Source organism: Diabrotica virgifera, chromosome 4, assembly GCF_917563875.1.
Source record: "Diabrotica virgifera virgifera chromosome 4, PGI_DIABVI_V3a".
NCBI classification, from domain to species: Eukaryota; Metazoa; Arthropoda; class Insecta; order Coleoptera; family Chrysomelidae; genus Diabrotica; species Diabrotica virgifera.
Window position 1 is genome coordinate 207,447,998 of NC_065446.1, and position 72,089 is coordinate 207,520,086.

Below are 72,089 nucleotides of genomic sequence, written 5' to 3' on the forward strand. Positions count from 1 at the left end.
GTCCAACGTGGAAAGCATTGTAAAGTATTTCTAGTGGCAAATTTGAAGGATAGAAAGAGTAAAGCCGGTATTTGAAAATTTATATGCCTGTGGTAAAAAGTGAGATACTTACATTTGATAACATAAAATTTTAGATCTCTTTAGGCACAAATTTTACATAACTGATTTAATATTTTATTTTTACGATATTTACATTTGATATATTTATTGACAATTTATAATATTTGGGTGAGAAAAAGTCGTCTTGGTAACATACTAGTAAAATTTCATATTTGGCGGGGACAGTACTTCTTGAAAACAAATGTCTGTGACAAGAAGCCAAAGCAAAGACAACAAAAAACAAAAAGAACATTCAAATAAAGAGAATAATTCAGACCAAGAAGATATTTTAGACAAGACAATCATGGCATCAGAACAGCAAGAATTATCAGGAATAGATAAATTATTACAAATGATGCAACTCCAGTCACAAAGAATGGAACAGAAAATGGATGAAACACAACAAAAACTGGATGACAATCAAAGAGAAACAAAACAAACAATGGATAAAAATCAGGAAGAAACATCAAAGAAAATGGATAAAGTGGAGAAAAAAATGGATGACAATCAACAGGAAACAAAACAAGCCATAGAAGAAAACAACAGAAATATAGAGAGTATTAAGAAGGAAATGGTTAAAAAAATAGAGGAGATTGCAGAAAAGAGCGAGAAACAGGAGTTAGAGATTAAAGAAATCAAAATCAAAATAAAGGAGATAACGAATTGCCAGCAAAAGGAAATAGAAAATTTGGAAAACAAGTTGGAAAACGCTATTAAAGCAGACATAGAAGAAGTGGAAAGAAAGATTGCGGAAATCAATATTCAACAAAATGTCGGAGAAAGATGAGAAATGGTCATACATAGCACAGATGACGTGAAGATAAGGTTTGGCGGGGATGTAAGAAGATTACACCCAGTGCCGTTCATAAATAGCCTGAAAAAGAAAATACAGCACATCGGAAATTTCGAAACAGCAAAAGAAACTATCAGAAACCATCTCAAATATGAAGCAAGCCTATGGTTCGATAGCAAAGAAGAAGAATTCGGCAATTGGCAACAATTTGAACAAAAATTTTTGAATTATTTCTGGGGAAAGGTCCAACAATTGGAAATTAACAAGGAATTGCAAAATGGGAAATACAATGATAGGATGGGTGTATCAGAAAGGACATATGCTTTGCAAATTTACAATAATGCAAAACATTTACAATATAATTACTCATCGGAACAATTAGTCGAACTGATTGCAAGACATTTCGAGGAATCGCTGGAAGACCATATCACATTGCAAAATTACAAAGACATAGATAGTTTATGCCAATTCCTACAAATAAGAGAATCACGTCTAAGAGAAAGAAAATCAAGAAGGTCGCGAGAAGATTACAGGCCCCGAGAAACACAAGATTACAGAGATAGAAATCAAAATAGGAGGGACTATACAAGACGAGATTTTAATCCCAGAAGGGAAAACGAAAATAGAGACAACAGAAGAGGAAATTATGAACAAAGAAATAGGCAATGGAATGAGGACAGAAATCGAGAATACCAGAATAGAAACACCACACGCTCAAATCAAGAAAACAGAAATAATGGTAGACAAAATGAACAGGGATATCGAGAAAACCGAAACAGATCCGACAGACCAAGAGAAAATAGAAGAGAAGTAAATAATACCCAGACAGATGAATATGACGGAGAGATACATTATGACGAAAATATAAACAACGATGAGCAACCGGCGTCTTTTCACGACGGCGCTCACTAAAAACCAAAAATCAAACAGGAATCTTTTGTCACCCCAAGGAGTTTATTAAATTGGCAGGAAACAACGAAAAGAGAAATGGAGTTAATTTAAAATTTGTGGATGGATTTATCAACGAGAAACCAATTAAAATTATGATAGACACTGGATCTGAAATAACATTGGTCAACAGAAAACTAATAGAAGAAGTTAACTTAACAAATTTAATTTACAAAATACCTAGGGTAAATTTAGTGGGCGCAAACAAACGGACATTGGCAACTATAAATGAAGGCATACGAGTCATGGTACGACTGGGTAAGAAGATGTATGCACTACAATGTGTAATAATGCCAAACATGTCACATGACATGATAGTAGGAGTTGACGAATTGGCAGAAAAACATGTAGTGATAGATTTGAAAAATAATACGATGAATCTAACAGAAGAAAAAGAAGAAGAACAGGACAAGGAACAGGAGAAACAAAATACGGACAAATCAGGTAAAGAACAAACAGTGGAAATGAATTTGGCAACGAAACAAGGACAAAGAAGAAAAGGGAGAAAAAGTCAGAAAAAGACAAAAGAAAATGAAACCTGTGGCTCCTCAAAAGAAGAGTTGAGCCCAGAAGAAGAAAAATTGAGAGTATCAAAAGCAAAAGAAAACTGGGATTCCTCAAAAGAAGAGATGAGCTCAGGAGAAGAAGAAATAAAGCTAACAAATGAAAGCGAAAAAGATATAATCGAAACAGTGGCATTTGAAGAGGAGGCATATGAAAACGAGGATGCAGAATGCACGGTAAAAGTATGTGAAAAATCTGAGGAAAAAGACAGAAGATTGATATGGGAAAAAGGGAAAGACAACATAATAGCCGACACTCTAACACAGGATGAGGACACTGAAAATAAGGAAACAATTACTCTACAGGTGGGACTAATTAGAGTAATACAAGAAGAAGGGGTATAAGACGTAGATTAAAGTAAGGAAATATACAGGGAGTTGGTTTTGCCTCGAGAAAATTTATTTAAAAATGCAGATAAATTTTATCGAATACAAGGCGGGGATTTGTTATATTTCTATTTGATATGAAAATTAAATTTTGATAATTATAAAAAGGATTCAATTTAATATAAAATATTTTCAATTTTCTCAACCACGGGCATATAAATTTAGAACAACCTGTATACAACAAATTGTTATATTTAATTATAAGAAGTGATTAGAAGAAGCTTACGAAACTCGGGACAATGCGCTTAGAATAAACAAAGTGAATGGCGCGTACCATTATCGTTTTTCGCGGAAGGTTCGATCATTAGCCTATGCTAAATAAGACTCAGTAGAAATCGATAATAAGTAATTATCGTTGTTCGCGGAAGGTTCGATCATTAGCCTATGCTAAATAAGACTCAGTTGAAGTAGATAATAGGTCATTAAATTTTGTAAATAGTAGAAAGTAATTTTAGAATGGGAATTAACTATTTTTTTTTGAAATCCATTAAGCATATTTAGAAAGATTAAAAATTGGTTTTGAGGAATACTGCAAATGAGAGTTGGTGGTGGAAGGTTGATTTGTGAATCTGGAAGGGATATTTAGAAAGTAGGGGAATGAATGACAAATAGAGATCAGAATGTTTTGAGCTGTCGAGAAGTGAAGTCCAGTAGTAGACGGTAGTGTACGGAGAGAGAGAAAGCCGGTGTAGTTCCGTGAGTGTGGAGTATCTATCGTGGAACGAGAGGTAGGCCAGGTTGAGAGTAAAGAACCTCCTTGAGCCAAGAGTTCCCGGTAGCTGATTGCAGTTTCGAAAAAGGTAGAACACAGCATCACGACAGAAGCAGGAAAGAGAGCTATACGAGCTAGTTTCAAAGGAGAACATTACTGGAAGCCAGGACGAGGTTTTGATCGCAGCCAAGGGTAGCAGGAAACGGGTCTTGTGTGAAGACATTCTCAGTTCACCAGAAAAAGGTCAGTCTCATTTGTTTGGACATAAATGTATGGGTTTTTTCGTATTAAATACCACATTTAAAATTGAAGAACATAATCAATAATATCAGAAAAGCTTCATCAAACTTAAATAGAATTGTTGCTAATAAATCATAATAGTTAAATGTTAATAAAATCTTTCAATTGGAAACCAAAAGGAAATAAGATTCCCATGTGTAAATGTTATGTTTAAGAATAATAAGATATAGCAAATATTAAGCAGTGATTGCCATTTAAATAAAATAAACAATATTTTGATTACAATTGTAACCCATATGTGTGTATTATTTTACTCTTTTCTTTCCTATCCCGATTAGGAACCATTGAGAAATACTTAGAAGCCACGTAAGTAAGTAATTAATTTTATAAAAAGCCCTGAGATTGAAAACATATTGATATGTGATCTGGTAAATTAATTAGATTATTATTAATGCATTGATTAAATTAAATGACATATAAGAATATTATCTCATATCAATAATCAAGATCACATCAATATATATATATATATATATATATATATATATATATATATATATATATATATATATATAAACAAACAAAATCATTGGCTAATACTCGTAAAGTGAATGTGAATTTAGTTGGAAATATATAAAATGATGAAGGGTCATCATTTAACTTGCTACACTATACTGACGAAGCCCAAATAGGCCGAAACACCGGTGTATATAGTTGCACAGAAATGTATGGAATGATGACCCTTCATCATTTTATATATTTCCAACTAAATTCACATTCACTTTACGAGTATTAGCCAATGATTTTGTTTGTTTATTTTTGTATTTGTACTCGATTATCCAACATCATTTTATATATATATATATATATATATATATATATATATATATATATATATATATATATATATATATAAAAACATGAGATGTAGATCCTTGAAACACACTCAGTGATCAAAAGATCCAAGGTTAATGGTTTGACGACCACTCGTACGAAATCAAACAGATGAAATAGAGAATGTGGAAAAATCCCCTTACGAACAATTCACACATCCACCATTTCGGGTTGGGAAAAATTTTTTGAATAGAATCAAAGATCCAAACACCAGTTCTTAGAAATGTGTTTCGCCCTCTTCAACCTCTCTGGGCTTATCAATAAAGATGAGAGGCTGAATATCTTTAGACACATTCCAATCAATTTATATTAATTCAGCCTCTCATCTTTATTGATAAGCCCAGAGAGGTTGAAGAGGGCGAAACACATTTCTAAGAACTGGTGTTTGGATCTTTGATTCTATTCAAAAAATTTTTCCCAACCCGAAATGGTGGATGTGTGAATTGTTCGTAAGGGGATTTTTCCACATTCTCTATTTCATCTGTTTGATTTCGTACGAGTGGTCGTCAAACCATTAACCTTGGATCTTTTGATCACTGAGTGTGTTTCAAGGATCTACATCTCATGTTTTTAAACATATATTTTACTTACTTTAAGTAATTAGGGAATTAAAACTTGAGACTGTCATTGTCGGACTTGCCGTAGATTTACGCACCTTCTATGTCTAGGTCTCGAATGTTGTTTTTTGATTGGAATGTGTCTAAAGATATTCAGCCTCTCATCTTTATTGATAAGCCCAGAGAGGTTGAAGAGGGCGAAACACATTTCTAAGAACTGGTGTTTGGATCTTTGATTCTATTCAAAAAATTTTTCCCAACCCGAAATGGTGGATGTGTGAATTGTTCGTAAGGGGATTTTTCCACATTCTCTATTTCATCTGTTTGATATATATATATATATATATATATATATATATATATATATATATATATATATATATATATGTACGTTATTCAGCTACTGTAAGAGCCACGTCGCGACCCACCTGAAATCTGCCCGCGACCCACCGGTTGGGAAACGCTGCGCTATAACATACTAAAAAAATCACTCAAATCGGACAACCGGTTTAGGAAATTCGAGATTTCTAACGTGTAGCATTCTGCAAGTGAGTCAATTATTTTGCTCTTAAGTGTAGTATTTGGTAGGTGTACCAAAATAAAAAGTCTGCGGTTGCTAGGCCACTTAGAACCAACGAGATGGAATGGAGCCATCAAAACACATTTACAATCAAATACCGGTTGGAGTGGGGAAAAGAAGCAGACCCAGAACTCGTTTTAAGGACTAGGTGGAAGACGCCATATGGGTGTTAAGAGTATGAAGTTGGAAAACCAACGCGAAGGATAGAAACAAATGGAAGCTGATCCTAGAATAGGCCAAGATTCACTATGTGTTGTAGAGCCAATGATGATGATACTTTATTACAACCCAGTATATATACGACCCATAACCCATAATTTCAAACGACTAACTGTAGAAAGCATGTACTGTTAAAATTACTATTACTTCATCGTTTTGCATGGTTTTCGGAGGTACGTGAGGTTAAGGTAATAAAAAAGAAGATAAGACGCCAAAAGGAAAAACAAAAAATAATTATTGTTTACATCTAGATCATATTTTACGAGCTATTTCTAAACAATTCTAAATAACTAACTCAATTTTAAATAAATTAACCGACTTACTTATATTATATTGATCAGTATCAACAGGAAAGAAATAGAAAATGTGAAACTAAAATATATCAAATAAATTCTGGTTTATGCCAAAACCAATGTAATACACGAAAGTTGTAACAAGTGGTTTTCATTTGGAGTTCGAATTGCTGGCAAAGATATATAAAATTTTATTACCAACAATACGAAACCACACCTAGAATGCCAAGTAAGGAACCAAAGCAATAATAAGTCCGTCTAGACTAATAAGGGGGCATAAACTAATCAAAACCGGAAGATATATTGTATATTGGTATACGAGGGACGTGATATAAGTTTAGTTTGAGTGAAATATCATATCATGATTACATTAAAATATGAGAATGAAAATTGCTTAACACTTATTTGATGACTTTTTTAACAAGGAGGTTGCGTAAAATTATAAATATCTTAGCTAAGGGGTTTGTGGAATAGTACCTATAAAATGAAAAAACTTCTTCTTTTTCCTCTTCGTGTGACTAGGATTACTCCTGTGTGTCTGCCTCTTATTCTGTTTCAGTTGTAGTTGACTGTACATTGTCTTTCCACCTTTTCGTCGGCCTTCCAACGGGTCTTCTGCTATACGGCTTGTTGTTTTTACAGATGTTCGCTAATCTATCTGGCTCCGGTTTACATGTTCGTTCCAGTTTTTCTTTCTTGTTTTTATCCACCTGTTAATATTTTGAATTTTGCATCGTTCTCGTATACTTCTGTTGCTTTGTCTGTCTCTTAATGATATGCCCGCTATTGATCTTAATACTTTCATTTCGATATTGTTGATTTGTTGTTTCGTCTTTCTTGCATGGGTCTTTGTCTTCGCTGCATATGTTAGGATAAATCTTACTGTTGTCTTGTATACTTTTATTTTGCTTTCCGTGGTCAGATATGTGTTTCTCCATATGGTTTCTCGGAGGCAACCACTTACTCTTGCCGCTATTGTTGCTTGTGTTGTGGTCTCTGTTCTTATATTCCTGTCACTAGTGATCTCTACTCCTAGGTAATTGAATTTCATTACTTGTTCTACAATTTTGACGTCTATTTCTAACTTGCGTCTACGCGGTTCTTTACTTATCACTATACATTTAGATTTTTCTACTGATATTTTCATATTAAGTTTATTTGCTGTGATATTGAAAGTGTGGAGCTGCCTTTGTAGGTCATCCTCGGTATCAGCAGTTAGTATAGCATCATCGGCATAGCATAGTATCGTAATTTTATGCGCTTCTATGTGGTATCCATGTCGTTTTCTTAAAATGAAAAAACAAAAATAATAAGATAAAAAAGATCAAGGCAGGTTTTGTTTATATTTGATTCAGAGTTGGACCAACATCTCCATATAGCTATTTCAGCATCCTTATGCCTCATCGGTGAAGCTCAGAAGAGCTTAATAAATGCCAAAAATAATAATAAGTTGGTCAGAAGTGAACATGAAGAGGTAGTAATTTTGTGTCAAGTTGACTGAACACTGGTCCTCATAAGCTCACAGGGCTAAAGCGAATATAGCCTTCACCTCCCTCTAGTTAAGACCGTAATGCGTGGTGAAGAGCCATACTCTCAAATAGGTATCCTCAAGAGGTGTTTTAGTTATAGGTGTTATAGAAGTCAGTTTTACTAGCTTCTATATTGCGATATACACTTATGGCTTCGGAAAGCAGCTAGATAGATTCAATAAGGTAACTTTTGGCCTATTCCTCTTCGGCCTTTTCAGATCTATTGTGGTGCTTTAACCGTATATTGCATTCTCTAGCTTGACACTTTTGTGAAGGTCTAATACTTTTGCAAATGAACCTTCCATTTAGCTCTTTGTCAGTGGCGATTCTTCGCATAAAATAAAAAAAAACATCACAATCGCCAGGCTGTCACACTGACATAAAATGTGCTCCGCTGTTTCTTTTTCAAGGTGACACAATTTGCATAGGTCACCATCGGTCAATCTCATTAGCTTCAGCTACCTATTCAGCTTGCAGTGCCTTTTTAGAGATCTACTAAGCGGCTTTGACTGTTTCTATGACTTTGCTTATTAGGTCTGCCGTAAATTTTGGCGAATGTTCTGTAATGAACTATTTCGCCTCTATTCGTGCTGGTTAATTCCTCCACCATATCAGAGTTTCATAAGCTATTCACTTTTTTGTAACCATTCTTGTTACTACCTCTGCAAAGCTGCAGAAAAGTTACGGTCCAACGAATGGCATGTATGATTGTTTGGACATTTAATCTGCTATTTCATTCCTTGCTGCGGCTAGTAAATAAACTAGGATATTTAGGGTATCCACAGAATTCCATATTAGCTTCGAATTAAATTATACAGAATTCGATGCCATTAGCCCGGATTACACGAGGCTAGTTTTTCAAGCTAGGATAGCAAGCTAGATATCCCGGTATCCTAGCCTGGGTTACTGTCCTGGCTTGACGCATGCTAAAACGGTTTATATGTGGCTATGAAATTTTCAGTCAGTAGCTAGTATTATATGTTTGACTGAAACAGTTACTTCGGAAACTGTGCCAAATTGCATTGGATGAATTAACAGAAGCTTTATTGGAAAAATGCGTTTGGCCAAGATTATGGATTTTAAAAAGGAATGAACGTGGATCATCCGCACTGATTTTAGAAGAACTTCACAATAAAGTGCTACACATTTCTATCCTGAGTTCTAAGAATTTGCTAATTATTTTTAGTGCTGAATCACGAATAGACTTATCTTTATATGACGAAATAGTGGCGTTCCACAGACAATCTTCCTCATGATACATTTGTACAAATTTAAATTAATTTCGACAATAAATAGAGATTAGCTCCCTTGTACTGCATTTTGGTATTTTATTTTTTTTTTCAGTTGATCCGCCATTGCTCCTCCACATTTCAACAATCCGTTTGGTATTCCATGCAGCTTTCCTGTTCTTTAGTTTTTCGAGTAACTTTTTTACCTTAACTCCTCCAGCCTGGGAGAGAGGTGCTTTTGTATATAATTTTATAAAATAAGCACACAAACAATGTTATTCCATAAGAGGTTGGCACACTGTATAATTTCAAAATTTCATCCTGTAATATTCATGATTCCTGCATGGTATAGATTATAGATCGTTGAGATCAGGTTTTTAAAAAGCTTTTAAAAACATAAACATATACAGAGTGCTCTGTTAAAAATAAAGATGATGCTTGATTTGCGTGAAAAACACCGTCCATTTAAATTTATGTTTAAAAGGGCACATTTAAATTTAAAAGTTGACCTATACCACTGTTTTTTTATAATTTTATAAAATAAGGATACAAAAATTTTTATTCCATAAAGGGTTTTTACAGTTTATAATTTCAACATTTCAACCTGTAATATTCGTGATAGACGCTGCATGATATAGTTCGTTGAGATCAAGTTTTTGCACATTTATATAAAAATCGAGGATAGAAATAACTTTATTTAATAAAAAATCCACAAGGAAAAGAAAAGGTTTTCCTGTAGTTGGCTGTATACCATCAATCACAAAATTGGAAAGAAATCCTTTGTAAAAGGTATAAATTTTTTTTATTAAAAATCCCTTAAAAGGGCTACATCACAACAAAACGTTTTCGATTTTTATAAAAAATCATCATCAGTGTTCGATCTAAAAATAAGTATAACCGATTTAATGAATATAAAGTTATTATTTAAATTTTGACAAAGGTTAGAGCAAGTTGGTTATACTTACAAACTGGATGCTAGCTGAGCCACAAAAGAAAAATATCTGGGTAAAAACCCTTTACATATAATATAGATGCCTTAAAAGTGCATACTTCGATAAAAAGGCCTGTGATGGTCACATGTCAAACAGGATAATGCCCTAAGGTAAGGTATACAGGTTTCCCAACACGTGGGATCCAAACTGAGTTGATCACATTTCAATGACTTAATGGCAACTGATTGCAAAATGATTGATGTTTCTGAAAGGTGTCAAAAGACAGATAGACAACGTGACGTGGAATTTACCCTGTATTACGACAGCCAACTAATTGTTAGTAAAATATTTAATGAAAATTTACATAGTAATAACAAACATCAACAAAGTTATGGCTATAATTACATTTAAGTAAGTACCTTGAATATTTAAGATGAACGTGAAGTAAGAAATGATTTTTATAAAGAGAAATAGCCAGAATCTATGCAGCCATCTATACATGTTCCTATTCTAATTGAAGTAAGTTCAACTGTGCTGTGGAAAATTTGATTTCTATGAATTAAAAGGAGTGTTTGGTTAAATTGTACCAATGGCAGAGTAAATTAGAGAGTCTGTAGTAAATGGAAGTCTGATATTAAAGTAGTGTTGAAATTAAGATAAGTTGTATGAGTCACAGGAGGAAACTGATATGATATAATGATATGTGAATTAATTGGTTAAGGTACCTGAGTGTTGATATTGGAAGTGAAGAAGAATATCAATTGAACTAATAACCTGGCAAAAGTATGAGGTCCTTTTATGTAATATAAGCATCTAGGACTAAACATGTTTATGAAATAGGGATTTTTTTCCTATTTTTTATTTTTTATATACCAAGTTATCGAGTTGAATTGAAAAGGTTTAAAACTGGATGGATGTATGAAGGTGTATTGGAAAACAAGCAATATGTGTAAAATTAGAAGGTAGTGAATAATTTGTGATTTGATATCAGAATTGTTTACTGTAATGTTGTTTCATCACACCTCATTACAGTAAACAATTCTGATATCAAATCACAAATTATTCACTACCTTCTAATTTTACACATATTGCTTGTTTTCCAATACACCTTCATACATCCATCCAGTTTTAAACCTTTTCAATTCAACTCGATAACTTGGTATATAAAAAATAAAAAATAGGAAAAAAATCCCTATTTCATAAACATGTTTAGTCCTAGATGCTTATGTTACATAAAAGGACCTCATACTTTTGCCAGGTTATTAGTTCAATTGATATTCTTCTTCACTTCCAATATCAACACTCAGGTACCTTAACCAATTAATTCACATATCATTATATCATATCAGTTTCCTCCTGTGACTTATACAGCTTATCTTAATTTCAACACTACTTTAATATCAGACTTCCATTTACTACAGACTCTCTAATTTACTCTGCCATTGGTACAATTTAACCAAACACTCCTTTTAATTCATAGAAATCAAATTTTCCACAGCACAGTTGAACTTACTTCAATTAGAATAGGAACATGTATAGATGGCTGCACAGATTCTGGCTATTTCTCTTTATAAAAATAATTTCTTACTTCACGTTCATCTTACATATTCAAGGTACTTACTTAAATGTAATTATAGCCATAACTTTGTTGATGTTTGTTATTACTATGTAAATTTTCATTAAATATTTTACTAACAATTAGTTGGCTGTCGTAATACAGGGTAAATTCCACGTCACGTTGTCTATCTGTCTTTTGACACCTTTCAGAAACATCAATCATTTTGCAATCAGTTGCCATTAAGTCATTGAAATGTGATCAACTCAATTTGGATCCCACGTGTTGGGAAACCTGTATACCTTACCTTAGGGCATTATCCTGTTTGCCATGTGACCATCACAGGCCTTTTTATCGAAGTATGCACTTTTAAGGCATCTATATTATATGTAAAGGGTTTTTACCCAGATATTTTTCTTTTGTGGCTCAGCTAGCATCCAGTTTGTAAGTATAACCAACTTGCTCTAACCTTTGTCAAAATTTAAATAATAACTTTATATTCATTAAATCGGTTATACTTATTTTTAGATCGAACACTGATGATGATTTTTTATAAAAAATCGAAAACGTTTTGTTGTGATGTAGCCCTTTTAAGGGATTTTTAATAAAAAATTTTTATACCTTTTAAAAAGGATTTCTTTCCAATTTTATTTAATAAGTTGTTTCCACCCTTATAAGAAGTGGACCAAAAGCTTCGGTAAATGTATCATGCATTTTTGACAACAATTTTTTTTTATTCAAAACAAAGCCGCATCCCGCCGAAGGATATTAGCGACACAACGGTTATAATTTACAATGTATACAAATATTAGTAATATAACAATGGTAATACCTAGTACTTACATGATTAAATTTTGTACAACATATTGATACGAGATTATAACCTATTAGTTTCCTGTAATCAAAGTTCTTTCCCGGTAAGGTTTGCAAGCTGTTAGAGATGCCATATATAGACGCCTTTCAATAGTATATTTAGGACAATCAATTAAGAAATGATCTGTACTGTCTGCTACATTACAAACGGAACATTTTGGAGCTTCGCTGTTTGTAAATAGGTGTGCGTATGTATACCTACTACGGCACAGTCTCAGAAATGTTGAGATTATTTGGGATTTTCTGTTTACTGCTGTCGGTTGCCACGGAGAAATATCACTTTTAATCAGTAAGTATACCTACTACGGCACAGTCTCAGAAATGTTGAGATTATTTGGGATTTTCTGTTTACTGCTGTCGGTTGCCACGGAGAAATATCACTTTTAATCAGTTTAAGTTTCGAAACAGAATTTTGCCATTCCCAGTTCCACGCACTTAACACTTTATTTTTGAAAAAGGCTTTTAAATCACTTGCCACACTCCGATGTTCGACCTCCGACTCGTCATTACCAATAGCATCGCGAGCACTTACATGTGAATGTTATTTTTGACTTAATTGAGAAGTGTCACTGTCAGAGTCAGAAATTTCTTTACCAAGCTGAGCATACATTTTCTTCTTAATAGACGTTAATTTGCGCTTTATACTTCTATCTTTTAAGTGGGGATATACTTTTGTGAACATATCAGTTAGACTGACGTAATCTTTTGTGTATTCTTGAATGATACTCAAGGGATCAGCAGAACCGGTAATGTTAGTTAGAAGCATATCCAGTTGGTTGTAATCAAGAACGAAAGATGGAAAATGATTTTCAATAAACATTTTTGCGGGTTCTAGTAGCAGTGATACAGAGTTACTACTACTTTCCGTTGAAACAGTTTTAGTTTGCTTGATTTTTTACCGAATTTTGGGCTCAAGGAATAACTTGCATTCTGTTGAAGAAGACTCGATTTCAGGTGAAGTTATATGATCAACGGTGCGCTTATGAGAGTTAGATTCTTGAGCAATGTTTGTTATCGTGGTTGTTTGTGTTTGAATCGTGGGATCCTAACATTGGTTCTTCTAAAAGTTGATGTATATGTTGGGAATCTGCATTGCTGGGAACGTTGGAGATTAAGACTGCTTCTGATAGTGTATGTGTTTCTTGCGAAACTGCACTATTTAGGCTGGGTAAAGATTTTTCATTATTTAAACGTTGATCTTCTAGAATTGTTGATTCGGAACACTGAGATGCCTTGTGGCCAGGCTTCTTGCAATTGTAGCAGACCAAATCATCTTGTGATATGAAAATCCTATAAGAAGTATTACCAAACTCAAGTAGAAATGATTCCGGAAGTGTTAAATTGTGGGGACTGATGTATATTTGTCTCCTAAAGCTGAGAATATGGTTATATTCAGGTAATGTGGCACTAATTTTAAGGAATGTCATACGTGAACCCGGTACTAAACCAATATTTTGTAATTGGTTGATAAGTATTTCATGAGGTATGAAGGGGTTTACGTTGGAGAGGACAATCCTATCTGCTGCTGTTATTAATTTCCTAGCTCGAACCATTTCGCCTTGAATTTCAATGTATCCTCTGTTGGTAATGAAGTCTTCTACCATTTGTTTGCTAGATAGGTACATACAAATGCGATTGTTAGACATTCGAGAGCAGTATATAATATATTTGGGTTGGATTATATTTCCCAAGGGGATAAGGGATTCTTGGAGTTTGGTATTGTCTAGTGCATTAAAAATAATCGCGTTCTCTTTAGAAGGAAACTGAACTTTTGATGTTGTTAAAAAATATGTTTGTGAGACATTTTGTTGATATTGGATATTGGATTGCATTGTGGTAACATTATTTTCCATTGTTAATTAATTTCATTAAACACTCTTTGTCAATAAAAAGGATCCGACCCTGACCACCTGCAAAAACAGGTTTATGGGTCTGTATCAAGACAGGTGTAATTTACGTGAAACCACTGATAATGAAAAATTGTTTATAGTAGAATTAACAAACTGTCCCAATATATTGAATTTATGACGTTTTTACAAAGAATTTTTAAATCTTGTACACTTCCAGTTATCGACTATAATTAGGCACAAATTCACAATTTATAACTTTGTTTTGTCGCTTAAAAATAACAGTTTTACGGAGTCCGTGTTAGGAACAACATTACTTGTCTCCATGCAGGGCCGAACTCCTTGACAGCAATTTGTTCTGGACTAATATTTTTCTATTTTGTTTTGTAGTATGTATTTCAACGTCTTTCCTTCTAATCCAACTGTGGGATTTACTTTATCAAAATTCATAATACATTTTCTAAGTGTATGTAACTGCCGATCAGGAAAACTTTTATTGTGTCCCACGTATGTGTTCTTTCAGTACGAATTCTATTAAAATTCTTGACATCGCACGTGATAATCCGATGAACTTAATAAATTGTGACTTTATATTCTGGAGAGGAATCAGTTGAGAGTATATTTCATTAATAAAATTTTCTGATCGTGTTCCTCGCGATTTCGTTGAGGCCGAGGCTGAGGCTCAGACTAGGCCCCTTCAGGACCTCAGCTCTTGTCTCAAACACGTCCTATCAACAGTTAATTGGATTTAAGATTGTATAGTACAGTAAAATTTGTGATTTTTTTAATCAAGTATCACACTATGGCCATGACATAGTTTCTTTATAATTATGATTTACGATATGGGCTAAGCAATGAACATAATAATATAACAAGCAATTGGACCTCGTAAGTTCTAAGTTTTCACCCAACTACCTCGTAAGTTCTAAGTTTTCACCCAACGTGACCGGAAGTAAAACTGGAAGTCGATATTTGAACTCTGCGTATAACTTTGCGTCGATTGATATGCAATATTTTCACTCCGAATATTCAGCAAAAATATTTATTTCTGAAATCACACAGATACTGAAAGAAATGAAATCAGGTAGAGCACCTGGGTTTGATGGTATCCATCCTGAGTTCTTGATACACAGTGGTGAATACACGAAACAGTGGCTTGCAATGGTCTTTAATGATATACTTCAGTCAGGAAACATTCCCTTCTCACTTAAGCGAACAAAGATAATTGCAATGCTGAAACCCGGTAAATCAAACGATACGCCAGAAAACTACCGCCCCATAGCTCTACTCAGCATGGTATACAAACTATTAGAAAAGCTTCTCCTCAACAGAATTAGTCAGAGGATACTAGAAAATGTCCCCATTGAACAAGCTGGCTTCCGCTCTCATCGAAGCTGTACGGACCAATAGCTGTCATTAACAACTTTTACAGAAGCTAGTTTTCAAAATAAAGAATAGACAGCAACAGAATTCATAGATCTAACAGCAGCATAATATGATACTGTTTGGAAACAGGGATTAATATATAAACTGGCCCGTATTATCCCCTGCAGAAAGATAATTAACCTCATTGAGAACATCCTGACAAACAGAGCATTTCAGGTTATAATGAAAAAGGAGACTAGTGTATGAATGAAACTTAACACTAGCCTTCCACAGGGTTCGGTCCTTGCCCCTTTAATTTTCAGCCTCTTTATTGCTGACACGCCTGAAACCTAATCTCGGAAGTTTGGATATATGCTGACGACTGGACCCTTGCAACAAGCCACCAATCTTTAGGAACTACTCAAATCACTCTCATGAATGACCTCTCCATCCTCAGTGAATATCTTAAGATATGGAGACTACAACCAAGTACTACAGCTGGAAAACAGAGAATTGCGAGTGTATTTTAATAACAAGCTGTTGAAACACAACAAAATACCCGAAATACCTTGGGGTTACTCTAGACATAATGCTCACATTCAGAGAACACCTGACGAAAACCGCAGAAAAATTGAAAGCACGTAACAATATAATATAGAAACTCTGCGGCACTACATGGGGTCCACAGCATCAACTTTAAGATCCTCTGCTCCTGGCCTAATATATCCGGTGGCAGAATACTGTACACCAGTGTGTCTAAATAGCAGGCATACCCACTTGGTCGACACTCAACTACACCGTGCTACGCGTATGATAACAGGCACAATTAAGCCCACCTCTACAATGTGTTAACCTACCTTTAGTAATATAGCACCACCCCACCTACGCCGCGAACATGCATTGGTTAAAGAATATAACAAAATAATGGACAGTCGCCAGCTTTTTGTCCACAACGACATCTCCGATATTCTTGGAAACCGTCTCCGATCCAGGTTACCCTTCTACAATCTTTTCAAGCGCTGCAGCAATCCAACTTTGGCTTAAATACCCGATGGAGAGAAGATTGGGAAAGTAAGACAGATCCGCATTACCATAGTCTACGGACATCATAGAAAGACCTTGCGAATTTGAACGTCCCCGTAAGATTTGGGCAGCCCCTAATTGAATTAGAACAAACTGTGGAAGATGCGCCGACTCCCTCTACAGATGGGGTAAAGGCGACCCTACAGACTTTGTAATGGCAAACGAAGGGGCAATCGAATATATAAAAAGACTGGACATCTGTTTGTTATGCATAAATCTATATATTCTGTGATATACTTAAGCCATACGCTAAATAAATTTTCACTATTTTGCATACTTCACTACTTTCAGTCGCAGCTCTGAAACCGAAAGTCTGAGGTTAAATTTCTCGTCTGTAATACCATCCTTGAGTTATAAGTTCTCACTCAACGCCTCATTTACCAATCTGTCAGTCCTAATAGCATAGGAGTTATATTCGTGGACAGATAGATGGACAGACAGGCATAAAACCAAAAGAATATATTATTTGTTTTCGTCTTGCTAAGGCGCGTCGAATGGTATTTCGCTTGTACTATTTCGGCGACTTTAAAACAGTACGCCCTGTTACAAATCTAGAACTAGAAGTTCGAGGTCAAATTTATACCCTCTAATACCATCTTTAGGTTATAAGCTCTCATTTGACACCTCACTTGTCATTCTATCTATTTTAATAAGGGGGGAGTTATATTCGAGGACAGATAGATGGACGGACAGAAGGTATAAAACCAGAAGTATATATTTATTTGCTCTCGTCTTGCTAAAACGCGTCGAGTAATATATCGCTTGTACTATATCCATGAACAATCAATGCATGTCCTGAAATAAAAGAAGATAGGTTACAATAAACTCAGGATTATATCGAATTTATACTACAAGCAACGAGCAGAAGTACGTGTTAACAAACAGCTGTCAGAGGAAATTGAAATCAGATGTCGGGTGAGACAGATATACGTGTTGTCGCCAATTTTTTTTAATGTTTACTCGAAAAAGATCTTGAAAATAGCTCATTATGGGCCATTCCACGAACATACGTCTGTTTTGGATTACTTCGACAACGAATATTTTACTGTGCAACATAAGAAGTACGAAAGTAAATGGCGCTAATAATTATTCCAATAAACAACAATGTAATTTGCAATTTACTTTCGTTCTTCTTATTTTGCACAGTAAAATATTCGTTGTCGAAGTAATCCAAAACAGGCGTATGTTCGTGGAATATGGATATAGTATGGTATAACTGGAACCAAACCCAGACATCCAAAGTGAAAGTTATCCTCCAACACCAAATTGTTCTATATGGTCCACATAATGTTCAGAAAAAAGTCACTCCATTTTGAGGGTCGGGTTTGGGAGGGAGAGGGGGGAGAAATCGGTAAAATCGCAGTTTTTTACGTTTTTCGTAAATATTTCTAAAACTATACGATTTAGCATAAACAACCTTCCATAAAAAATGTTCTACATTAAATTTGAAATAAAAAAGGCCACATGCATAATCCTTCTAAAATGAACGGTTTCAAAGTTACTGAGGTAGTATAATATAATTGGTTCAAAAAAGGCCTAACCTAAACATCCAACGTAAAAGTTTTCCTCCGACACCAAATTGTTCTATATGGTCCACATATGAGTCCACATAATATCCCGGATACCGTATCTCTAATACATAACATTCCCGAAAAAAACTTTTTAAGATTGGACCTCTACGAGGATCTGGAAATAGTCAAAGAGAAATAGAGAAGAGCGAATTGTGTTAAACGCCATGTGTCTTTCAATCGTGAGTTTCAACCCTTATATCTTTATTTACCCTTATTTCTTTCTTATCCACATTCACCCTCCCACCCAATTTTCGATAACCATTTAGACCGTTGATCAAAATTTTTCCAAAATAATTCACTTTCTTTAACTATATCTATAACATCCATTTGTCACAACTTTTACACAAATTTTATCATATCTTAGTCTATATCTAGCACCATTTACTACATGTCATCTATTCAACCACGTCTTCGTTTAGCGTCCAATCATACTTCATAAACCCATTTTACTAATTTCAATTCGCTCATCCAACAATACTTTCCAATAGTTCAATTTTTTCATTACACCAATTTATTCTATTCTATCCACCTTTTACTCTCATCATCTAGGGTGTTTGGTTGTCGGTTCTCTGGAGTTCTCACTCTCTCAATATATTTATCATTAGTCTCAATTCTGATATCAAATTAATATTATTCTATTCCACAACTTCATTTATTTATTCACCTTCACGTGATTCTTTTTTTTACTTTCTAATTAATTAAAAAAAAAATTTTTTTTAGACAACTATTTCATTTAACACCTATCTCCATCTTGCTTCACTTTAGGCAATAGCTTAAGATACTTTTGTTTAATTTTATTTATTTTTCCCTGTCCTAGATGCTATTTAACATAAAAGGACAGATTAATTTTTTTTCTAAGCTTTTATAAAACAACCTCTTCATTCTTTTAAATTTGTGTTGAGGAATCCATCAATATCCCATTAACTTATAAAAAATTGCGTTTATAACATTTCACATTACTTGATATCAGACTCGCTATCTATTTGTCTCATCCTGTTATTACTAGTTACAACAAACTTGATTACACACTTTATTATAACCAGTTTTATCGGCCATCATCTGTGTTGGGTCACAAATAATTATCTATTTTCAACACAACCTATACTTTGCTTCTATCAAAACTTAATAAGATAAAAAAGATCAAGGCAGGTTTTGTTTATATTTGATTCAGAATTGGACCACCATCTCCATATAGCTATTTCAGCATCCTTATGCCTCATCGGTGAAGCTCAGAAGTCTCAACTCTGAAGGAAATACAAACAATTCCGCCAATTTAAGGCAAACCATCGCAATGCAATGAACCCACCTCTGAGACGCAATTCAGCGACATCTCTCGTATAACGAGGAAAACAACGAAAAGCCCCAGATGCAAAGTTTACTAACTTTTAAACAATTAGAATAATTGAAATAAAAATATAATAAACAATATTTTAAATCCAAGACTTTTCGTTAATAAACTGCTTTCTGGCTGCATCCCATATCTCCGGATTTTACAATATATAATCACAAGAGACGACGAAAGTAGGAGAAAGCAAATAGAGGACGCTTAGGCCACGCATTTACCTTCCTGTCGTCAAGGAAAAGGACCGAAAGACAGTTTCTAAATACTCAAACTGAGTAAAAATGAAAAAGATAAAAAAGATCAAGGCAGGTTTTGTTTATATTTGATTCAGAGTTGGACCACCATCTCCATATAGCTATTTCAGCATCCTTATGCCTCATCGGTGAAGCTCAGAAGTCTCAACTCTGAAGGAAATACAAACAATTCCGCCAATTTAAGGCAAACCATCGCAATGCAATGAACCCACCTCTGAGACGCAATTCAGCGACATCTCTCGTATTACGAGGAAAACAACGAAAAGCCCCAGATGCAAAGTTTACTACCTTTTAAACAATTACGGCCGGTTTCACAAGGTAAAGTTAACTTGTGGTTAAGAGATAACCTCAAAATTACCCCAAAATATGCGTTTCAGTTTCATAATTGTTACCCTTCTGGGTATACCCATAAGGGTAACCCACTCCAACCTCTGGTTAAAAATTCTGTGAGTTAACCATACTTCGCCGTTGACCTGAAACTAAAACGCATATTTTGACGTAACTTCTGGTTATCTCTTAACCACGAGTTAACTTTACTTTGTGAAACCGGCCGTTAGAATAATTGTTTAGAACTTAATAGTTAATTGGTTAAAACTTAATAGTTTAGAAAAATTATCATTTATTTTTCCTGTCCCTGATGCATACCAGCATAGATAAACATATTATTATTTTTCTACAACTATAAGAATATAATATTTTTAGGTCCGAATTTAGAAGCATGTATTTTGGTTTGCCTATCTACACTTACCAATTCATGTACACCTCATTGATAATTGTAAATTTTTCAAATTCGTTAATTTTACACCTTATATAGGTAATTTATTATTACTAATTTTTACATGATTATAATCCAAACACACCGATGTTTGTTGTTATTATTGCTTGTACCATAAACAGTTTTAAAATTTAGTGGCTAGTGTAACTAACATTTCATAAAACTTTAAGTTGCATTGACAGTTTTGGTTCTGACATCAGACAGAAATGCTTTCAAACTCTGACCTTAGTAGTTGTCTTTCACCTCTTTCAAAGCAATGACCCAATTAATTACTACCTAGCAACCCACGTACACCGTGTGGCAGTTATATGTTGCCTTAAGGCCATATCCATAGTGATTATATCCATCCTTTGGATTTTATTATGTCTCCATTTATGTTTGAAACGTATGAACATTTTTGTTGGTCGACTTGAATCAATATTATCTCGTCAGTCTGCGTTAATTGTTATTAGACAAGTCGAAAACGGCGGGTTCGCTGGAATAGCTATTTGTATAACAAGGGAGGAAAGTGCTACTTTTCCTCCCGAGAATGAAGTTTACTGCCCGATGCGTAGCGGAGGGCAGTAATCATTCAAGGGAGGAAAAGGCACTTTACTCCCACGTTATACATATGGTTTTTCCACCTTCCTCAAATAACAAGTCATTTTTTCATTTTTACTTAATTTATTTATGTAACTAACCAACAAAATTTATTAGAACTAAAAGTAACAAGTAGGTACAATATAACTGTCAACTGTCAAATATAAATCAAATTATTAATGTAAACATTGTTAAATCAGAATAACAATTTACTGTTTTTTACCATTCTGCAAAATACAGAGTGTTTTTAAATAAACGTTAAAATGTATAGATACTTACGTAATAGAAAATAGATATTGTACAGGGCGTCAATAAGTTATATTTCATGAATGAAATACCATGACGTCACTTTTACTTTTCCTCCCTAGGGAGGAAAAATATTTTCCTCCCTAGGGAGGAAAAGTACAACTTTGCTCCCTACAATCAGGTCCGGAAAAGTCTACTTTCGGTAGAGGTAGGTGGAAAAAAATATTCCCATGAGATTTTTTCGCACAATCACATTTGTAATTCACCGTAGAATAAGGTTCAAGAAGTCGCCCATGAGAAAAGTGGTCCAAATTAAAAAAAAAATTTAATCAAATTGCAAAAATTATTATCTTTGGTCTGGACAAACTTCTTTTAGATTTTGTAGACCATTTTGGACAAAAAAGGTCTCTTGTAATTTTTCTCTAAAATTGATGGTTTTCGAGTTATAAGCAAATTAAAATTTGAAAAACGCAAAAAATGGCCATTTTTAAGACTTAATAACTCGGTTAAAAATTATTATTATGAAGGTCAGAAAGTGACAATGTTAAATCAAAGTTTAAAGCCTCCCCTACATGATCCTGAAGAAATTTGTGTCATTAATTTATTACTAAGCTGTTATTATTAATTATTAACAATAAACCGTAAAAGCGTATTCACGCGGCTGTAAATGTTAGTGCGAGTAAAATGCCCCATTGGACTGCCGGAATGGTATGTCTCTCGCACTCACCATAGACGGCCGCCTAATGCTGGCGCTCATTATTATTACTTAAAAATAACAGCTTAGTAATAAAATTATGACAAAAATTTCTTCAGGATCTTGTAGAGGGCTTTAGACTTTGATTTAGTCAGTTTCTGACTTTCATAATAATAACTTTTATGCAATTTATTAAGCCTTGAAAATCGCAATTTTTCGTTTTTTTTCAATTTTAAATTGTTTATAACTCGAAAACAATCAACTTTAGAGAAAAATTACAAGACACCTTTTTTGTCCAGAATGGTCCAAAAACCTAACAAAAATTTGTACGGGCCGAAAATATTGATTTTTGTAATTTGATAAAAAAATTGGACCACTTTTCACGTGGGCGACTTCTTGAATCTTATTCTGAGATGTCTCACGAATCACGAACCTGATTATGCAAAAAAAATCATGGGAATATTTTTTCTGACGAACCCGCCGTTTTCGCCTTGTCTATATCATTCAAATCAACAAAATGAGTTTAAAGTGGTCAGAGAGTGCATGTTCAGATTTTTATGTCCTTCTGTATCCTCCAAAGCAAGTTCTTTTAGCAGAGTTTCTTAAACACCACATTAATTTCTTCTTAATCTAATTTTGAATCCAGAAACAACATTTTTTATATGTTCTTTATTTCGACTTAACATAATTTTTCTGAGTTGCTCAATCAGTGAACTACTATACCCCAGGCTGTGGGTGAAAAATAGGTCGATTTCAGGATATAATTCAGGAATTTTTGAAACCTATCAGGTGTTGTAAAGGACTATGCCAGGAATAACTTCTACTAAAATGTAACCAAAAATATTGTGCGCTTTTTTTTCTATTGCGATTTTCATTTGTTAAATTTGCAATTTTTAATGATTTTTAATTTTGCAGCTTAGGATATTGATTTTAGAGAAAAACTTTTTCATAGAAAGTTGTAGTAAATTAAAAAACCTACAATTTGAGGTATAATTAAACTTACCAATTTCGTTAATTGGTTATTGCAAAACAGCCTGCGAAAGTCCAAAATGGCCGTTTTTTTGCAATTACATTATTTATTGTAGAAATAATTTTTTTTATTTTTTAAAGCTTTAAAATGAAGATCTTTCAATTCCAAACATAAAAAAATTGTAAAGCCAGATTAACGAATTTGTTGTTTAGATATTATAAATTGTTTATCCCAAGAGGTCAAATGTCGAAGGCTATAACTTTTTGAAAAAAAAATCGTAGAGAGTTGGTAAAGCATCTAATCTCCTTCTAAAGAGTTATATTTTCATATTCTGATGTAAATAAATGCATAAAACATTTTTAAACCTCTAATTTTTGGGTTTGAAAATAAGGGGGCAAATTTCGTTATAAACACTTAGAGCTGAAGCGGCCCTGTACATCCTATGAGTTTTTAACTTACAGATTATTGTTGCTGAAGATGAAATGAAGATTTATAAAAAATAAAAAATTTCTACGACCAACTGAAGCCGAGATAATTTTTGGGTTTGAAAATAAGGGGGCAAATTTCGTTAAAACATTTAGAGCTGAAGCGGCCCTGTACATCCTATGAATTTCTAACTTACAGATTATTGTTGCTGAAGACAAAACGAAGATTTATAAAAAAATAAAAATTTTCTACAACGAACTGAAGCCGAGATAATTGTTTTTTTTTCTTAAATCGTAGTGCCTTTATTTATAACAGTTAAGAAATTATTTTACAGTCATTGACTAAAGAAAGACTTATATTATCTTAAAATAAAAATTATTATAAAATATAATTACATTTCATTATTAAAAATTATTTTTAAAATTGGTGCTTTTGCGACCGGCAGAAATTTGCAAATCGCCCGGCTCGCTTCAAATCCGCGCGGTCGGAAAATGTTTACGTAACTTGTATTAAACTTTGACAGAAAACAATTTAATAATATTACCATTATAATATACAGTCTATTTACCACTGTATTTGATTTCTTGATAAACTTTTATATGTGAAGAAATTTTTATTATTTCTGAAGAAATAATATTACAAAAATGATACATATATATGAAATATATAATTATATTTTTAATTTTTTCATTGTTATACAGCGTGTCTACTTGAGTTGGAAACATATGGGAAACTTTTTTATTATTAATTTTACGAAAAAAAGTTATTCTTTATAAAAAGTTCTGCATGCCCCAAAACCTAAGATTCAATCATCAGATATCAAATTTTCTGAATATTATACGAGGTATGTCAAAAAATATGAACTTCGTTCAAGAGTAAAGTACCTTTATTTCTCTCAATATCGAAAATGCTTATTCTGAAAAGTTGTTTGGAAATAAAAACTAAGCTCAAATATGCAATTACATGCTTCTAATTGGAAAAAAATATTTTCCAAATTTTTCTCAAATTTATTGGTACTAACTTCGTTTTGATTCATTACACATACGATAACTCTTTTATTATTACTTTTACGAAAAAAAGTTATTCTTTGTAAAAAGCTCTGTAGGTCATAAGGCCGAAGATGCAACCAACACATATCACATTTTATTAATTTTATACGAGATGTCAAAAAATATGAAATTAACTCAAGAGTAAAGTACCTTTATTTTTCACAATATTGAAAACAGTTATTAAAAAAGTTGTTTAGAACTAAAAACTATGTGTCAATATGCAATTACATCCTTCTAATTGAAATACTGTGAAATATAAAGGTGCTATAATATTGAGCGAATTTCATATTTTTTGACACACCTCGTATAAAATTAATAAAAGTTGATATATCATGGTTGTGTCTTAGATTTTAGACCATGCAAAGCTTTTTACGAAGAATAACTTTTTTTCGTAAAATGAATAATAAACGAGTTATCATATTTGTAATAATTAAAAACAATGTTGGGTATCCTTAAATTTGAGAAAAATTTTTTTTTCAATAAGAAGCATGTAATTGCATATTTGATCTTAGTTTTTAATTCCAAACAACTTTTTATCATAAGAATTTTCGATATTGAGAGAAATAAAGGTACTTTACCCTTGACCGAAATTCATATTTTTTGACATACCTCGTATAATATTCAGAAAATTTGATATCTGATGATTGAATCTTAGGTTTTGGGGCATGCAGAACTTTTATAAAGAATAACTTTTTTTCGTAAAATTAATAATAAAAAAGTTTCCCATATGTTTCCAACTCAAGTAGACACGCTGTATAAGTATAATAATAATAATGTTACTTCTTACTATAATATACAATATAAAACTTTTTCTTCTTGTAGTGACTATTCTTTTTGGATTTCATATATAAAAGTTTATCAAGAAAAACAAATACAGTGGTAAATAGACTGTATATTATAATGGTAATATTATTAAATTGTTTCCTGTCAAAATTTAATACAAGCTACGTAAAAATTTTCCGAGCGCGCGGATTTGAAGCGAGCCGGGCGATTTGCAAAATTCGGCCGCTTGCAAAAGCACCGATTTAAAAAATAATTTTTAATAATTAAATGTAATTATATTTTATAATAATTTTTATTTTAAGATAATATAGGTCTTTCTTTAGTCAATGACTGTAAAATAATTTCTTAATTGTTATAAATAAAGGCACTACGATTTAAGAAAAAAAAAAAAAAAACAATTATCTCAGCTTCAGTTAGTTGTAGAAAATTTTTATTTTTTTATAAATCTTCGTTTCGTCTTCAGCAACAATAATCTGTAAGTTAGAAACTCATAGAATGTACAGGGCCGCTTCAGCTCTAAATGTTTATAACGAAATTTGCCCCCTTATTTTCAAACCCAAAAATTATCTCGGCTTCAGTTGGTCGTAGAAATTTTTTATTTTTTTTATAAATCTTCGTTTCATCTTCAGCAACAATAATCTGTAAGTTAAAAACTCATAGGATGTACAGGGCCGCTTCAGCTCTAAATGATTTTAACGAAATTTGCCCCCTTATTTTCAAACCCAAAAATTAGAGGTTTAAAAATGTTTTACGCATCTATTTACATCAGAATATGAAAATATAGCTCTCTAGAAGGAGATTGGATGTTTCACCAACTCTCTACGATTTTTTTTCAAAAAGTTATAGCCTTAGACATTTGACCTCTTGGGATAAACAATTTATAATATCTAAGCAACAAATTCGTTAATCTGGCTTTACAATTTTTTTTATGTTTGGAATTGAAAGATTTTCATTATAAAGCTTTAAAAAATAAAAAAAAATATTTGTACAATAAATAATGCAATTGTAAAAAACGGCCATTTTGGACCTTTCCCAGGCTGTTTTGCAATAACCAATTACGAAATTAAACTTACCATAGCTCAAATTGTAGGTTTTTTAATTTACTACAACTTTCTATTAAAAAGTTTTTCTCTAAAATCAATATTCTAAGCTGCAAAATTAAAAATCATTAAAAATTGCAAATTTAACAAATGAAAATCGCAATAGAAAAAAAAGCGCACCATATTTTTGGTTACATTTTAGTAGAAGTTATTCCTGGCGTCGTCCTTTACAACACCTGATAGGTTTTAAAAATTCCTGAATTATATCACGTTTTTTCACCCACAGCCTGGGGTACTAATAATATTTATACATTCGCGTATAACTACACTTGGCTTCATTTTATTAAAACTGCTTTCTTCGATTTTGTTTGAAATGTGTGAACAACAAATTTGACCGAGTTTAGTTGATCCACTAAAGCTGATCAACTAAAATCGAACCGTGAGAATGCTTATTAAGTTATAATAAAATACAGTAAACTTTTTTTATATACAACATATCGATGGATAAGAGGACAAATATTGTACGTTCATTTTTGTTTCAAATGAGATAGCCCTGCATCTATACCAGTCGAGATGAAATCTTTATTGTGCTCAAATATTGTATATCCTCTTAGAACGGTTTGCTAGTTACTAAAGTAGCATTAAAGACATGTTCATTAACAGCACCATAAACTTAGAGCACAAATGTTGCATGTCCAATAATACAATATTTGTCACACAAAATGCTGTTCACAAAATTAAAACCAAACGACTCTTTTATTGTATGTCCAAAGATACAATATTTTATCCATATTATTGGAAGTCGTCAACCTATGGTATGTGTTGCACAAGTCTGTGTATGTACTACTTGTACTACTAATACTATTTTAAAACTAATTTTATGATAGTTTCACAATTGCAGTATGGAAATAATATTGTATGTCCATGTTTTACTTCACATTTATTGTATGTCCATACAGGGAGTTACTTTTAGCTTGTTAAATGTGATTAACATTTAACCCTAACAGAAATAGAACTAAATAAGATATAAAAGAAAGGTGTAACACGAACTTAACTGTAATTTTGGTACTTTTAAAATATGTACGGTTTGTCACGGATAACTCAAACTTTTATATTGATTTTACCGAAAACATATTTTGGACATACAATATTTTTCTTTTTAGCCATCGATATTCATATTCCAACTTAACTGTACTATAGAAAGTCCGTGGCTACTAAACCTCGACGACGAGACCCAATTTTTGGTTTAGTCTCTTTTGTTTTTCACTTTTGCTTCGTGACCCGCTGTTGTTTTTGTCGATACACTGATAAATATGGAAATTGGCCATTATCATTTTTTTGTAGGTCATATTAGGAGATCAAGTTAGATACAATATGATTCTAGAATTTCGATATGTTACAGGATACAGAGATAATTTGAATTCTTCAATAAAACCGCAAATTTCGGTTTATTTTATACTTTGTAAGGGACTTTCTTGGCTTTGATAGAAAAACTCTCATGCTTAAATGTAAAGTGAAATTTAACTGAACATGTTTTCCACTAGTTTGTTAATATCGAATGAGATATCAAAATATCTTAGTTTTTGAGATTGTTGTTATTTAAAATAATATATTATATAATCAGTACCCTTATAATTTACGGTGTCGGATTTACAATTTCTACATTATAATTACTAGTATCTATACTAATCAGTACTAATCATAAAGCACCAGGTCCAGATATGATAACAGCAGAAATGCTCAAAGCCACAGAAGAAACTGGCGTAAAATTACTTCATCTACTCTGCAACCAAATATGGCATTCAAAACAATGGCCTGAAGACTGGACAAAATCTACAATAACCACAATTCATGAAAAAGGTAGCTTCCATAAATGCGACAATTATAGAACTATTTCTCTTATATCACATGCCAGTAAAATAATGCTACATATAATCAACGAGAGACTGAAAACATTTCTTCAAAGATAAATTCCACAAGAGCAAACTGGATTTACCAAAGGTAGGGGTACTAGAGAACACCTGTTAAATATAAGACAGATAATCGAAAAATCTAGGCAATTCAATAATCCACTGTACATATGCTTTATAGATTATCGTAAGGCGTTCGACAGGGTCAAGTGGAGACACTTATGGCAAATACTAAAAGAAGTGGGCGTAACCCAACACCTTATTTCGCTTATAACTGAACTATACGAACACACTACTGGATCAGTTAAAGTGCTTGACACATTTTCAAACGAATTTAATCCAGAACGGAGTGTCAGACAGGGATGTATACTATCGCCACAATTATTCAATATATATGGAGAGCATATTATGAGAAGAGCACTTGAAGGATGGGAAAAAGACATCTCAATAAATGGTCATAAAATAAACAACCTACGTTTCGCAGATGACACAGCCCTTCTTGCAAATAGTCAGGCAGAGCTGATTGACCTTATACGACTGGTTGAAAACGAAAGTCAAATATTTGGTCTGCAATTAAACACATCAAAGACAAAGATCATGATAGTGGATAGACTACATAACAATCATCCACACACAACCACAATTGATCGGTTTGAGTTTGTGAACTCATACTTATATCTGGGATCATTAATCACAAACACAAATGACCACAATACGGAAGGACTGTCAAATTTCAAGAGCGTTAAAGGTGAGGTTGATCAACTGCTTAATATTCCCAATACTGACTTACGGATGTGAATCTTGGACCCTGAGAAATTTGGAAAGAAGACAGATAGACGCCTGAAATGTTCTGTTGGAGACGAATGCTACGAATTCCTTGGACCGACCATAGAACAAATAATTCGATTTTAAGAGAGCTAAAAGTTAGCCAACGGCTCTCCAGTAAAGTCCATCTCCAACAATTAAAATACTTTGGACATGTTATGAGAGCCAACACAGAAAACATGGAAAGACTCATTATACAGGGAAAGGTGGAAGGCCGAAGATCACGAGGAGGATCCCCAACAAGATGGATCGATCAGATTACAGGAATATGCAAAAGACCCATGCATGAGTTAAAAGAAATGACCAGAGACAGAGATCTTTGGAGACGGACAATACACGACATCACGTCGACTACTACACTCCCTCCGGGGGGTCAGGATTGAAGAGAGAGATACTAATCATTTAAAAACTTTTTCCATTCTTTTCGATTCTTCGCCACATTGGTTGCCTCTCTCCTTGTTATTCTTTTCTTTTCTAGTATTCTTCTTACTACCCCATCCCATGTTGTTCTCGGTCGTCCCCTTTTCTTTCTTTGCTATATTCTTGCTTCACAAACCTTCCTAACTGGTCTCATTTGGTCCATTCTTTGCAAGTGTCCCCACCAACTAAGTTGTCTTTTTTCAATGTATTCCAGAGTAGCTTCTATATTTAGATCTTCTCGTATATCAGTATTTCTTAATCTATCATGTCTGGTCACACCTTTACCTCTTCTTAAATATAAATAAATTAAAATAATAATAAAAACAATTAACTATCACTGACAATTTCTAGACTGTGGAAATATTAGCTATTCTCATCACAATCAATATGCAAAATACAAATTCTATGCCCATTAACAAATAAATATAAAGCGAAGTGACGTTTAATATACAAATAAAATATTCTTCTTCTTCTCTTTCTTCTTTTGTAACACTGTTAACAAAACATAACTATGTTTTGTCAATGTGCCTCCAGTTAGTTTTTCCATCGTTTTCGTGGTCGTTCCACTGATCGTTTTCCTATTAGGAACCGTTTCTCACCAAATTTATTACACTACTCTATTTGTTGTCGTTCGGCTTATGTGATAGTTCCATTCTACTCTTTTGTTTCTTTCCCAGTTCATAATGTTTTTCACTAATCTCCTTCGTATTTCTGTACTTTTAGTTCTGTCCCATAGTGTTTTACCATCGACTTTTCAAAGGGTTTTCATCTCTACTGTTTCTAGAATTATTTTTGTTCTCTCCATATTTAAACTCGATCACTTTTTTACCATGATAAATCCAATTTAATTACCATGTTAAATTTTCTGGCGGTTATGTTAAATTGGTGCAGCATACGTTGTAAATCATGTTCACTTTGAGATACTTACTATAGTACGTGATCCGAATATAGGTCGATCTGTACCCATCTGCTTGCTGGATGAAACATTTTTTTTATTAAATTTCATACATAGATAAATATTTCTAGCATGGGTTGCCATTAGAATCATGTCATAGCTATCCTTAAGGGGGCCGTAGGGGTTAAAATCAATATTTCAAGCACATTTTTTTTAAAGTGTGGTAAAATTATTTTATTTTTAAATTAAACAGTCATATTCAGTATAATTCATAGATTATCCAAGAAAAAATTCAAGGAAAAATATTAAAAAATAAGCCAACGGTGGCAAATTTTTGAAGAAACCTCAAAATATAATGCATTTTGCGGTGGACATCAGAACTCCTCATTTGATCACAGTAAATAAAAAATTTAAAAATATTTTATTAGCTTATGAGTTTCTCGAGGTAACGCTGTCGAGTTTTTTCAGTTTATCAAATTTTAACTTTTTCACTCAGAAGTCAAAACAACGATTTTTTTCCAAGAAAGGGAGAATCAACATATTTATTATTGTTAAACAAAAAATAAGCATAAAACAAAAAATATCTCAACAGCATTACCTTAAAGAATGTCTAAAGAAAATATATACAAAATTCCAGGTGGGTCGGTCAAGTAGTTTTTGAGTTACAATGTCTACAGCCTTAAAAAAACAGTTTTGAGAAACACGCGTTTAAGGTCAAATTTATTTTCAATTTCTTTTTTGTCTCGCAAATCGTAAAGTAATGCACGCCGGAGTATGTTTCTGAATCGCACAGTAATTTACAAAAGAAAATGAGAACAGCTGTTGGCCGTTTCGTACCACGCTCAAACGCACTGGCGCGAACTTACTGCTATGCAAGTCGAAGGTAGGGAGATAGGGAGAGAGTATTGAATATCCCTAACTTCGACTCGCTTGTTGAACAACGGTCAACAGCTGTTCTCATTTTCTTTTGTAAATTTCTCTGCGATTCAAAAAGATATTTCGGTGTGCATAAATTTACGATTTGACAGACAAAAAAAAATAAAAGTTCACAATACCTTAAACGCTTTTTCCTCAAAACTGCTATTTTCAATGACTGTAGACCTTGTAACTCAAAGACTACTTGACCGACCCACCTGGAATTTTGTACATATTTTCTTCATACATTCCTTAAGGTAATGCTGCCGAGACATTATTTGTCTATTGCTTATTTTTTGTTTAACAATAACAAAAAAATCGTTGTTTTGACTTCTGAGTGATATCAAAAAGTCAAAAGTCGATAAAACTAAAAAAACTCGACAGGGTTACTTCGAAAAACTCATAAAGCTAAATAAAATCTTTTTGAATTTTTTGAAGTTATACTTCTTTAGGCGCGATGGAGAGTAAAATTTTTCATAAATCTGCGCGCATGCGCACACAGACAGTATGACGTTTAGTTGCTAATATTTCAAATTATGTATCAGCGCAAATAAGCCATTAAAATAATATATTAGTGTTTTTTAGTAAATGTATTATTTATTATAATTATGTGTCTTTGGATTTGTCTTCCTTGGGCGTAAAATAATAAAACATCTATTTTTATATTTCACTTGTCACCGTGATGTGTGATTATGTATATCTGAAACGTCAGTAACATGCGCTTTGATGGCCTGGTTGGTAAAGCATTGGACCAGAGATCGAGAAATCGCGAGATTACGGGTTCAAATCCCGGACGATTCGTACTTTTTTCTTTTTTTTTTTAATATTTGGCATTGTTAAGTTTCGGTTAATTTTTGGTAATCATTGTAACTGTTAAGTATATTTATTTCGTTGAAATTATATAATAGAAGTATAACTTCTTACGTGCGTACAAAGTACACAAACATTCTTTTTTATATACCATGATCCAATGATAAGTTCTGATTTCCACCGCAAAATTCATTATATTTTGAGGTGTATTCTAAAATTTGCCACCGCTTGCTTATTTTTCAATATTTTTCCTTGAATTTTTTCCTAAATAATCTATGAATTCTACTGAAGATGCCTATTTAATTTAAAAATAAAATAATTCAGCCATACTTTAAAAAACTGTGGTTGAAATATTGATTTCAACCCCTACGGCCCCCCTTAAGGATAGCTATGACAAAATTTTGATAGGCAACCTATGCTAGAAATATTTGTCTATATATGAAATTTAATAAAAAAAAATGTTTCGTCCGGCAAGCAGATGGGTACAGATCGACCTATATTCGGATCTTAGACTACTAAATAGTATTGCATCGTCTGCATAGCAGAATATTTTAGGTTGTTTTCCCCCAATGGGTATCCTTTTTTAGTTCTTACTTTTTTAGTTTCATTCCAGAAAGTATTCATGTGAGTATGGGATCTGTTCATAGTATCCAACACATACTGGGTTATACACAAATTGGCTTAAAACAAAGTTTCTGCGCAATGGGTTCCTCGCCTTTTGTCAGAAAACCAAAAAGAATGAGTATGGGTGCATCTTTGCAACAACTCACAGAATACATGCAAAACGGTACTGACTTTCTTTCGTCAATAATTGCTGGCAACGAATCTAGCTATTATTAAATACAACAGAAACGTCCAGATAAGCTCTGGTATGATGTTTAGTAAGTGGGTAAGGTCACGTTGTCACAAATCGCGTGAAGAACTTGAAGTCTCATACTTTCTTGAACAAAAGAACATGTGCTAGTGTAAGCGTAATAAGAGTAATCTCTTGAAAAAAATGGTACCTGTAAACTAAACAAAAATATTTATTAATGAAACTTCGTAACATAATCACCTGCGTTGCCCCCTACAAATACGATGATCTCTTTATAACAAATATGCGGCCATCAGAAAGGGAGTCTGGATAGGTACGTTCAATATATAACATGATGGTTTCTCCCCTTTTGAGTATACAGTGCTAGTCAAAAGTCCGTCCCCCCTCGTATTTTTTTAATGGTTATACTTATAATAGTAAAATTTCTTCTTCTTCTTCTTCTTTCTCTTTATAAGCAATTCTGCTTGTTCATTGGTGGATTGATACCTCTATGGAAGGTTGTCACTCCATCTTTTGCGCGGTCGGCCGATACTTCTTCTGTCGATTGGTGATTTATCTCGTGCTTTTTTGACCACACGTGTCTCCCCCATTCTGGTTAGGTGGTTGTTCCATTGTTTTTCTATTTAGTGTTCATTAGTTTATAAACTGTACGTTACATTGTCTTCTAATATCTTCGCTCCTCTTTCGATCTCTCAGTGTATTTCCTGTAGTTCTTCTCAGTACTCTCATATCTGCCGTTTCCAGTAGTCTTTGTGTTGTGGCTGTATCGGGTCTTGTTTCTGATGCATATGTCATTATAGGTCTTACACCGGCTTTATAAATTCTTGACTTCATCTCAGTGTTAATATGTCGGTTTCGCCATATAGTGTTATTAAGGCATCATGCCAATCTATTTGCATTTTGTACTTGATTTCTCACTTCAATAGTAAAATTTGGAGGGAGGAAATAAACAGACGTAGGCTTTTTAACTAGTCAGGTGGCGTAATAGTGACAAACGACTTTACAGCGCCACTGTAACTGATAATTTTAAATGGGACCTTGTGGCAAGTGATACCTCGTTTGAATGGTATTGAAAATACCTATTCATACTAATTTTATTTGAGTTTAAGCTCATTTTAATGAATAAATGAAATAAATATAAAATTGTAAAAATAAAATAAAAATTCCATTTTTTTTTTATCTTTTAGTAATATTTTAATATTTTTAATATTATTAATGTTGCTATTAGGATTGAAAACTACTTCATCCCTATAAAATTGTAGTTTCGCATTTAATTAATAAAAATTCAAAATTCCGCCTATGGTTGCTTGTCAAAAAGTTTGACGTTGACGCAAAAACTACTAGAGAATTGGAAAACGTCAACTTTTTTGACAACAAAACCATAGGCGGACATTTGAATTTGTATTAATTAAATGCGAAACGACAATATTATATTTATTTAATTTATTCTCCAAAATCAAAATCACCTTAAACCCAAAAAAATTAGTATTACTGAATAGGTATTTTGAATACCTTTCAAATGAGGTATCACTTGCTATAAGGTACCATTTAAAATTATCGGTTACAGGGGCTCTGTAACGTCATCTGTCACTATTACGTCACCTATTATGACTAGTTGAGGAGCCTACGTCAGTTTATTTCCTCCCTTCAAATTTCACTATTATAAAAGTATAACCATTCAAAAAATACGAGGAGGGGGACGGACTTTTGACTGTCACTCTATATGTACGATGTATAAGATAACAAGTGAGTAAAATAAAACAGAATATCATATCATCATCCAGCCTTCTGCATCCAGAAGTTGAACATAGGCCTCCCTTAATTTCTTCCAGTTTTGTCGGTCTTGAGTTTTCTGCATCCAATTTCCAGCAATCTTCTGACGTCGTCTGTCCATCGTCCAGGCGGTTTACCTTTACTTCTGCTGTCTGCTCGTGGTCTCCGCACTGTAATTTTTTGGGTCCACCTCCCGTCCTTTATTCTGGCTACATGGCCCGCCCAATTCCACTTCAACCATGCTACTCCCTCTAAGACAACTGTGACGCCTGTCCTTCTTTTGATTTTCTAGTTTCTTTCATATATACATTTAATTCTAAATCGGTAAGCATAAAAAATTAAAGCATGGACGTAAGAAAAATACAAAAGCACTTTTCTAAGTTTCAGAATAATTACAGATTATACAAAGCGGCAGTCTTTAACCTTTCGATGACCAACCTTTTTTTGTTACACGGATGACCAACGGGGGCCAAAAATGACCCCAAAACAAAAATTAAAATTGACAAAAAAATTAAGTTGTTTTAAGAAATAAAATAATGTATTCGTAATTTTAATGTTAGTATTGTATCAATAAATGATAAATAAACATTAGTAAATCATATTTTCATTACAACTGAACAAAAACAGGAACCATCATTCTGAACATAAAACTAAAGAAATTTTAAAATATATACTAATTTACGTCGCCAAAAGTTTAACAAACAATATTTTTTCAATATTGGAATGTTTCTTACAAACCATTCCACACAATAGACGGTACATTCTTAATATAAAATTGGAACATGGAAGGCCAAGGGAGTTCGTCTTTGACCCCAAATTCAGAAAATATTTTTTTTTCGTAAAATATAGAGATTTTTTTTATTAGAAAATATGAGGGTATCTAGAATGATATTAAAGTCAAATAAAAAAATAATTAGTTTAAAATTAAAAATATTTCTGATTTTATTAAACAAAAACATACATTGGGGTCAAAATTTACCCCCCTTGGTCATCCGAAGGTTAAATAATAAGAAAAAATCTATTAGTACAATCGCTTTTACAAATATAAATTAACCGTACAACAGATATGCGTAACCAAATACAAAACAAACCATAGATATCTGTCTCAAAGAAAACAGATTATCTACATCATAACGGGAGAATATTATTCATCATCATCATCAATGGTGCTACAGCCCTATGAAAGAGCCTTGACCTTCCCAAGTCTATTACGCCAGTCAGTCCTATCCATTGCCAACTGTTTGCTGCGCCTAATTTTCTTCCATCTTCATCTACACCATCCTTCCATCTGAGTTTTGGCCTACCCCTATTTCTACTTCCCACAGATTGTGACATAAGGATTCTTCTAGACAGAATATTATTACACTGCTGAATTTTCAGCAAAGTTTAATAATGAAACGATTCTACACAATAAATGTTCGTGTGTATTAGCATTAATGTAATGTTATATAAAAGTAGTACTTTAGCACATGGGGTTGCTAGAGGGAGACACCGGAGCTAGCATGAGCGTAAGCGATGTCTTCTTGGACAGGCAGGAAACAAAAGTGACAAATTGAGATGAGTAGTGATTCTCTGTAAAGCGTTAGATTCCGGAAATATGGGTGAGGATGACCGTCATACATGGTCAACTCCACCGCCAATGTTGCTCAATCCCTGCAACGCAACGAGTGGTAAGCTCTGCTATTTTAATTCCTACTAGCAGAAATTACGGTATATGGTTTACGGTATGACGCAAAAACAATTTCCATCGAATATTCAATTAATATTTATACAGAGTTGCCAAACTGCAACAACCTTAAATGAAGAATTAAACATAATTTACTGTTATCGAGCTTACCGCTTATTTTATGCGAAAAATGTTTATATGTGACTTTCCATTCCCATTTATTTATATTTTTTTGGAAATATATGTATCTACCCTGGACTATATCTTCAAACAAAGCTACAAAAAGCTGGTAACATGTATTTATGTCGTTGCACATTCATTGTAATTACCGGGCACAGCAAAGCTTTTCTGGCGACTGTCCACACGTTCTTCTGAAATTGCTGTCTCCATTACGAAACACATGCTATAAATTAAAAGTGTACTACTGCTCTGGAATATCTTGCAGAGCTTAAAAGAACAGCCTCAGAAATTATTAGCCTAGCCGTATAGAAGACACAACACGCCGCGTGGTTATTTTATTATTGAAAATTTGATAGTAATTGAAAAATGTTTGGGTCACGTACAAACATAAAACGTTTTATATCTAGCATTAAACAAAGGGTTTATATTATTGCTGAAAGGAAAATATTTATTTTATACGGTATACGTGCAATACAATGAACCTATCGCTAAAATCTTAAAATGAATCAATAATGGCAAATAAACTACCCGAAAAATTGATCAAAGAAAAAACAAATCACCTACAAGAAAATTAATAAAGAACTTAAAAAATTCGAACTGGTTCTAATTTTAAAACCTCTTAAATAGTTGTTATTTATGAAACAGTTCGTGAAGTATGCTTTTTTGCGAACGCACGCGATGTTTAGAGTACGAGCGACAGCGGGGTGAGTGCTATACATCGCGTAAGTTCGCAAAAAATACTTCACGCACAGTTTCATACAATATTTTATATACGATAAACAAATAAAAAACCAGTAACTCTTCGTCACTGGAATTAATTTCTATTCTACAATTTTTAGAACTTTTACTATTTAAAAATTCTAACTTCTTTTAAACCACAAAACTGTCAAAACTTTTGTTGCAATTTATTGCTCACATGTCATCACCATGATAACGTGAAAGTTAAGGGTATTTAGTTATATGAAAGTGTGGCAAAAAACAGTGCGGAAAAATAAATTCCATTTAAAATACATTGTTACTTCACGCACACTTTAAATCCTTCACGCATTGCTATAATGACAGTTTTCACAAACAAAAACTTATACATAATATGAGATAGAGTAGATAAAATAATTTACATTACCTAAATAAAAATGTAGATATCGATGAAAATACATATTATTTTATAGAACTATGTAATTCCTGAAGCAACATACATTATATGTATAGATACATCGGAACTAATAAAGGTAATAACAGCTATTTCTCAGTACACTGCTTGAATTGCTAGATAAAAGAAACAATAAAACAAATTAAAAAAGGTTTTAACGAATACAAATGACACAAAAATCAAGAAAAATGTGTGCAATTTAAAATGTTAATAAAAAATAATCATCTCAACATTTTCCATATGCCTCTCAAATACCACAGGAGCATTAAAGAATCCAAATTGCATAACATTGAATTGTCTCAATGCAGATCCTTTGGTGAAGGCTGTCTTTTCCTCATCCACTGAGTCCATTTCTACCTGTCAATATCAATTTCAGAGCATATATTAGCTCATTTTACATAAAAGCTCTTCCTCTTCTTGCTTCCGCTTCTCATTCAGCTGTTCTTTTTCTAGTCTATGCTTCTCCTTCACCTCCCAACACTTCTCCTTTTCCTTTTTTTCTTCATGCCTACGTTTCTATTTTTCCCTTCTTTTATTTTTAAAATCCATGTGGGGTAACCGGACTTATCTATTACTTTATCAAATTCAGTAGATCTTGTAAGAACCAAAGAATACTTGTAAAGAAATGTAATATTTCTTTTATACAACCGCTGTCACCAATGTTACACCTTTTAAAAATCCCTGATATTAAAGTAACAACAAATATCATACACTGTTATTGAAGCAACAACACTTTTATAAATTTTATCTCAATGACAACTATTCACTAACTCATTTACTATACTCTATTTATTGTAAACGGCATACATTAATTTTTAATAAAACAAATTAAATAGAACTCTGTGAAAGCTACTAAACCTATACAGTCTCATATAGACGATTTTATGTTACGCCCTAATAGTCCATTTACTCACGGTTTTTGCTCCAAATTTTAAAGAACCGCTTGGATTCACATGAAATTTGGCAGACACATAGCTAACATATCTATGAAAAAAGTGATATTGTGCGATGTATGCTCTTACCTAGGGGTGACTTTCACCCCTCCGCGGGGGTGAAAAAATACACGTTTCAATTAAGTCAGGAAGTGGAAAACTGATTAATTCTAAGCAACTTTTGTTCTAAAGCGTTTTTTCACGAAGTCAATATTTTAGAGTCATTTGCGAGTGAATGTGTACATTTTTCAACAAAAAAACAAAAACGTTTTTAGACGGTTTTTCGCAAATAACTCAAAAAGTAAGTACTTTATTGAAAAAAATATTCTTTAAAAATATAGCTTATAAAGTGAAAAAAATGGTGTATGCATTAGGCCTCTAGACCCACTAGAAGCAGAGTTGTAGCTAATGAAGGATAGGTTCATATTCGTCAAATTCCAAATCGAATATTTCAATGTAAAATAACCAAAAAAATAAAGAACTTTTTGGGGGGAACTCATTACAACACTTTTTTTAAAGCGTTTAAAAAATATTCTTTTTGTTTTTTTTTTAGAAAAGTTTCTAGCATCAAAAGTAACCAAGTTACGTTCAAAATAAAATTGGTCCTTTTTTTTTGGTAAAAAAAGATCAGAAAAATCATCCCCTAACTGGCATCGCAAATGAAATTAATCATACCGCTTCACAAGTTGCTATATTGTTTATATGATCAGTCAGATTCATCGATGGTTCAAAGTGCTTATTTTTGAAAACAATCAGAAAATAATTTTTGTAAAATTATTAAAATTTATAATTTTGAAAAAAATGTTTTTTTTAATAACTTAAAAATTATTAGCAATATCAAAAATCTCAAACAGCAAAAAAATTTAATGTTTTGCCTTTCTGAATATTTTGGATTTTTGTTTTTCTGTAAGACAAAAATTGGTTAAGATATGGCTGTTAAAAATTTGCATACACTTGTCATTAGTGACTTGTTCAAGCCCTTTCAACTAGGTACAGCATTTTAAAAAATAAGCACTTAAAATCGATGAAACTTACAGATCATATAAACAATTCACACACGAGTAAAACAGCTTGTGAAGCGACAACGATTAATTTCATTTGGGATGCTAATTAGTATGTGATTTTCAAGATTTTCTTATCGAAAAAGTGCACCAACTTTATTTTGAGCGTAACTTGCTTACTTTTGATGCTAGAAACTTTTTTAGAAAAGAAAATAAACCTTTTCTACACTTTAAAAAATTGTAATGAGTTTTCGTCAAAAAGTGCTTCATTTTTTGGATTAAAATATGTTTAAACATTGAAATATTCGATTTTAAATTTAACGAGTATAAACCTATTTTTCATTAGCTGAAACTTTCCTTCTGCTGGGTCTAAAGACCTCGTACATACACCATTTTTTTTCACTTTTTTATAAGCAAAATTTTTACTAAGAACACGTAATTTTTTTATTGAAAAATAAACATACTGACTCACAAATAACTCGAAAAGTATTAATTAGTGAAAAAACTCTATAGAACAAAAGTTGCTAAGAATTAGTCAGTTTATCCTTTTCCAGACTTATTTTGAACGTATATTTTTCTCACCCGAGAAGGGATGAAACTTACCCCTAGGGTAAAAGCACTCATCGGCACAATATTTTTTTTCTTTGACGTGTAAGCTATGTGTTTGCCAAATTTCATTTCAATCCAAGCGATTCTTTATAATTTTGAGGTTTTGCAATATTTTACCGTGAGTGAATGGACTATATATATATATATATAGGGAATCCCGGCGTGGATTTAGTTTAAATTAAATAATATTTTGCTTTCATTATCCAGAATATTTGTTTAAAAGAGAAACGGTTTTTATTTCCTAAAGTAATTAAATTTTATGGCCCAAGTTTATAATTTCAATAGAGCAATTGTAATAATAACAAATTTTCCAGTTATTTTAGCTACATAGCCCGCAGCAAGTATTTGACATTTTGAAAAACACCAAACTATACCCGCATTATATTTAGATGTGAATTAAATAATGTGATTAAATCTATAGTTGTAAATATGTATTATTAGCTAATATTATTTTTTCGATTAGTTTGATTAATCATGAGTTAAATAGTAATAATTATAGAATATTACTATCCAAGACTATTTGTGTATCATGCCAACGTAATTCTGGAGATTGTGAAAGATAAGATAAAGAGAATAATCTTCTTCTCAATAGGTGAAAGATTAGAGACTATTACCCGATATCTTTTGTGACCTTATGTTTGCAGCTTCTGGTATTTGGAACAATTCTTTTATGCTTCTCAGCCAGGTTTTCTTTGTCAATCTTCTTCTATCTTCAGACTTGTCCTCCAGTATAAACTGTAGCAGCCTGTATTTATCATTTCGAAATACATATCCTCGATATGACGGTTTCCTCCTTTAAATTGTTGTTAATAATTCCATGTCTTTACCCATTCATCACAATATCTTTGTATTGGTCCATCTGTCTGTATAAAGTGTTCTTAGTATGCCGATACAGCCATATTTTTAATCATTTTGTAACGAGATATGCGATGGACTACCCCAGCTAATTGAAACAATATTCGAAAATATTACTTCAATCAACTAAGATAGCCATCGCTACACCCTCAGCTTAGCTCAGTCACTCAGGTGTGTGTTCGTCTTGTCCTAACCTCAGATATGAACTATGAAAATTGGAATGGAAGCAAACAAAACAATAATTTTAACTAATCATGTTTATTGTTCATAAAGATATAATAAATAAAATGACTTAGTAAATTGCATTAACAAATGTATTCAAATTCTTGCCAAAAACTAACAATTCTGGATTATACTTATGGCTTTTGGTAGCTGATGGTATCTTCTTGATGTCGTATGGTACTGCTGTCGACTTGTAGACCTGGGCAGGTGTTATGGCCCTAGGTCGCTGCAGCTACGGTATTGGTGATGTCTATGATGTTGGGTGCTGTTGTCTGTCTAAATATGTTAGGTTGTCAGCCATCTGGTGCATCGCCGGCGATGGGCTTCATGCTCCCGAAAGGAGAAAGTAGATTTTATTCCAAAAACTGTAACAGTAAAACACATATCAACAATCAAGAAGAAAACCAAATTGTACCTTTGCCAAATAGTATTCAGAAATAGTAATTGGCAAGGTTAAATTACATAGAATTAAGATGAGGAGAATAGTTAAAATTTTGATAACTAAACGTGCATATTAATAGATGAAAAGAAATATAGAAATCAAACACATTGTTGAACATTTGAAGGTTAGATAAAAAAAAACAATATAAAAACTGTTAGATGGAGAAATATAATTATAACATAATGTTATTCTTACCCCCCCAAAAGGGTGGCAACAACGCATTGTGCGAAATAAAAGTGTTAAACATTTTCACCAGAGTTTATTCCGATTTTTGAGGTAATAGTGCGAAATAAAATATTAACTATATGCGAACATTTGTATAAGGTCATAAACTATCTAAAGTGCAAAAAATAGTGGCAAAAATCGGCCTATAAGTAACTTATAGAACATTTTATGTTAATCAAAACAAACGACATTTTATAAATTCCAGTTCTTTTGACAACAGATAAGAGAACAAGTCTTGATCAAATTAAAAGCGACGTTGCCGGTTTTCCAAAAAGTTTTAAAAATCCAAGAAAGGAAATCAATCAATTAATAATAAACTAAGTAAACAAGATTTCGAAGTAAAAAGAATTTTAATATTTAAAGTCATACTCAATTATTGCTTGAGAAGTTCTAGAGCCTTCGCCGGGTCGACTGGGGAACTAGAGCTTATCGCTTGCTTTAATATAGAGTACAAATACATAAAAAATGGTGGATAGTGATAATGATTACACCTCAGAAGACAGTAAAAAGAGAAGTCTAGAGATAGATGCAGACAATATTTTTAACAAGAGCAAGAAACTATCCAGAACACCAACCAAACAACAGAAAGATGAAAACAAAATTGATCAGCTTTTAAAAATGATGCAAAATTTAACAGATCAAACACAAAGTTTAACATCGGAGGTAAAAGGAATAAAAGAAGAACAACGAGAATATAGAAATGACCTCCGAGAATTAAGAAAAGAAATAAATGAATTCAAACAAAGTAACCAACAACTACAAAAAGAAAATGATGAAATGAAACAGGAACTAAAGATAGTGAAAATGAAGGTAGAAAAGTTCGAGAAAGAGAGAAAAGCTAACAATGTTATTGTCCAGGGTCTACCGATGGATACAAATAACCCAAATGTAGTCAATGAGGTTATGGCAGATTTCGTGGAAAGAGAATTAGGTATTAAAGTAGAAATAGAAGAAGCTTATAAAATAGGGGACAAAACATGTCTTGTAAAACTAAAAAACAAAAATGAAAAAATAAAAATTATGAAGAACAAAAACAAACTAAGGAATTCAAAGCCGGAAATATATATCAATAACGATCTAACGCAAGAAGAGATGAAAATACAACAAGAAATACGGAGAATTGCAAAATTTCAAAAAGAAAACGGTAAGAACACTAGAGTAGGTTATCAAAAATTAATTATTGACGGGACTGAATGGAAATGGAACAAAGAGAAGAATGAACTGGAAAGGGCAAAGCAGGACACGCCAAAAAACTGATAAAAAAACAAATATTGGATAAAACACAAAAAACGGACACGAAAATGGCAAAGGAAAAGGACCTGAACAGATTAGATAAAATAAAACATACGAACACAAAAAAATATAATAAAAAACCGAAAAAATGTGATCAACTAAAAATAAGTACGTGGAACATCAGAACAATGCTTGAACCAGGAAAAATGCAGGATATCGTCTCAGAACTAGAAAGATACCAAATTGATATTGCAGTGATTCAAGAAATCAGATGGGCAGGTCAAGGAGAAATAAATAGAAAAAACTACACACTACAGTACTCGGGACATGAAAAACAAGGTCAATATGGAGTTGCTTTCATAATTATGGGAAAAATAAAAAATAACATTATGCAATTTAAACCAATAAATGAACGTATGGCTTACCTGAGAATTAACGCCAAACCATTTAATATATCAATCATAAACGTATATGCCCCAACTGAAAGTGCTACTGCGGAGGAAAAAGACAAATTGTATGAGGAACTCGAACGAGAAATGGAGAAGTTACCTAGAGAAGACACAATACTGGTAATGGGAGATTTTAATGCCCAAATAGGTAAGGAAGACTACATTAACCAAGTAGCAGGTAAGCACACAATACACGAAAAAACTAACGACAATGGCCAACGATTATGTAATCTAGCATCTAGTACCAATATGATTATCGTTAGTACAAAATTCGAACATCCCAAATACCATAAAGTGACGTGGATTTCCCCAGACCAAAAAACATGGTCACAAATAGACCATATTCTGATTACAAGAAGGAAGCAAACATCGGTAACAGACGTGAGGTCCTACAGAGGTGCACATGCAGACACAGACCATTTTATGGTGACTGCAAAAGTAAGACAAAAAGTCAAAAGAACACTAAAAAACACGACAACAAAAAATAAATGGCACGTAGAAAAACTGAATACTCCAGACATAAGGATTAAATATGCTGATGACATGAACAAAAAACTGAAGGAACAATCTAAACCTACAAAGGATATAGAAACAGAATGGAGAAATATAAAAAAATGTATAAATGAAACAGCGGAAGTACACGTAGGGATAAAAAGAAACAAAAAAAGACAAGAATGGTATAATGAAGAATGCCATAAAATGTTAAAAAAGAAGGTAGAAATGAGACAAATGTGGATAAGAACAAATAGACAGGATTATAGGGAAGAATACAATATAATAAGGCATGCATGTAAGAAAAAAATAAGGAAAATTAGACGTGAGTGGTTGGATGATAAGATAAAAGAAATAGAAAAAGAGAGTAAGAACAGAAACACAAAAGAATTCTATAAGAAAATTAGTGAGCAGAACAAAACGTTTAAAGGGAAGATAAAAAGCATAAAAGATAAAAATGGAAAAGTATCAGAAAACGATGAAGAGTATAAAGAAATTTGGACAAACTATTTTAAAGAATTATTAACAGAACAACAAGATCAAGGCCTAAATGAAAACAGAGGAGAAGAGACAATGATGTTAGGAAACCAGCTACAAATACCAACAAAAGAGGAAGTTGAGGAAATTATTAATAGCAGCCGTAATGGTAAAGCCTCAGGATCGGACTGTATCAATATGGAGCTTATAAAATATGGTGGTGAAGAATTAAAAGATAGATTATACAATTTAATAAAAGACATATGGGACGAAGAAAAAATGCCGGAAGAATGGTACAAAGGACAAATTATCACGATTCATAAAAAAGGAGATCAACAGATGTGTAAAAACTACAGAGGACTGACGCTATTAAACACAGCATATAAAATCATGTCCGCCTTAATACAACGAAGACTGACCGAAGCTACCACGAATATCATAGGACACTATCAATGCGGATTTGTTAAGGGAAAGTCTACAACAGATGCCATACATACAGTTAAACAAATTATGGAAAAAGCTCATGGATATAAAATAGAAATTGAACTGCTTTTTATAGATTTTCGACAAGCATTTGATACAATAAATAGATCAAAACTAATGGTAGCTCTGAAAGAAATGGGAATACAACATAAATTAAGAAGATTAATACAAATGACAATGAGTAGAACTGTAGTTAGTATAAAAACTCAAGTAGGCGACACAGAAGAATTTGTCATCAATAAAGGGGTGAGACAAGGAGATTCATTATCAGCAACTCTGTTTAATCTTGCCCTAGAATACGTCGTCAGGAAGATCAACAAAGGCACCCTCCGAACGAGAGAAGGACAAATAATAGCATACGCTGATGATATTGTGCTAATAACAAAAAATAGAAAAACAATGGAACGAATGTTAAACGAAATGGTAACAGAAGGAAAAGTAATGGGATTAAAAATAAACCAAGAGAAAACCAAAATAATGAGATTTGACAAAAACTTTGAAAACAGAAAGGTTAGAGTAGGAGAATACACTTTTGAAGAAGTCGAAAAATTTAAATATTTAGGAATATTAATAACAAACAATGGAGAAAGAGAAACCGAAATCAAAGAAAGGATTATTACAGCAAATAAGAGCTTCCATGCAAATAAAAAATTACTTAAAAATAAGTTATTGAGTAAGAAATCAAAAATGAAAGTATACAAAACAATAATTCGACCGACGATGATGTATGCAGCCGAAACTCTTAGCATGACAAAAAAACAAGAGGAAAACCTTAGAATACAAGAAAGAAAAATACTAAGAGCAATATTAGGACCAATAAAAATAAATGACAATGAATTTAGACAAAGAACGAACCTTGAGTTACTGGAAGAAATTGAGGAGGATATAGTATGTAAAATAAAACAGCAAAGAGCAAAATGGCTAGGACACATATGGAGATCCGGATCAACTACGACGATATACTCAATATTGGAATGGACACCAGCTGGCAAAAGAAGACGTGGAAGACCAAGATCTACATGGTTACAAGAAGTAGTAAGTGATCTCAACAATGCGGGCATACGACATTGGAAAGGGAAAACCAGAGACAGGAAAGAGTGGAGAAAAATAACAGAGAAAATTAAATAACGAACATGAGGACTGATCTACCTCAAAACATAGATCTAGAGAGCGTAAGCGGCGTAACCCCTAAAGGGGTGCTTAGCCACTATATATATATATATTCTTACCCCAAGAGATGATTTGATGGAACGAAAATGATTTAATTTTGGAATTACATGCCTTTTTAAGGATTAATTTTTCCCTTCCAGTTTGTCTTCTGGTAGGGATGAAGTATGAAGTGACACTTTCATGACAGTGCGACATAGGTGGCGGGCATGTTCCGAATTGAGACAGATACTTACGGAGTAAGAATGTATACAGGGTACGTTCAGTATGTTGATTTAAATGAAAAGAGATATATTAAATAGAAGATAATAAAAAAGGATAATAAAATGATAATAAAAGAGAATAATAAAAGAGCGCCAACCAATTTTTAAAGGGGGAAATGGGTAAACCAAATAGAAGAAGATAATTATTAATGAAATATTAAAGAAAATAAGGCAAAATAATTATTTAAAAATAAAATATCAAAGATGTGACGTTTGTAACGTTACACACTCCTCTCACCCATCAGAAAAATTTTGAACACACGTGAGAAATTTTTCTCAAAGAAAACAGGAATGTTACACACTCCCTCCACTCATCAGAAAAATTTCAAACACAGGTGAGAAATTTTTCTCAAGGAAAACAAGAAATCATAGTTCTAACCAGAAATAAATATATGCAGTAGTAATCGTTCAGAACAAATCAAAAATAAATACTCATAATAAAGTAAATATTAAGTCAATGTATATAGTTAATTTAAATTATTAATCATAAAAAATTTTAAAGTACCAAAATAATTTTCAGATGTTTCTCTGGGGAAAATAAAAATATTACCCAATGAATTGTAGTATTCATCACACTATAAAATATTTATTCATTATAAATAAATGACATCAGAGAATATCTATCTCTGGATAAAAAAAATAAATGTACTTTAAAAAGTATGAAATTAATTCAAAATTATAAAGACATGTAGTATAAAGTCTAAGAAATAATCAAATTTAACTAATAATCCAAGTCCAAGTAATAATAAAAGATAAATAATGTAAATGACTTTTAATCAAAAGTCAAATAATATTGGTATTTATAAAAATCATGCAAATATTCAGGTATCTATATAATATAGAAGGCATATTATGTATAACCAAATCTAAGTAATTATATAATGGATATTACATCTTTAATAAAATAAATAGCTAATGGAGCTACTAAGAAGTGAATCTCATAACAAAACACCAGTACCCTGGATAACTCAAGTACGGAAAGTAAGGTAATAAAAATAATAATCAATATGACAAGGTAAGTAAAAGCATATAAGTAGATAAAGATAATATAAATATAATATAATAAAAAGAAATGCAAGTGCAACTATAGATAAACCATTAAAAAAAATAAGTACCAACTACATGGAAAGCCAAATAAGACAAAGTTCTACACCAAAGGGTTTGAAAAACTGCATAAAACTAGTCATAAAAGACTTAACCAATAAGTTAATAAAGAGAGAGATACATAATACAAATGTTACTTCCATCAAATGCATACAAGGGATCTACACTAAAGAACAAAATATATGTATAAAAATGCATAAATATGATTTGCAAAGATGGAAAATAACAAATGCTAGTAGCTAAACTACAATCATATTTCAAAGCGCCATAATTCTACACCAGAGGCTCATGAAGAGTAGAGATGCATAGAATTATTTTAACTTCAAAAGAGAAAATTTATAAAAGACATCATCCTAAAAATAATATACAGCATTAAACTGTATATCAACAGTCATTAAGACCAAAAAAACGGAACTCAGACTCAATAGATCTGGCCCAACCCTATGGATAACTTATATGTACCCTAGGAAAAAAAACACTAGGTGTCTATGCAGCTATATATAAGCCATACACAACTTATAAGTGCCGGATGACGCTTTCGTGCTAATCTGTATCAAAAATCAGTACAACACCCAAAATAAAATAATAAAACAATAATATATAGATAAATAGGGCATTGTTAAATAAAAAGATGTTAAATATAATGTTTATCATAATTAATATAAGTGCAATAATGCAAAAAATTGAAAAATGTAAAATATCATGTTTTATGAACAAAAATTTTTTTGAGATTCAACATAAGAAGAAGAATGATTTAAATTAATATTCTGAACACGTAAAGAAGAAGAATAAGAATAAAATACCTCAATGAAAGAAAAGAACTTGAAAATTGTCCTAGTATTTACTATACAAGTAAAGTAGTATATACCATCCGAACAGAAAGTTCGATGGAAACAACAAAATTTTTGGTAGTTGTACAAAATTGGTAATAAATATATGAAAACAACTAGGAAATATAAGAATAAGTCAAAAGTAATTGAAAATAAGTAATAAAACAAGATTTAAATGCACTTTCGAGTACACAGTAGTACCTATAAAAAGAACGTAGAAGAAATAGTACGTATAAAAAGTACAGAAAATATGACAAGGAATGGAAAAATTCTCTTGGGTTTTGGAAAGTTACGACAAAATAAGAGTAATTAAAGAAGAACTACAAAAAAAAACTGGTTAAATTGAAAAAACAGAAAAAAAATGCCATGTGGACATTACTATCAAGGTCCTAAACATAAAAATTAGCCAAAAAAAGTAGGTAAAAAGTATCAAAATGTTAAAAATACCAATATTTGCAACTGTAAATGTATTTTTAAAGCAATTATGCTGAAATATATAATTAAATTATTGTAACTGGTAATACTTTTTTGACCCATAATCTGAAATTAGCGTTTAATATATAAAAATTAGTCAAAAAGTACCAAAATAGATAATATATATAGATTTACTGCAAAAATTGAATAAAAAAATGAAATGTATGAAAACAGTATTTATTAATGCTTGTATGCTTGCACCAAACCAAAATTCAACGTTCTATTCTTCAGATAAGACAAGTGCGTTGGGCGCCAGTTAAACGAAAAAGGGTACGTTCAGTTTGTTGATTTAAATGAAAAGAGATATATTAAATAGAAGATAATAAAAAAGGATAATAAAATGATAATAAAAGAGAATAATAAAAGAGCGCCAACCAATTTTTAAAGGGGGAAATGGGTAAACCAAATAGAAGAAGATAATTATTAATGAAATATTAAAGAAAATAAGGCAAAATAATTATTTAAAAATAAAATATCAAAGATGTGACGTTTGTAACGTTACAATTTTAGTTTTTGATAGTTGATTTTTTTTAAATTTATTTATAAGCAAAATTTATAAGCAATTTATAAGCAGGAATCTTGTTAAACGGCGAGGTATTAAACAATTTTAAATATGCCGATGATACAGTTACCTTTTCCGACACTGCACAAGAGTTAAAACTTTTAATGAACAAAGTAGCAGAGGTTAGTAGCAAATATGGACTAAAAATTAACACTTTCTAAAACTAAAGTCATGATAATCAGCAGAGAAAGAATTGAGAAGGTACAGTTTACCATCAAACAACAAGTAGTAGAACTTGTGCCAAAATACACGGACCTTGGCACTACATTAAATGAGTAGTGGGACCACTCCCAAGAAATAAAAGCTAGAATAGAAAAAGCAACGGAGCGTTCATTCAAATATCCAAGCTGTTCAAATCACACAATTTGAATTTAGAACTGAAACTCAGACTCCTCCGATGTTATATATTCTCCATCTTATTATATGGAGTAGAGTCTTGGACTCTAACGGAAGCAACAACGAAGATACTGGAAGCGTTCGAAATGGGGACATAAGAATTCTTAATATATCATGGATGGGCAAAATATCAATTGCCAAAATACTCCAAAAACTTAACAAAGAGCAGAAAATAATGTGCACGGTGAAAAGAAGAAAATTAGAATATTTCGGCCACATCACAAGAAATGAAACAAAATATAAGCTGTTCAAATGAATTTTGCAGGGAAAGGTGAATGGTAAAAGAGCGTCGGAAGAAGAATAATATCTTCGCTCAGGAACTTGAGGACCTGGTTTTCGACATCCACTACAGGGCTCTTCAAGGCAGCAGCTAATAAGATTATCATTGCCAGAATGACTGCCAACATTCGTTACGGATAGGCACCAGAAGAAGAAGAAGAAAATTTGGTTTCTAGGCAAAAAATATCAGAAAATTGTAAAAAATGCTATACCATGACACATTTAAAGAGTTAAAAATCTAAGAGGAAGGCATTATGTTAAAGAATGGGGTTAAGTTGCAATTTGATTGTAATAAAACTCCAATTTTATAATAATTGATGTTCACGATTTGATTTCGACTTGAAAAATTGTTTTAAAAAGGATTATTTCAAATTAATATGATCTTAATTAATAAGTTCTTTTTTTAAATTAAATCTTATTATTTTTTTTTTTAAAACGATTGCCGAAGTTGATACCAAAATGTCAATAACAAATATAAAATGTAATTCTTACCACAATGGTTTAATCCCATACAAACATAATTTTTAATTTCGATATTATGGGCAAACTCTGCTCACGCAAAGAACGTCGACGTGGCTCTAAATGAAACAGTTCGTTTAATATCGGGTTGTCTGAAACCGACACCTATCGAAGAGGTATACACCATAGCTGGGACTGCTTCACCACCTATCAGGAGGAAGGTCACGTCAGAGGTAGAACGAAAAAAGCAGGAGACGGACCAAAGACACCCCTTATATGACCACCAAACTCAGCAAAGCAAACTAAGATCTCGGAAAAGCTTCCTGAAAACATCAAGATCCATCCCCGAAGCGCCAGAGACGCGCCGAATACACTTATGGCAAGCGTCAGCTACCGCGACACATTTTCCTCCCTCAGAGGAAATGGCTGCTGGACACAATTTATCGTATCCGACTTGGAAAGCGCTAAACAGACTAAGAACCTGCGTTTCACGTTGTGCTAGTAACCTGAAAAAATGGGGATACCAGGCGGACGATACCTGCGACTGTGGCGCGGTTCAGACCAGCCGGCATCTACTATCATGCACAGAGATGAGAGAGACCTGCACAGAAGAAGACTTAATTATAGCCAATGACAGGGCCATCTATGTGGCCAATCATTGGAAATACAGAATTTAAAGTTGTTGGTGTTCCGGACACGGAAAGTAAGTAAGTACTTCGATATGCCACAAGAACAGTTTCAGAACTTGTTTAATACAATATGTCTTATTAAAAGAGATTAAAAATAATATTACGTATTTTCTTTTTATTTTTCGTATACATTTAATAATTAATACTCTTAATTAGAAATTGTATTCAGATCAATTCTCAGATATAGAGTCCAATTGTGTTGAGTGCCAGAGTTGCCTAATTGAAAGAAAATTACTGATTCTATGTGTGCAAAAGTTGACTAGAACAAATAATAACATTTTACAATGCTGCCATATATTTAAAGCTTAGGCAGTTAGGTACAACTAACTAGTAATGTGAGCCATACTTGCCTAGGGCACGCCAGGTTTCCTCAAGACGTCTCTACTTTATCGGCAGAGTCTACGAGAAATGTACGGTAAATTGAAGCTGTAATTACAAAAAAAGGAATGTGCATGTCTTTGTACCCACTTTATAACGCAAGAAATTACGGGATCTGGATTTTAATGCATATTTTTTGAAGTTATACTTCTTTACCGGCGATAGAGGGTGAATTTTTATATGGTAAAACCTAGCGACCGGGCGCATGCGCATTATAACTTTGTTCTGATTGGATGTTCAAATGACATGTCAAAAGTTATTCAATATGGCGGCTGTGGCACAGCTGTAGTTAGATTATTTATGGTTGTTGCGTTTTAAAATTTGTGTGAAAAGAAACAACAAACAAAAGTTAGTTAATAGATATACTGCCTTTTTAAATAGTTTTCATATACCTATATTTTTGGACTTTTGGAGTATTTTGGACAAGGAAAACTCATTCTAATTTGGTAAGTAGTTTTTATTATAATCATATTGTAATTATACATTTGGATTAGGTTAAAATACATACATTTATTTTCTCAAGAATGCGGATTTTAGAGAGAAATCCCAAATTAGGTTCGATTTTTATTTTTAAATTATGATTTTTTGGCGTAGATTTATTTATCTAGTAGGTATGTAATGCTTTGATTTACATACTTAATTTGATTACCAACAAAAGTGCTACCAATCTTCATCTAATATATTGTTTTCTTACTGTTTTGTTATATTTTTATATTTTCTTCCACAAAATTTAAAATACATAATTTAATTTTCAAAACAACTGTCAAACAGTAAAACGTTCAGTTACCGTATTTTTCCATAAATAATGTGGGATTGGACGAGTGAGTCTACGCTTCGATTACGAATCAAAGCGCCACGAAATTCACGGGTTCAATTCCCGATGCAAGTTTTATTTTTTTATTTTTTTATGCATGTTATGATTGTAAGTATATTTGTTATATAATTTTTTTTTTCAGAAAATGCGTATTTAAAATTTTTGCCAACAATTATTATCGTTCAGAAATCATTTTTTCTTTGTGGCATTTTTCAATGTTTTTGTGTGCGTTTTATTCTTTTATTTTTTTAAATTTTTGGTATTGTCTTAAAAATCACATAATAAGTAGTAGAAGTATAACTTCTTACGTGCGTACAAAGTACACACACATTCTTTTTTTTTTATAATTCTCGTATCAAAGATCATTGCTTACTCCACATTTTAAAAGATTCAATTAATTTTTAATATGAGCCAAACTTGCCTACAATCTATTCTTCTTCTAAATCATATTCTACATTATGTATATTTTTTAAATACCGTTTTTGCATGGACTGCAAAATGCTCAGGTCGTAATTAATTCAATATTTTTTGTTAAGTCATTATTTTTTAATTTGCTTACAAGTTTGACTCCTAATTCCTCCGAGGACAGAAATTGTGGCAGTCAACTCTGTCACTGAACCTCTCAATTGTGGACTCTATAAGATTTATCATATTTTTTGGTATACCAGTATCCGTGTGAGTTTCCTACATCCAACACCATAAATTAAAATGATGGTGTTAGGAGACATATCAGCCAGAAGCAAAATAAATCAACAACAAGCAATGAACAGATCTGTTTACTATTCACTAAACCTTTCTTCCTCACTCTCAAATGCTGTCATAATCTATAATCCATTTTACTCACAAATAAACAATGGGGAAATACAAACTTTACAGTTCGGGTGATATTAGAAATATCTAAAATATGTCTGACATAAAGCCATGTTTTGTATACGTACACATAGCTTAAAACGTGTTGTAAATTTTTAGAAATACAGTAAAACCTCCGTTAACCGAAACCTTTTTAACCGAAACATCGTTTAACCGAACGGCTGATAGTTTCTATAATTTCGTCAATAAAAGAAAATTTTTATCGTAAAACGGAAACAATTCGATGTTAATTTGTTAACATCGTCAACATTGCTTTTATACAACTAAAGCACGCAATTAAATATACAACACGTTAAGAAATCACCTCACATTATTTTTTAATACCAACTTTGACCAAGTAATTTGATACAAGAAGAATACAAAAACAATGATATTTTTAACCGAAATTTTTGTTATCCGAAACAGGCTACCCCCAATTATTTCGGTTAACGCAGGTTTTACTGTAGTCAAATTTATTTTCAAACTGTTAGAGCGCAAGCGCAAATAATTTACGGTTATCCCTACTTTTTCTTTCTTTACACGGCAAATTACGTGCAGTAAAATTCTCACTGGCATGGAGATTTTTTTAAAGGTAAACATTATTTGGCAATGACATTATCATCATTAATTTAGAGATGGCTTTTGAATGTTCCTGGATAACCCTTACTTGTATAATCGGTTAAATTATTAGTTCAGTTAATTAATGGGATTATTTTTTCACTAACTATTTATTCAGTGATTATAATAATTTATATACTATACAATAAAAACTAATACTAAATCGAGAAAAGAAGAAAATTGATAAAGTGATTTTTTTAATAATATATTGTTACTATGGAACGCTTAAATACATTTGATCATCTTTAACAACAAAATACTTGTATCACAGAATATATCCTGTTGTATTCTCTCCTTGGATCTTCCATAAATAATAAACAATAAATAACTTTCTATTAATTTCACATTTGAAATCAATTATTTATCAAATACACTATCAATATTATTTAATAAACAACTCAAATATTCCTGAAGCCGTGTCAAATATTTAGTCTCTTGTTTGTCACTGTCTTGTCACCACATTCTGTTCGACTGAGTGCGTTGTATGACAAAGATAGCGAACGTTCGATTTGGAAAATATCACCGCGGACATGGTGTCCATTTTTTCGAATCCTTAAAAAACTAATAGATATTTTTAGTACATTCTTTCACGGTTTTTGCTGTAAATTTTAAAAAACCGCTTGGATTGACATGAAATTCGACATACGCATAGCTAACATGTCAAAGAAAAAAAGTGATATGGTGCCGATGTGTGCTTTTGCCCTGGGGGTGAGTTTCACCCCATTTCGTGGGTGAAAAAATATATGTCCAAGATAAGTCCTGAAATGGATAAACTGACTAATTTTAAGCAACTTTTGTTCTATATAGTTTTTTCGCCAAATCAATATTTTGTCGTTTTGTAGTTTTTAGACGGTTTTTCCCAAATAACTCAAAACGTAAGTATTTTGTCGAAAAAAATATTCTTAGCAAAACTATAACCTATCAGAAAGTGAAAAAACAGTGTATATATTGTCTCTATACTTAGCCAAAGCAGAGTTATAGGTAATGAAAAATAGGTTCATATTCGAAAAATTCCAAATAGAATAATTCAATGTTAAATATCCAAATAATGAAGCATTCTTGGGGAAAACACATTACAACTTTTTTAAAGTGTTTAAAAAAGCTTTATTTCTGTTTTTATAAAAAAAATTTCTAGCATCAAATGTAAGCAAGTTACGCTCAAAATAAAGTTGGTCCCTTTGATTTTGGCAAAAAAAAATCAGGAAGATCACCCCCAATTAGCAACTTAAATGAAATTAATCAGTACCGCTTCACAAGTTACTTTACTTATATTGTGTTTATATGATTTGCAAGTTTCATCGATTCATTGTTAGAGATACCAAAAATTTAAAAAAATAAAAAAGTCAGCTTTACTTTTATGAATATTTTGTGTTTTTTTGTTTTTCTGTAAGACAAAAATTGGTTAAGATTCGGTGTTTCTAAATTTGCATACATTCGTGATAAGTGACTCGTTCAAGCCTTTTAACTACAGCTCTTTCAAAAATAAGGACTTTGAACCGATTAAACTTACAGATCATATGATCAATACGTACGCGAGTAAAAAACTTGTGAAGTGGTAACAATTAAGTTCATTTGAAGTGCGAATTAGGAGGTGATTTTCTCGATTTCTTACCAAAAAAAGGGACCAGCTTTATTTTGAGCGTAACTTGTTTAATTTTGACGCTAAAATTTTTTTTTAAAACAAAACTAAGCATTTTTTAAACATTTTAAAAAGTTAAAATGAGTTTTTCCCAAAAAAGTGCTTTGTTTTTTGGTTATGGTGCGTTAAAATATTCGATTTGCAATTTGACGGATATGAACCTATTTTTCATTAGCTATAACTCTGCTTCTACTAGGTATAGTGACCTAATATATACACCATGTTTTTCAGTTTTTTACGTGCTATATTTTCAATATGAATTTTTTTCCGACCAAATACTTACTTTTTGAGTTATTTGCGAAAAACTCTCTGAAAACGTAGTTATTTTGTAGAAAAATTAACATATTCACTCGAAAATAACTCGAAAAGTATTATTTTGGTGAAAAAACTTTATAAAACAAAAGTTGCTTAGAATTAGTCATTTTATCCATTTCCGGCCTTATTTCGAACATAAATTTTTCACCCTAAGGGGTTGAAAGTCACCCCTAGGGCAAAAGCACACATCGGCACAATATCACTTTTTTTCTTTGACATGTAAGCTATACGTATGCCAAATTTCATGTCAATCTAAGCGGTTTAAGCGGTTCTTTAAAATTTAGAGGTTTTGCAATATTTTACCTTTAAAGAACGTACTATTTTAAAAAATTTAACTTTATAATGAAATATTACATTATTACCGAGGGCCGAAAGTCTCTTAGAATAAACAAAAAGTTTCTTTTGAATGAGATATTTAAAATTAAAAATCACACCCAATTTTCTCTTTTTTTTTTCACCCCTCTAACTTATTAAAATTAACATAGAATTTCTCAGGGACTTTCAGCCCTCGGTATTAATGTAACCTTTCATTCTGCGTTTAAATTTTTCAAAAATACTTATTAGTTTTCTCAGAATTAAAAAAAAATGAATGCATTTGAATAGCATTAGTCAAGAAAAGCCTATCCCCTTAATGATATTATTACTTTGTTTTGATAAAAAAACACACAGTGTGACCCGTTTAGTTTGGAAGCACCTTTATAAAATTTGAAGTTTTTAACCGATTATGTAATGAGTACTCTACTTTTGGATATACTTTAAAATGTAAAAGATCATATTTTTCAGGATGTCCCATAATGTGACCGAAGTATTCCAGATTGCGTCTCTTTATTATATTGACCAGTTGTGTTGTTTGGTTCGGCCGTCTCTAGGGATCTTCATTTCAGCCGTCTTCAGTCCTAACTCTGTCTAACCAGCTTATTCTTTATAGTCGTCTATATACCCACATCTCAAAGGTTTCCAAGCGTTTAGGCCTAGCCTCAGATAGAGTCCAAGCTTATACTCCATCCAGTAGGGCTGGAAAGATATAGCAATATGCCATTCGAATGCGAAGGTCAATACTAAGATCTTACTGCGAAGTACGTTTCTCTTAACATTGAATTTTAATCCATACTGATCACAGGTCTATTTTACTTTGTTAACTAGATTTTAAAGGTCTTCTCCGCAATTAGCAAGCACCAATGTATCATCGACATACCTAATATTGTTAACGGTTACTTCATTCACAATAATACCTTCGGTTGTCTCCATTAAGCCTTCCTTAAATATTTCCTCCAAATAAAAGTTAAAAAGTAAAGACGATAATATAGAGCCTTGTCACACACCTCTTTTTATATTGTTTAGTTCATTGGGCAGTCCTTGTTCAACTTCTATTCTTGCCACTTGATGCCAGCATAGATTTGTAATTATTCTTAAATCTTTATCGTCCAATCCAGCTTTTTCCAATATTTCTAGCATTTTGTTATGTCGAACCTTGTCAAAAGTCTTTTGTATTTAGTCAAACGTATTAGTACTTGGATACCAAACAAGAATTCTCTTATACCAAAGCCACTTCTAAACCCGAATTGAGTATTGCTAATTTTGTTCTCTAATAGCGTGTAAATTCTGCTGTGTATTACTCGTAGAAAGATCTTTAAAACTCATCATCACTTATTGTCCGATAATCACTGTATGTCTTTGGACGATGTTTCCTTGGTATTGTGACAAATGTCGACTTTAACCAATCAGTTGGTAATATCCCAGTGTCATAAATTATGTTAACGAGATCACACAGTGCTTTAATTCCATTTCCTCCCAAAAACTTTAGTATTTCAGTACTTACTTCGTCAGGGCCAAGTACTTTTTCCTTTTTTTGACGTTTGTATTGTACGTGCAGCCTCACATATATACACCTGTTATAGCAATTGGTGTATAGTGCTAAGGCTGATTTATGTTACATCGGGACGTGGACGACAGGGCGCGCAGAACAATAGAAATCGCACGTCATCGGCCCATCCCGGTCTCGCCCCGTTCCGTTATAAGATAAATCAGCCAATGCTTTTCATATCGTACGATCCTTCGACGTGCCCCGTCCTGTCCACGTCCCCATTGTAACATAAATCCGGCTTTATACTCTCTCATCTTGAAATAATTCAGAAATGTAGTTGACCATTCTTTTAATTGTTCATTGGTCGCTAATATTTTGTGTCCGTTTCTATTTTCTAAATTGTGATGATGTCCGGTAACAAATTCAGTCGGAGACAGGAATCGTTTTTAAAAATATTTATTTTAAAGCATACAAAAGATAAAGTAACTAGCGTTAATTACTTGTTAATTTACAATCTACATATCGGACTTTAGTAAACCTTGGGCCGATTTGACGATATTTGATACATGAATAAATGATACTAAACGATGATCGAGTGGATTAGGAATTGCATTTATTTATTAATGTAAAATGGACATATAAGGAGAGGACATCTCGCTCAACTCGCCAGGGGGAAAGTACTCGATGGGGCTTGTGAACTGTCGAAATCGCTCAGCTCGCTAAGACGACGGGGTTCGGAAGATTTCGGAATATGGTAGGATATACTTAACTCACCTATTATTCCTTGTTGATTGTTCTCCATTCAACGCACCGAGAATGATCAAATGGCTTTTCGTTTTATCTTTTATACCGTCAGAAACGGTATAAAAACACGTTTTGCTTAATACATTGGCGTACTCTAGACGATCGAATTATATTAGCGTCACAAAAATTTGGGATAATTCTTTCCGTTTGTTTTCGGCGACCTATTTTAATTACATGTACATATGAAATGCATCGTGTTTCTTTACATACCGTTCAATTTCATTACATTCTTTACTATGAAATTGTATTTTCGCGTGTCTTACCTTCTGCCTGATTAATGCGTGGATCATCTTGTATTTGTTTTTATCTTTATTTCTGAATTCTCTTCTTTGCTCCACGTGTCTTAGTATTTCTGCTGTCATCCACCCTTGTTTTCTTCTTGTTTTTACTGCGCCGCGTTATACGAACATATTTTAACATTTTTATCATACCACCCGTACTGAAAGTTGAGATGCACGGGACAGAAAATGGACAAAATAATGTGTATCTGTCGTCCAACGCAGATCGACTCACAGAACGGGATAGAGACAGGGACAGAACACAAACACAACAAGCAATGCCACCGGTTTGGAGACTTCGCTGGAAGTGATTTACTGTAATTGGGAAAATATGGAAAGTGTGTTGTTCTGTTTTGTTCTGCTCTGACAGACTTAGAGCCACATGTGGATGTTAGTTTACGATCAAATAAATTTCATCATTTGTTATGTTATTGAATCATTCTTTGTTCTCGTGACACAAAAGCGGATAACATTTACTGTTTAATGAAAAACAAAACTCATGTTAGATGTGTGATACGAGATAATATATACCTACATCGTAATACTTATGCAGATATATAAAAAAATTTGTGGAATAACCAAATAACATTAATAATAGGATTTATAAAACTCCGTTCCTTGCGTTATCTAATAAGATCAATATAGAATATTAGCCTAATAAAATAAAAAAAGTCAAAATGTAAATTCGTACAGGTTAAAACAAATTTTATATCAAAGTTTAGGTGGGTACAAACGATATTTTCAAGAAAGTATCCAAATCATACACGGGGATCATTGCTTAAATAATTAAAAAGGGGTCATTTTTGTAAAAAAATTACTTTTTTAACCGCTGAGGTCATTCAATTACTAATCAAGGACAATAGGATTATTTTCTGTACAGTTTAAGGGTAAATCTTTCACGTGAGACTTACTAAATTAAATTTGACCCCCTTTTTATTTAAATAATTGTATATAAAACTTTAAAAACAAATTTGCAAAAAATTATTTTTAGCGTTTTAAATAAACACTATATAATATCTTTTTGTACAGAAGAAGTTGCGCTATATTACCAATATTCAGCAAAAAAAAATTGGTCAAAAATATTTAATATTTTTTGAGATATTGAATTTGTTTATTAAATGTTACTATATTTTCAATTGCAAAAACGCGGTTGTTGCCAAAGAAATATTCACCTGAATAAGATCTCATTATTTTGACTTTTATCTATACTTTCGACAAATGTATTTATAAATTCAAATTTCAACTAAACTCTCCCCTAAAATGGCATTTGAAAATTATTCAAATTTGTTTATATTTTATTTGTTTAATAACTTCGCGGGGATTAAGTATTTTGAAATACCGTTTCGATAATTGGGTTCCTGGGAATTTTTTACTAATTATCAAAATTTTGTTGTCGTTTTTTCTTCTTTTTTTTTGGAGTTATATTACTACGGGCCCTTTTAGAGTTAAATTTCATTAAGAATGTCGAATCTGTGAGTTGTAGATTCTAGACCTAAAAATATTAAGATTTAACTAAAATATCTTAAATAAAATATGGCTACTTACTGAGTTACAGGGTGTTTTATTTAAAAATTTAAAAATTATTGTTACCAAGTACTTTAAAACTATTTGACGTATCCTTATCATACTTGGTAGAAAGTGTGGCAATTATACACCCTACTAAATTGTGATTAATAATCGTTTCTAGCTAGTGCCAGAGACGTACGACAGGGATAGTGAATGATTAACCCTTCCCAAATTCTACGCCACTGAGTGAATTACTATTTTAGCGAAATTTTGCGATTCTCCAATACTTTGTATGTATATAACTTTATGGGTATCGATAAAGTCATCAGTTTGCGAGATATTGGAAGTTTAAAATGAATGAATTATTAAATAATCAAAATAACTATGCCGTTTTATTTTTAACGTCCAATATCTCGAAAACTAATGACTTAATCGTTACCAGTAAAGAGTATATTATTTACACAGAAAGTATTGGAGAATAAAAAAATTTCGCTAAAATAGTATTTCCCTCAGTGGCGTAGAATTTGGGAAGGGTTAACCTTTAACTATCCCCTGTCGTACGCCTCTGGTAGTAGCTTGAAACTATTCTTTATCACAATTTAGTAGACTGTAGAGTACCTACACTTTCTGCCAAGTATGATAAGGATACGTCAAATAGTTTGAAAGTACTTGGTAAATTTTTTTTTTAATTTTTAAATAAAACACCCTGTAACTCAGTAACTAGCCACATTTTATTTAAATGATTTTAGACCAATCTTAATATTTTTAGGTCTAGAATCTACAACTTAGAGATTCAACATTCTTAATGAAACTTAACCCTAAAAGGGCCCGTAGTAATATAACTCCAAGAAAAAAAAAAAGAAAAGGAAAAAAAGACAAAAAAAATTGTTAATTAGTGAAAAATTCCCAGGAATCCAATTCTCAAAACGGCATTTCAAAATATTTAATCCCCGCCATGTTATTAAAAAAACAAGTTATAAACAAATTTGAATAATTTTCAAATGCCATTTTAGGAGGAAGTTTAATTGAAATTTGAATGTATTAATACATTTGTCGAAAATATACATAAAAATAAAAATAATAAGATTTAATACAGGTGAATATTTCTTTGGTAACAACCGCGTTTTTGCAATTGAAAATAGAGTAGCATTTAATAAACAAATTCAATATCTCAAAAAATATTAAATATTTTTGGACCAATTTTTTTTAGGTAATACTGATAACATAGCAAAACTTCTCCTGTAAAATAATATATTTTATAGTTCTTATTTAAAACTACCCTTCTATTAAAACCAGATACTTATTTTAAAACTAGATTTACCCTTCAACTTTGCAGAAAACAATTCTGTAGACCTTCATTATTAATTGAATGGCCTCAGCAGTTAAAAAAGTAATTTTTTTGCAAAAATGACCACTTTTTAATTATTTAAACAATGATCCCCTTTTATGATTTGGATACTTTTTTGAAAATATCTTTTGTACCCACCTAAACTTTTATATAAAATTTGTTTCAACCTGTACGAATTTACATTTTGATTTACATGTAGTGTAATTTTATTTTACTAGACTATATAGATAGAACAACACTTTCGCGACAGCAAAAAATATTGCTAATGAGCCATATGAACATACAGGGTTGTAACAACAATGCAGGTCATAAATTAAATCACATATTCTGGGACCAAAAATAGTTCGATTGAACCTAACTTACCTTAGTACAAATGTGCACATAAAAAAAGTTACAGCCCTTAGTTACAAAATGAAAATCGATTTTTTCCAAAAGATCAAAAACTATTAGAGATTTTTTATTGAAAATGGACACGTGGTATTCTTATGGTAGGGACATCCTAAAAGAATAATAACAGTGAAATTTGTACACCCCATAACAATTTTATGGGGATTTTGTTCTCTTAAACCCCCCAAACTTTTGTATACATTCCAATTAAATTATTACTGTGGTACCATTAGTTGAACACAATGTTTTGAAAACTTTTTTGTCTCTCAGTATTTTTTCGATAAACTAGTTTTTATCTAGTTGCGGCTTCTTTTTTTATGTTTATATACAAATTTTATGGGGGTTTTGTTCCCTTAAACGCCCCAAATGTTTGTGTACGTTCTAATTAAATTATTATTATGGTACCAGTAGTTAAACACAATGTTTTAAAAACTTTTTTGCCTCTTATTATTTTTTCGATAAACGATTTTTTATCGAGATATTAATATGTTTCAAAATATACCTAAAAAATGTAAATTCACAATAAATTTTCATATTATTACCTGGTCTCTATATTACTTACCATGTAAAAATTTGTGTTGGATTTTAAAAATTTTCAAAATATCTCGATAAAAACTGATTTATCGAAAAATTACAAAGAGACAAAAAAGTTTTATAAACATTCGGTGTTCGAATGTCATACCCTTGCAATATCATAATGAATATTCAAATCTACCTAGAGGTCAGACTGTACATTATGTCCTTCCAGAAACTGAAGAAGAAGATGGAGTTTAACTTTGATATTGCTGATGTGTTTTTTATTGTTTTTGTCACGAAACTCACTTGTTTTTTTCGTAGAAATAAAGTATTTTCCAGTAACTTGAACTATTTATTTTTGTTTTTTGATGTAAAATAAATGCCTATAATATCTAATAATGATGCAATAAATTTAATAAAATAATATTAGAATTTAGAACCTAGGATGACATATTCTTGTAATTCTCACAAAAGACACTTCTAATAGCATATCTAAAAGTTAAATACATATATAAATCATTTCACCTTCTCATAAAATTGCTCATATTTGGCAAATGAGTCGTTTTCAGTTACCTGGTTATATAATGCATTATGCTTATAACACATTTCTCCGGTTTGCATTCAAGAATCACTTTGTATAATGGTCCATTAATTTTAAAACTAGATAATATTTCTTTTAGAAATTTATACCATGAAAGCATTCTACTATATAACATTTATATTCCTAAGATTTGTCAAGATAGTAACCTTACAATAAAAATTATGAATTTTTTTCTAAAATTTCAAACTTTAAACGGTTCTCCTGTAAAATTCATAATTGGCGTATTAGCTGTTTTATAATACCTTTCAAGCGTCGATATACTTGTTTAAATACTTAAATATTTAATTACTTAAACTTAATTTGTAATAGTATATTAAGTATGGAGAACGGTAAGGGTTTTATACCGATCGAAGACAATTGTTTGGAGGAGGAGCGGAGCGACGACTCCAATTATTGTCTGAGATCGGTTACCCTTAACGTTCGACATGCTTATAACGTTTTTTGCACGATTGATACCATTATAAATTATAAAATTAAACGTTTTCGTCATATTGACTAGTTTCATTTATTTTATCAAGATAGATACTTTGGTTGTTAGGTAGTAACTAGGGTGCATAAGAACAATGGAGAATTGAGTTTTTATTTAGTTGTCAATAATTTTAAGTACAATTTTGATTATTATAAATTAAAATATGAGCGAAAGTGAATTTGAAGAAATTGAACGGGCTTGGGAAGAAGGGAGTTCCGCAATTATTCCCGAAAAATTCAAAATCCGTTATCAAAATACCTACCAAAGTTTTAAAAAATGGTGCGAAGGCAAGAATTTAAGAATCGAAGAAAAGACTCTATTGGCATATTTCGTTCAAAGACATATGCAGTTGAAAGCTCCTGGAAGCCTCTGGGCAGAATATTCAATGATTAAATCCACCGTTTTTCTTTATGATGGCATTGATATTTCCAAGTTTTCAACTTTGATCGCGTATTTGAAGAGAAAAATGTTGGATACTACTAATGTATGCGATTCTGCAGGAGTTTCTGTTAGAAGTGAAACCACAGCCCAAACAAGTGGGATTTCATTAAATAATTTAACAAGTTGTACCATAAGTTTCAATATTAATAAATAATTCGTTAGTTTTCTTTATTCTTTTAAAAAATAAATTAAAATTAAGAGATTTTTTAACTCGACGGTAAGTGAATTACTTACCGTCGAGTTGGAGTACTTACCGTCGAGTTGGATTACTTACCGTCGAGTGGCTAGTAAATGTCACCTACTGACGTAAAATCTGTCACGGTAAACAGTCAAAAATGATCAATCGTGCAAAAAATAATTAAATGATAATTACTGTACCATCAAAAGATATTGTAAATATGTTTTTGTAAACATAACGTGTATTACTTATTGAGTTATTTTTTTATTATTACATGTCTGTTTTCTAGAAGATAGAGATGCATATTGTTGCGTAAAATACTGCATATTTATGGGCATATTTCGTACGTCTTTATTTGCATATTTGCCTAAGTCTTGTCACATATTTATGCTAACTGGAAATAAAAGGACTGTCTGTACTTGAATACTCTGACCTATTTTATGCAGATATATTCTTATAAAACTATTCGGCGTTGAACGTTTTTGTACACATCGTTGCGGTTACAATATTCTTACTCCCTTACCTATTTCTATTAAAAGCATTCTGCTCGAATTTCTCAGAAAACTTTCTGATGACTTCAATGCATATCTTCATTTCGACGAAAGGAAGGTAGGGTATACACCGCCAAATAAGTTTGAATGTTATTTCGGGAAAGTTAGAACGGAATGAGTTCGGTCGGAGGCGTAGGGAAAAGGAAAATTGCAAACATTGTAAAAGCTACTTTATTTAACACAGATTGAATTTTGTTGGAGAAAATTCCAGATCAGGAAAATGGAGATTTTTGCTAAATAAGTTGTTTCCAAAATTAAAAACAAAATTCATGGTATCAAGTATTTGAAATCTGGGTTAAGTATTGCGTGAGATATAAGTAGTACACACACCCAAACTTATATGGAATCACCATGTATTTCAAAGTAATATTTATTTCTATCGAAAAAACTTGTTTTTTGGCAAGAATAAAGGTTTTTATTGAAAATAAATAAATACAAAAGACAATCGGATAGTACATCTCGGTATGGTATAGGTTATTTGCTTGAGTTGCAAATTGAACGAAAATAAACTAACTAACTTTTGCGTCCAAAAACGAAAATATGCCTTATGTGTGGTTATAGAACTTACAACGAGGAAAGATTATTGGTCTTGCGGGGAAAGGAATGTTCTCAGGGGGACATAGCTGGATTTTTGCATAATTATTTAACTGATGGATTCGACCGTTACTTGATGGAAGTTCATTTTATCTCACAATAAAACACTGAAAAACGTTTGTTTTTCTATACTTCCACAAAATTTATTACAACTATGTTATTACTACAGTTGTTTCGGCAAAGTGCCTTTCTCAAGTGATATATTTTACAATGTGTTTGCCTTTTTAAGTCTTTAACTGAAGAGGTTGAGGAGTGGGGAGCTGTTTGTCTCGAGTTGGTCATTCAGAATTATATCTGTATTTTTCAATTTATTAATTTCCATTGATTCTAAAAGTGATAGCTTAAGGCCTTTATTTTGAATATGTAGAATTTGAAACTCTTCATTGAAAGAATGATTATGATCTAGAAGGTGAAGTGCGTATGTAGAAGTGTCTGTTTTTCTATTGTTGAAAGCCCTTTTGTGTTCTGCTATCCGTTTGTCAAAAGTTCTGCCAGTTTGACCGATGTAAGTTTTCGGACAGTCACCACAAGTTAGTTTGTACACACCACTCTGTAGTTGCTTTCTCTTTCGGCTTTTATTGTTTTTAATATGTTTGCTTAAGTTGTTGTTAGTTCTGAAAGCTGGTGTTATTCCTTTCTTTTTTATGTATCTGGCTATTTTTGTTGTTATTTTGCCAGTATATGTGAGAGAGCAGAAGGTACTGGGTTCTTTCTGTGGTGGTGGATACACTAATTTCAAGGCTTTCTTATGGAGTTTTTGGTTTAAAATGTTGGAACAAACAGTTAACAACATTTTAAACCAAAAACTCCATAAGAAAGCCTTGAAATTAGTGTATCCACCACCACAGAAAGAACCCAGTACCTTCTGCTCTCTCACATATACTGGCAAAATAACAACAAAAATAGCCAGATACATAAAAAAGAAAGGAATAACACCAGCTTTCAGAACTAACAACAACTTAAGCAAACATATTAAAAACAATAAAAGCCGAAAGAGAAAGCAACTACAGAGTGGTGTGTACAAACTAACTTGTGGTGACTGTCCGAAAACTTACATCGGTCAAACTGGCAGAACTTTTGACAAACGGATAGCAGAACACAAATGGGCTTTCAACAATAGAAAAACAGACACTTCTACATACGCACTTCACCTTCTAGTTCATAATCATTCTTTCAATGAAGAGTTTCAAATTCTACATATTCAAAATAAAGGCCTTAAGCTATCACTTTTAGAATCAATGGAAATTAATAAATTGAAAAATACAGATATAATTCTGAATGACCAACTCGAGACAAAGAGCTCCCCACTCCTCAACCTCTTCAGTTAAAGACTTAAAAAGGCAAACACATTGTAAAATATATCACTTGAGAAAGGCACTTTGCCGAAACAGCTGTAGTAATAACATAGTTGTAATAAATTTTGTGGAAGTATAGAAAAACAAACGTTTTTCAGTGTTTTATTGTGAGCATAATTATTTTTTTACTAATAAATGCATTTTTTATTCACTTTTTTTAAACCAAGTTGAAAACATAGCTCATACTCTTTCATTTGACATCTGTGTAATGGTTCGAACGTCATTTTCTTCTGACTTATGTTATTGCAAAAAATGCTCTCTGGGATAAACAATTTGAATAAAATTTAAACAATTAAATGAATCGCTTTGAAATTTTTATCACATATTAAGCACCAAAGAACCATTATTTGACAAAAATTTCAAAGCTGTACACTAATTTTTACAACAGTTATTGCGAAAATAATTTTTTTTGCAATTCGGACCTTTTTTCGCAATTATATTAACAATCAATGAGTATATCAAACTTTGTCTCACGTCATTTTAAAGCTTTTTCCATAATCTCGAAGATATTTGTACTAAAAAAACCATACGTTTCCCTTTTTTCCATTGATTTGAAAAAAAAAAGTGAAAAATCCCATTTTTTGACACTTAATTGTTTATAAATAAAAATGACCGCCAGGTCCTACGCAGGAAATAGTTACAATGTGCTCTTATAGGTCTGGATCCCGCATATGAAAAAAAAGTTGATTAATAGCAAGCTGAAAATTTGTTAATAGCTTAAGCGTGTCTAGTCGGACAAACTTTGATATATGGGAACACTGGAACAGGGGAAGTTTTAATTGTGGAACAGGTTAAAAATTTGGAACGGTCAGACCACGAAGACGGCACATGTATTTTGTCCGACAGAACAGACTTAAACTCTCCGAACAGAGATTAAACTCTCGTGCAAAAATCAGACTGCTATTTATCACCAAATGGGCGTTTTAATGAGTGGAACATGTAGAATATGTCAAATGACAGGAATAATGATAGGTGATAAATAGCAGTCTGATATTTGCATGAGAGTTTAATCTCTGTTCGGAGAGTTTAAGTCTGTTCTGTCGGACAAAATAAATGTGCCGTTTTCGTGGTCTGACCGTTCCAAATTTTTAACCTGTTCCACAATTAAAACTGCCCCTGTTCCAGTGTTCCCATATATCAAAGTTTATCCGACTAGACACCCTTAAGCTATTAACAAATTTTCAGCTTGCTATTAATCAACTTTTTTTTCATACGCGGGATCCAAACCTATTATATGTAGGTATTACCTGTCGAAAAATAGTATATTGTACAACAAGAGAGAAAAAAGACATATTTCTCACAAGCGCAGAAGTTTGTTGGCACGAGCCGAGGCACGAGGTGAGTGCCAACAAATCGAGCGAGAGAGAAATATGTCATTTTCTCTCGTGTTGTACACTGTACTTTTTCTATGGATGCGTTTTTGTCAAGAGTTAAAACTTCAAAATTAAATAATTTAGGTGCTTTTAGGTATATTATATGCCTAAATTGAAATAAAATACATATATACATATATCATAAAGGAGTACGACCGTCAATTCCAATATAACAAAGGAGCACTCCAATATAACAGTAGGACCCTTGCAGATGTGGAAAATATATTGTCTCATGCAGACAATGCTGATCTTCTTTCCCTAAGGTCATCTTCTAACAACATTCTGTTGAATTATACCAACCGCCCTAGGCAATCCATTTCTGAAATTGATAAGATTTATAGGGAAACGGTATCGTTTTTAAAAACCCACCCTAATCTTCTCGTTCTCACCAGTGACAAAGGCAATGCCACTGTTCTTATGGATAAAGATCAATACATCAGCCTCAGTCAATCATTGTTAGATGACGTTAGGTACTACCAACCTCTTACTTCAAACCCCTGTTCAAAATTTTCTAACAAAATTAATAAATTCATTACTCACTTAAAAAATATTAAGATCATAGATCAAACTTTAGCTAAGTCATTACATAATTATGATGGTTATGCTCCAAGATTTTATTGTCTGCCCAAAATTCACAAGCCCACATTGAGCATGAGGCCTATTGTTTCCTCAATTAATTCACCTAATATACATATTGCTAAATTTTTGACTGATATCTTGTCAAAATCTTATAATTACAATAATGATTACAACATTGTTGACTCTTTTCAATTTAGTGAATTTATTAATGACTTGAAGCTACCACATGGTTATATTTTGGTGAGTTTTGATGTAGTTTCACTTTTTACTAACCTTCCCTTGGCTAGTGTCCTTACTTCACTAAGAAATCATTGGAATATTATCCAACCTAATTCTCCAGTTTCCTGGGAAGTGTTTGCAGAATTGCTCCAATTAGTGTTTGACACTAATTTTTTGGTCTTCAACGACAAATTTTATTTACAAATTTTTGGGACACCAATGGGTTCCTCGATTTCACCCATCCTAGTGAATTATGTTTTGGATGATTTAGTTTCTGACCGGCTGGGTTATTTAGATTTTCAAGTTCCTTTTGTTAAACGTTATGTGGACGACCTATTACTAGCCTTACCACCAGACAAGACTCAGGCCACCTTGTCCATCTTCAATGGGTTTGATCCTCACTTGCAGTTCACATGTGAACTCGAGGACCCCAACAACCAGAGTATCCCCTTCTTGGACATGCGTGTCACTAGAAGTGGAGATAACACACTCTGTACAAGCTGGTATAGGAAACCAATGGCCTCTAATAGGTTTCTCAACTACCATTCTTGTCATCCTTTTAAATATAAAATAAATCTTATTAAAGCTTTAAGCTGCAGGCTACATAGGTTGACACATCCGGTTAATCGAAGGGAATCCCTTCTGTTACTCAGAAGTATATTGGTAGATAATTCCTACCCTTCATCCCTTATCAATAAATTTCTTTTTTCCCAAAGTTACGGTTCTTCTCTGAACGACATACCCAATGGTGACCAACTTAGATCAATATCGAATAATACTGTTAACATCACAATTCTGCCTACTACTAATCTTGGGACTCCTGTTTCCCAGTTTTCTTCACTTCCTTATTTTCCTCAGGTTACTGATAAACTTATTAAACTATATAAAAATAATAATATTCCTGTTAAGATTGCAATTAAGAACGCAAGATCAGTCAGAAATTTGTTCTCTAAGACTAAAACACCCTTGTCCCCTTTGGAACAGGTTAATGTGGTCTACCACATACCTTGTGCTGAATGTGACGCATGTTATGTAGGGCAGAAAAAGCGAGCTTTAAAATCACGTTTAATTTCACACCGTAGTGATATCAATTTGAAAAAACCAACTTGTGCCTTAGCCCAACATGCAATAGATACAAAACATAAGGTGGACTTTGATGAAGCCAAGATCCTTTGCAATGAACGCAACCTGTCGAAAAGACAGTTCTTAGAGATGTGTTTCATATTAAAAACCTCTAATGTACTTAACAAGAGAACTGACATCAGTAACTTGAGTCAAATATACCATGCATTGATTTTGCAGAATTAGTTGGTATTATTACACTCAAATTATTATATTGTAAAAAAGTTTTTGTGGTTTTCAGGCTTTTCCCACTTCTTTTAATATTGATCTTGCGGAATCAGTAGATGTTATTACACTTAAATTATTTTATTGTAAAAAAGTTTTTGGTGGTTTTTTCAAGCTTTTCCCACTTTTTTTTTTTTTTTTTGATAATAACAGTTACTTAATAGATTGAACAATTTAAAATTTTCCATAGGATAAAATTTTGCATTATTGATATTAATTATAAATTACAATTTGCTAAACTGATTTATAAATTTTCTTAAATTATTGCATATTTTTTCTTGCATTTTGAGCTGCGATATATGGGAGTTATACTATTGTACTATCTTATATATTCGTTAGTAACTGGATGACCAGTACTAACGTAGGCACTTTTCCATATAATTGTGTGAAGTGCCCTCACTTGTTTAAAATAAACTGTGATTCTTGTCTACGAGGTATAAGGTACATCCCTTGATTACTTCTTGATATTACTTTCACTTTTTAAACACTTTTATAACTGTTTTAAATACATCAATTTAAATTTTACCGCGCTGCGCTGCAGTTGTCAGTCACTCTTTGTTATAAAATTTTTTAAAGGTTGCCTGCCTCTTGGCGAGATGTCAGTTTACACCTGATAATTCAAACTCCATTTTCTTTTGTGTGTCCGTTGGGCTAGGATGACCTGCTGGTAACTATTCAACTTTAAATTTTCGAAGTTGCATATTAGCACTATATTCATTTAATGATGTTGCCTAAGGTTAAAATGAAGTATGCTTAAACACTACTAAATTTTTGGAAGTGTGAATCTGGTTTTTTCTTGGTTCATTCTTGACTTTGAAAAAAAGCAAGCCAGCTTTTTTCCACTTGTTTTTTATATGTGACTGTTACCACATGGTCTTGTCTTTGGCTGTACTAAAGTTTTTAAATATTAACTATACACTTAAATGTTACATACTTATACATTACATTGGTTCATGGATAAGGTTTTTTTTACTATGTACATCTTATCTTTTGCTACATGTCTTTTTAAGGTAACGCTAGTGCTTTTTTACCTCTCTTTTGGATGTTGTTTCTTATAACACTCTTTTTGTAGATGAACTGATGATGTCTACTGAGCAGTAGACGAAACGTCTTCAATAAATAGATGAAGTAGCTGAATTCTTTGTCTCTTTTTTCACCCACTTGACCGATAAAACCCTACACTTACGAGTGCTCCTTTGTTATATATACATATAGGTATTTAATATTCTTAATATTTATATACTTTATTTATTTAAAATTATAATCCACAGTTAAACAGTCTTAAAAGGTAATTTTTGATAAGTTTTGACAAGTTGTTTGACATTTTGTTTGACAAAAATAATAATTGTATTTGTATTGTGCATGTTACCATGGAAATGGCGATCATATGTATGTAAACCAGCGGTGAACCCGTGAGAAAAAATATTTCTCACTGCAATGGTCGACTTTTCTCACTGCCTGAGAAACTGTTCGTTTTGAATGTATGTAAGTAGTGAGAGAAGTTGCACATTTTATAGCATCCGTAGAAAAACGCTTTAGTACCCTGGCTGTTCGAGTGTTATGGAAAAAACCTTATTACCCTGGACTAATAAGCAAGGTAATTTAAAGACATATACTGACGAAATATAACACATGCTAGTTAAATCTTGTTGCATATCATCAAAAACAGATTAAAAACCTATCTACAATTACCAAATA